This window comes from Metopolophium dirhodum, chromosome 1, assembly GCF_019925205.1.
Source record: "Metopolophium dirhodum isolate CAU chromosome 1, ASM1992520v1, whole genome shotgun sequence".
NCBI lineage: Eukaryota > Metazoa > Arthropoda > Insecta > Hemiptera > Aphididae > Metopolophium > Metopolophium dirhodum.
In genome coordinates this window covers 74146697-74207644 of record NC_083560.1, presented here as the reverse complement: position 1 = coordinate 74207644, position 60948 = coordinate 74146697, and the positions used below count along the sequence as shown (strand labels likewise).

At 28.1% G+C, this 60948-nt stretch overlaps 4 protein-coding genes across 4 annotated transcripts; 1 reads left to right on the top strand and 3 right to left on the bottom strand.

Annotated features, from left to right (window-relative positions):
- Nucleotides 1-979: 979 nt before the first annotated feature.
- Nucleotides 980-2814, bottom strand: LOC132941457 (uncharacterized). Its single transcript, XM_061009523.1, has 3 exons — nt 2629-2814; nt 1051-1980; nt 980-988 (listed from the first exon to the last, which is right to left on the bottom strand). The coding sequence occupies exons 1-3, from the start codon at nt 2812-2814 to the stop codon at nt 980-982; spliced, it is 1125 nt and encodes a 374-aa protein (XP_060865506.1).
- A 554-nt stretch (nt 2815-3368) lies between these two features.
- On the top strand, nt 3369-4633 carry LOC132934874 (uncharacterized). The gene has a single exon (XM_061001265.1). The coding sequence runs from the start codon at nt 3746-3748 to the stop codon at nt 4448-4450; it is 705 nt and encodes a 234-aa protein (XP_060857248.1). The 5' UTR covers nt 3369-3745; the 3' UTR covers nt 4451-4633.
- Nucleotides 4634-11777: 7144 nt separating this feature from the next.
- Nucleotides 11778-27589, bottom strand: LOC132934873 (uncharacterized). The gene is made up of 10 exons (XM_061001263.1): nt 27455-27589; nt 25612-25813; nt 24778-24872; nt 24411-24709; nt 24228-24332; nt 24070-24155; nt 23901-24006; nt 20742-20868; nt 19550-19637; nt 11778-11879 (listed from the first exon to the last, which is right to left on the bottom strand). Exons 1-10 carry the CDS (start codon nt 27489-27491, stop codon nt 11810-11812), a joined length of 1215 nt encoding a protein of 404 aa, XP_060857246.1. The 5' UTR covers nt 27492-27589; the 3' UTR covers nt 11778-11809.
- A 22629-nt stretch (nt 27590-50218) lies between these two features.
- On the bottom strand, nt 50219-56902 carry LOC132934324 (uncharacterized). Its single transcript, XM_061000617.1, has 5 exons — nt 56825-56902; nt 53821-53887; nt 51022-51143; nt 50370-50541; nt 50219-50307 (listed from the first exon to the last, which is right to left on the bottom strand). The coding sequence occupies exons 1-5, from the start codon at nt 56900-56902 to the stop codon at nt 50219-50221; spliced, it is 528 nt and encodes a 175-aa protein (XP_060856600.1).
- Nucleotides 56903-60948: the final 4046 nt, after the last annotated feature.

Sequence of the window (60948 nt, the reverse complement as noted above, 5' to 3'; positions counted from 1 at the left end):
AACAGTTTTGTTTAAAAGATCAAATTCTAATGACATTTATAAAATTAAGATTAAATTTAGCTTATCCAGATTTGGCATTTAGATTTAATACCAGTGAGTCGACAGTTGGAAATATTATTTTAACATTTGTAAGTGTTCTTCATGAAATATTATATGTCAATTTAATGAATTCAGTGCCTTCACAAAATAAAAATCAAAATTGCTTGTCTGTTTGTTTTAATAATTTTCAAAACTGCAGAATTACATTAGATTGCACTGAAATTTCATGTGATATTCCTAAATCACTTTTGGTTCAAAAATTAACATATAGTTCCTATAAACACAAAAATACTTTAAAAGGATTAATTGGGGTGGCTCCCAATGGTTGTATAACATATGCAAGTAAATTATATCCTGGTCTACATCAGACAAAAAAATTGTTGATCATTGTGGTGTGTTTACAATATTGCAAGCAGGAGACTTTGTTTTAGCAGATAAAGCTTTTTTAATAGCAGACTTAATGCCACCAGGAACTTCTTTAAATATTCCTCCTTTTTTAATGACATCGCAATTCACTCCAAGTGAAGTTATGAAAACTAAAAGTATAGCTAGAGCCAGGATTCATGTAGAAAGAGTTATAGTTGGACTTAAGAAGTTTAAAATTTTATCACATATTCCAAAGGCACTATACACTAAATCATCACTAGTATTTCAACTATGCGCTACATTGGTGAATTTTCAGAATCCAGTCATAAAAGAAGTACAGCATTTATACCCAAATGAACATCAATTAGAAGCCTAGTTTTAATACATATATAATTAGTAGGTAGAAGATACTATATAAATAAACATAAGCTTTTATTTTTTGTTTTTTTTTATTTATATTATTATATCTTGTACAATTAAACAAAATTGGATTAAAAACTAATTGTTTGTCAATATATAAGGAATAAATTTATCATGATAAAAATTTAAAAGTATTTCTATATTTACAAACCAATTAGGATCTCTATCAATTTTAAAAACCACTAGTGATTTTAAAGTCCATATAATAAGCATTGCAGATGATACTTTTGTCATATAAATTTGACCTTGTATTTGATGGTAATACTGATGATCAGAATTCAGAACAAAATCATTTTTAGTTGTATCAAATGTAACTATATTATCTTTAGTGTTAGAAAGAGTAGTGTTTAAATTTTCATTTCTAAATTTGTAGGGACACTTAACTTCGATACAAAACATAATATGATTCTTAAGTAACAACCCATCTGGACTTGCACCTAAAAATCCAGATTCGTGTAACCAAATCCCTGTTTTTATTACATTACATTTGTATACCTTTTCAAATTCCTGTATTGCAATAACCTCATGTGTTCTCCCCCATTCAATACTTTTAACACCTACCACATACTTCCCTAACAAAGTTTTAAATAATGAGTTAGGATAACGATTTATTTTTGTTGCGTGAATTATTTTATGGAAGTTACTAGAAGTTAACCTAAAGTTACGATACAGACACCACTTAATATTTTCAGCTTGTCCAATAGTTTTTGATGATATGTCTTTAATATTTTCAGCAGATAACTTGCATACCTCTGACAACATAAGTCTGCGATTTTGAGAAGTACTAAACTCTTCAGAATGAATAGCATGTTCTAAAATCAAAATATCGCTATAATCTTCAACAGGAGGTTCTGGACTTAGTAACCATGCAAATCCTATAGTTTGCTGTACAGCTAATAGTTTACTTAAGCATAAGGTTTTAAAATCTATATTTTGTGTATCCGTGACTGCTTTAAAGTTATTGGTATACAAGTCATCAATAGTACAAACTTCTACATTGGCTTGAACAGACTTTTTTGACCAGCTGCATGATATATCTGTGACAGATATATTTTTATGTCCATGTAGTAGCAAGGAAACCATATGATGGCATTTAGTTTGGCCAGTTGAACATGTACAGCTTGCTTGCTCTATTATTTTATTCTTGAAGAATATCTATAATAGGTAATCGGTTTTGTGAAGTATTTGAAAAATACTTTTTCATGTATTCAATAATTTTTAAATATTTTCAGTAAGTATGAAGTAGTATTAGTAAATTTCTACTTTATGGGATACCTTTTTTTTGCAATTTTATTTTTGAAACTTATGTGGTTACGTATACTGAAAACGATGATGAAGTCAGTACAACGAGCGAGTGGCAATGCGGGCATCACTGGCGTCCCACAAAAAATGTGGAAAAGTTCCAAAGTATTTACTATGAGATTTTAAATATTTTATTTTTGTATTGAACACTTTTGGGTTTATTTCAAATATTTTATTTTTATTCGAATATTATTAAGTGAGTATTTAGTGTGAGTAGAGGGAATATGACAAAAAACTAAAACTAACATGTCAAACAAGAACCTTGAATAGTTCATGTTTCTAAAGTACAAGGTGCAATTTTTTTAAAAAAATAAGCTTATAAATACAAATATTATAAGGATACTATATAATGTTAATTACAAACCTATAAAATAAAACCAAAAGTATTTGATAAGTATTCCAAATACTTTACAGTAAAAGTATTTGAGTTTTTACTATATCAAAACATAAAATAAATAAGAAAGTAAGTACTTCATGATATCAAAAGAAAAATTAATTTACCTTAACATCATACAATCTATTTTTCATACTGGCATGTACTTGACCACTTAATATGCCTACATCATGTAAATAATGGAAGTTTACCACATAACCACATTCAAATGAGTTTTCTCCCTTAGAAAATATTTTAGTGTCATTAATAAAACTAATGATTGAAGATATTTTAATTATGCTATTTGATGTCATATTGATGGCAGTAATATGGCAAATATAGCACAATTTGTATTCTTCAATAATTAACAAAATGATAGTCCGTTTAACGCAGAATTTGCTTAAAAACAAGTAAAAACTTGTAGTAAATACGTTTTGGATAGTAAGAATGCTAAAAAATTGACCTGAATACAAAAGAAACTAATTAAGAAGAATTGTCATTGTACGTATTCAGGTATTTTAAACGGGGTGAACCGTGATAGCGGTTTGTTTTGAACCGTCGTTCTTATCAAGCATTGACGTGACGTCACTACTCACTACTATTTGTGCCTATAGAGAATAGAATATATTATCAGTGAAAATAATAATATAATTACGGACTATAAGTATTATATATTGGTCCGTGAATATAACATAATTTATGTTTATGGTTGATAAAGAAAATTGAAAAAAAATGTGAAGTATTTCCTCCATGATTTACTACTTCTTTCTTTCTCCTAAATTCCCTAGCATTAATAGCACGGCGGAGTGGAATGCGCGGCTCTCCATTAGTTTATACTGTTTATAGGTTATATTTTTTGTTTATTCGAAAAGAGCCACAACAACAAAAAATAACAAAAAAAAGAAGGGGAATACATGTTTTATACTTTTATAGGTTATGCCTGTACCTACTCAACAAATCTAAACTCAACTCATGCGCTTGGTTGAATTTTTTTAACGTTGTTATTCGCGCGCCATCTCATGTTATTAACACGTTAATGTTTTAATCGTGCGTTCACAAGTCGATTGCCAATAATATTTTTAACATTGAACATTATTTTTCCTTGCAATTTGTTAATCGTTACAGTCAACTCGGACGGCACATCGTTTTATGTTAAATGTTTTGAGTGACCTTTTCGAGTTTTCGTTTACTACGTACGTGTAGAAAGCTGCTGTACTGCACGTTTTGGAGCTGACAACGAGAGAAATGTCCGCACCGCTGAGCCTATTGAAAACAGCGTACTACGCCTGCAGCAAGAGCGAGCGTAAGGAGTTCGACTTGAAGGAAACCCCGGACGTCGATATGCAACAATGTTGCTGGTCGCTGTTCGAAATAATGCAACTAAACAAACAACTAAACGGGGACAGCAAAACAACTGTTAGGGAGACCATGTTCCTGGAATTAAACCGCAAGTATGAAGAGAAGTTTAAAACGAATATTTATGAGAAGTTTAAAAACGTATGCACGGAGGCAGCGTTGCACAATCACATCGATTGCCTAAAACTTGCTCACGAGATCGGCATTGGATGGGACGACGATAAGGCGTGCCCCACGGCCGCGAAATCGGGTAATCTAGAGTGTTTGAAGTACGCCCATGAAAATGGGTGCCTGTGGAACAGCTATACGTGCATGTTCGCCGCAGAGTCGAACAACCTAGAGTGTCTGAAGTACGCCCATGAAAATGGGTGTCCCTGGGATGAATATGTATGCTTCTTGGCCATGCATGCGGGAAGTCTGGAGTGTGTTAAGTACGCCCGGGAGAACGGCTGCCCCTGGTCCAGCGATACGTGCATGTTAGCCGCGGCTTCGAGCGATCCGGAGTGTCAAAGGTACGGCCGGGAACACGGTTGTCTCTGTTCTGAGAAGAGGTTTGCAATTTACAAACACAAACATAATTTACAAGACATTTAATTCACTTAACTATGTTAAATTAATCCTTTTTTTTTTATGTAATTGTTACATTTATTTCATGCAAATGTATGATATATGTAATATTAATAAATATCTTTCAAAATATTTAAAAAAAAATATTATATTTTACAACCTCACCAATTTATTTCATCTTACTATTATATCAAAGTATGGTTTTTAATATATTGTGTTACTTTTTCTATTTTTTTAATGGTTTATGCTTAGTTGGTTAATACAATATTTTTTTCAACTTTAAACAAACAAAATATTTAGTTTAATTGTATTTATATCAACATACTTACAATTAATTTTTTTGATTGATGTCTTGAGTAATATGTTATCACTGATAACTATATACAAATATTAAAATTTCATAAATCATTGTACAATTTTAATTTAATTTTTATGTAGTATCATACAGTCTATAAATGTATCGGTTTTGTAATGCCCCCTCCGTCAAATCATACATACAATTCTACATTAGTTATTTGATTATTCATTTAATAATAAATTGAATATATTAATGTTATTTTATTTGTAACATAATATAGTATTAATAATTATTGATATTAATTTAAATAACAATTTTAATTTATCTGGCTTATAAATTATGAATAAATGTGAGCATTAGTTTTGTGAAATAATGGTTTTTGAGTATATATTATGAACAATCAAAAAACAGTTATTACACATTCCATATTAAATTAATTATTTTCAAACTAGCGGTTTCAAACTGTACTCAATGGTACCCTACTAGTATCAAACACCTATACAAAAAAATCATTATTTACAATTATTTTTTATTAATTACAATTTGAATTTTATAAAAATAATTTGTATATTAATAATAGTAATAATAATTTTATATAGCAGATCATCTATCTGATTATCAAAAATTGTATCCATTAACAATAACATTTAACTCATTTATGTTCCCTACATGCTGTGTAAATGTAGATAACATTAAGTTTAGTTTTCTCAGATTTGTTCAGTTTTGTCAATTGTTGTACTTGGCTAATGGCTGATATTTTGATTAAAAAGAACTAGCTTTATTGGTTATCACTTATCAATGAAAACTCAACATGGGATACTGCGACAAAAAAGCTCATGGCATGGCTAGGTTATGGCTAGTCATGGCTGTATACATTTTAAATTTATTCATTATGTCTCTTATATTTGTAGAATTTTGATCATTTTGATTTTTCAATGATTTCATACTGTTAGTATAATTTTTCTTTGAAGGTAAAAAAGTATATTTACAGCTAGTTAGAAATATATTGAAAATAATTTGTAATTTTTTTTACAAAATGTGAATAACCAAATAATGAAAACAATGCAACACAAATTGCACGCATCATATATTATGTCATATTATAATTTATTATTACAATTAAAATGAATAGATAAATAGTCCAACAGAAAACTAACAAATTTCATCAATATAATAATATAATAACTAAAAAAATTATTTCATCATTAATGTTCAATAAAATAATTTTTCTAGTGTTTTAATCTTGACATAGACTGTCAGCCGTCCCATCTATTTGTATGAACCAATAAAGATCAACAATCTGATTGATTTTATAGGAATATTAACAATTACGATACTCATTGTATGGGGGCTTCCCTTTAGTGCAGTCCCTTAGGTTATATGCGCCTTATGTTCGATATTAAGTGTATTACAAAATTAATCAACTTTGAAATATAAAAACCCATTCTTATTTTGTTAATTTTTTTCCTGAATTAATTTTTAATTTTCAAAAAATTCAAATATTATTGTACAATTTAAATATATAATTTTATTGTATGATTAAATAATTCAAAAAAACTACCTTTACTTATTGACATAAATACCTACATAATACATTACATAAGTATGACTATTTATTATCACTCGTTGTTTTATGAACATTTTCAAAATTATGTAGTTAGCTGACTCTTTATTCTTTAATAATATAATATTTCTACCCCTACTTAGTTATACAAATGCATACAATAATGAATTTATAATAATTTATACATTTTAATACAAACTAATCAAGTAAAAAATTATTTATTTGTATTATCTCAAGGAAAAGTTGGTTCTAAATAAATATTATCAAATGCCTATGTATGTACTTATAGGCTATAGCCACTTGTAAATCATATTAAACCAATATAAAAAAAGGATGAACTTCACCTTAAATATTTAAAAAACATATAAACAGTAAATAATACATTATAATCAATGTTTGGTAAGAAATAGTTGAATGCTAAATTATAAGCGTATTGTTTTATTATTGAATACAACATTTTTAATAGTTTATAAAACAAAAAAAAAAAATTATAAAATTACAACTGTAAAATATAAATAAAAAAAATATTTTAAAACAAAAACAAATAACAATGTTTATAAACCTTTTTTAAATGTCATAATTTTCATATAGACATACAATGAACATTAACAATTATTAGAACTACATGCCCTTAGAACTTGTTTGAATTAAGATTCTGACATCTACAACATCTCAAATGTTTTATCATTTAAACAATTTCTCCCCGGTGTAATTAAATAGCACTCATCAAAAAATATTTGTTTACAATATATTTTGTATCTATCGGGTATCCAGGATAGCTTAAACTTTGGGTGGCTTATAACTGATAAAATGAAGGATTTGCTTTTAATTTTTTTTAATTCTAATATATAATCAAATCTTTTTTCTAAACTGCTTATAATATTGAAACATAAAGGTCTACAGTGGACCAAGTTATTCATCTGTATTAACAAAAGTCTTGATGATAAGGCCTTTCACCCTGCAATTTATCCAATGAAATTGCAAGTGGACCTTACAATATTCTTTTAAGAAACTCCATTCATTTTTTTCATTTTTAACTCATTAAACACCAAGACTAAATTCTGTTTATTTGTAATTACTTTATGTACAGCATCATACATAGAATTCCATCTTGTCAAATTAGGAACTGGAAATTTACAACTACATAAATCAAAAACTTTATTTGAGACTACAGTACTTCGACTAAGAAGATTCCAATATGATGATAACTTTTTAAATGTAATTTTAGAAATTGTATTATAGGCTTGATCAACTATTTTGGCAGTATCAACCGTAGCTATTAGATTTAACGTGTGTGCAGAACATGTTAAATGACTTGGTAGAGAAATTATTGTATTAGTAATAGTTTCTTTATGATTTAACATCAATGAAGACAAATCTACAACGTCAAATTCAAGATTAGAATTATTTACATCATTATCACTACTTATGTTAACATCGCTATCTGAGTCATCACTACTTATTAAGCCTAAGTAATTTGAATCAGAAACATGTGTATCATCATTCACATTATATTGTTTTGAAAATGTACGAAATGCTTTAATAATAAAGTTTTTAATTATTCAAATGGTTTTATTTTAGAACACACTTACGTTTAGGAATTGTCACAAAATCATCCCACAGTAATAAAAATAAAAATGAATTAAACTGTTGATATACCCACGACTTAAGTTATTAGTATATTAAAGTATAGATAGTTACTAACCAGTTCTTTTGAAACTTTTGGAGTATCATAGATTTTTGTTTGAATCATTGTTGATGTTTCTTGATCTTTTTTTTATCTTGCGTTTTCTACTTTAGTCAATAATGACTTATGTTTCCGCTATAAATATTAGATAAATTCAACTATAAGTTTAAAATATAGTTCAATAATAATAATAATAATAATAATATTAGTACCTGTATACAATATAGCCTTGTTTAAGTTACTTAGATCAGTTAGGCGTAGCTTTTTGGTTATTATTTTTATACTTATTTTAAAATATATTTAATATAACTATAATGAAAAGTAAATTTCAATTGTGATACATTTTATGTAATACAATCATTTAAATACAAATGAGATCTAATTATTTGTATACAAAGTTGTTTTAGTATCATATATTTAATTAACATATTATAATAGGTACTTTAATTAATCATGATGTTTGACTATTTTTTTATGTATATTAAGTTTTCGTTGTAAAAAGTAAAAACTATGATACCAGTAAAACAAAATTGATTTGTTAAGTCAAAAATATAGGATTTGTGACCATATAAGTATACCTACATTTTTCTGAAAATTAAGCCATAGTAGCAAGTTACTACTATTAAGTAGCAAAATTTTATTGTATTTTTTAAATTTAAAACATAAAACTACCTATGTATTTTTAGATACTGAACATTACCTAGTATAAAAAATTTACATATATTAAATTATGATGCCAAGGCGATATTAGAAATTGCCTAAATGTTGCCTCTTAAACAATAGCCGCAGCGAGGCCACTAAAGAATATATTTTTAAAATGATTATAATGATTATATTATTTAATCTATGTATTATTTAACTTGCAATATTGTTTCTTGCTTAATAATGTTAATTATTATAAATTAAAAAATATTCTTGGCAGTTTGGTGTATTCTTGACGATATTGAAAAAAAAGTATTTTTTGGAGTTACGGTTCTAAAAATAAATTTGTGTGGTGACTTTTCTCTTTAGTGTTTATGTAACAATAATATTATTGTTGTTTAAATTTACAAAAAAATAAGTTTTAAATTTTAATTGTATGTAAATCAAATTTTTTTTTATATCTAAAATAGACATATTTTTGGGATCTACAAATTATACCCAATAAAAGATAATATCATAGATACAAATTTATTTTATTTAATATATTTGTCAAGTGTCACTAGTAGGTGGCTTCTTATCAAATACTCATGTATTATAGCCTTTATCAAATATGCTTATTGTGCATCAACTGTATAGATTATATATATTATTGTGTAAATAAAATGTAATATTTTTATTTTTTACAAAAATTATACAATTCACTATTCCCTATTGTTTATTTAATTTAAGTAGGTACCTATTATAAGTTTAAAATGTAGGGACTACTCATTTAAAAATATTAAATACTTAAATGTATTAAAGATGTAGGTATGTTTATTCATACATTGCATACTTAATTTTGTATATTATTTAGATACCAACCTATACTAATTACAATACAATAATACTTACTCTGGCCATCCAAAATTACTTGATCTTTCAAATTGAAAAATTCATCATCAATATTTTCAATTAAAGTATTTGGTTTTCTTCCTCTATTATTATTGGCCATTACTTTTTAGAGTAATACACAAAAGGTTTAATTATGTTATAGTATAAACAAAATAAATTCAAGCATATAGTAGGTATATGACATAAATGTAACTTTATTACTTAATCACAATGATCATAATTTTAAATGTATTACAAATATATATTAGGTAGTTATAGGTTCACATTAAAACAAAATGCATATTATTATAAAAAACATATAATGTATAATTTTATTTAGTAGGTAGGAAAATTATCACTAGAATAAAATTAAATAAAATAATTAAATATTAATAAAGCTTAGAGCAAGAAACGACCACACTATAATAAAGGAATTGACGAATCAACAATGAAGCACAATGGAATATTGGGGAGGAGGGGCTTGAGGGTTGTACAAAATTGCTCAGAATTAAGTACATAATACTGTACGGTTCAAGGTTGAAATTTGTGAATAATATCTGATTCGGGTACTGGGATAACGTTACCAAAGTACCAGAAAGATGAAAATGGATTTTGAGGGGGTTTAAAAGTTGTACAAAATGTAATTTTGGTTGTAAAAAATTGTAAAAATTAAGTAAATAATACGGCTTGATTACAATTTATGATTTCAGAAGTACGGGTGCTGGGATAATGCGCTTAATAATGACTAAATAATACTAATACTAACTTAATACTAAAAAAAAGGTTGTTCACGCTATTGAGGCTCATTGAACATCATGGTTTTGTAAATTAAAGTACATAAAACTATGTTGAAGTGTGCTCAAATAAAAACAAAAAAATCTGGCGCGAACCTGGGCAAATAAAAATTAAAGACCTGAATATATTCAGCCAGATACCTACTTATTATATATAAGAATACTAGTGCATATAAGGGCTCAAATGGCATACACTCAGTAGTATCTTTGGGAATGGCGATGGAGAGCATATCTTTGGGGAGGGGATGCAATTAAATAATATTTTATAATTTATTATTATTATTTGTTTATTATATTATGATTAAAATAAAAAATATTTATTAATTGTATTGAAATTATTATTATATTTATGATTTATATATTTTTAATTTTTATCACAATATCTTATGATTATAAGTCTTAACTCTTAGTTATCCAATAAAAAAAATGATATTTTACCACCGCCAGACGAATATTAATATTATGAGTATGGTGGGGGGATACTATAGGACCACGGTCAATGAACAAAGGCTTAAAAGCACAGAATATAGATACGCCGTGCCGTTCCACTGATTTATGCTGCAGGGAAAATGTACTTAAACACATGTGTAAATATAATATTGTTAACCATGCCATAACATACTTAAAGCCCCTATAAATTGTATTTATTATTTACTTATTAAAAAAATGCTAGGGCTAAAGCCCTCCTAACTTTAAGGTATAGTTCCGCCTATGGTTGTCTCCGTCATATACACACATACAACATGGACAATTTTCGCTCGACCAGTTTCACTAGTGTTCTGTCAGTTTTGATATTAGAAAGAATTGACTTATTATAACACTTTTAGGTAACTCTGGTTGGTTTTTTGCGATATTTTAATTTTTAAGTGAATTATGAGCATTTTCAAATATTAATATTTTGCATACTCATAACTCACTTAATAATTAAAATATCGTGAAAAACCAACGAAAAAACACAGATAATGTTTTTACTTCTTACCGAAACGTTTAATAATAGATCAATTCATGCTAATACCACAACTGACAGCACACTATTGAAACTGGAGAACAAAAATTTGGTATGTCGTACCTAGCTATGTGTGTATAATGGAGACAACAAATGCGAGTACCACGACCTCTTAAATTAAAATCTTTTATAATAATTAATAACTACGAATGCTCATGAATAATTAATAAATGCCTTGTTAATATTTTACATATATATGAGAAATTAATTATACTTATATACCTATAATATTTCGTATCTTACTATCTTAATGCCTTAATGACGTCACACCCGCATGTGTTGTCTCCGTCTTACAAATGTACAACACGGCAAAAACTGTTTTGTGCGATCCAAGCAAAATAGATTTTTTTATGTTGTACAATTTTATTGTAATACGGAAAGTACACATACAAATGTAACATTCTTTTAAAAACAAAAGTTATATGGAACTAGACTAATTTAATAGTTATATTGTATACTAATACAATGTACCAATACTTGGATTTTCTTAAATACTAAATTATAAATATTTTGTATGTATATATTTTACATCATTTCTTCAACTTTTATGTAATCATTGTAAGTGAAATAAGTATCAAAATTATCCTCCAAAAAGCTGAAAAAAAAATTCGATTTTTTATAATTATTTTAATGTTAGTACATACAACATATTATTTAATATCATAATATTAAGTATTAAGTACTTATATTGAATATTACTAACTAATAACGTAGCATAATATTTAACGTTGAGAAATATCTATTTTACTCGATTATTTTTATTATTAGAGTGAATTAACCATCTATTTACCTATTATCAAAATTAATATAACATGCCGACTTTCATGGGACTGTTGGCGTCCGCACAGTATAAAAATATAAAAGTATTTTTAAAGACACCGGTAGTTGCATTTTGTAATTATCTATACACCGTATGACCATTGACCACAGGCTGTCATAATCTAATTTATTTGTAAATAATATGAATATTTTCCACTGGCGGTCGCATGACAGACAAAGCGTTAAGGCTGTTGTTTAGACCTGCAGTGCTTCTCAAACTTTTTGTCATGGAGCCCCCTAAATATTTTAATGTAAAACTGTCAAGGCCCCTTTAACAAAAATCATTAATATTTTTTTCATAAAATATACTAAAATTACATATTATACTATTTCAAACAGATAAATTATTGACAATGATTAATGATATTATGGGTTATTTAATAACTAAATAACCTACCCTACTTAATTTTAACTCGAAAATAATTATTGTTTTTTTTTTAAAACGCAGTTAAAATAAAATAAATATTTTACGACTCCCCAATAGTATATAGCCACGGCCCCCCAGTTTGAGAAGCACTGGTTTAGACCTAAAAGAAAAAGAAAAAAAATACTTTAAGAAGCCCAATTTTAGTTAACTATTTAAACCTGTTCTATGCTAGTCTATGTTTTGTAAGAAATTAATTTTTTTGGAACACTACAGTTAAAGTGTATTTGGAGTAGTGTTGGTCGAGTACTCGACTTTGGAAGAATTTTCGAGTCGAGTCAAAATTTTTTTGTACTTTTAAATACGAGTACTCTCTTTGAATCGAGTTTTCGTATCAGTATTTTTATTATTATAAATTTAAAATACTATAAATAGTATTTTATTGAAAAATAAGTGTTAAAACTATAAATAACTGAAAGAACCCAAATATCCGATATGAATACTAGGAAGGTGATACGTGATAGTTCAGATTGATAACAATAGCTTGTTATTGCTCTAATAGTTAATAGTAATAATACTTATTATTTATTATTTAATATATTATTATGAAGACAACATTTTATACCGATTGGTAACCACTACCACCAAACCACACTCATTATCTATCAAATGTAACTCGTAATTATCATTCAGTTTTTGTCGCTCGACTACTTAGACTGTGGTGTTACGTATTAAATTAATTGTTGTCTAAAGCAGAGACAATCAGACAAGTTTGTACATTGTCAAAAGGATTTGATCAGGTAATTACTAATTTAATATTTATAATTTAAATAATATTTTTTAAGGCTGGGCATTAACGAGTTAAAAATTTAAAGTCAAGTTAAAAAGTTAAAAGTTAATTTAATTTAAACCTTTTAACTTAACTAGTTACTTTTGGCTTTTCATTAACTTATCTAACTGTTAACTTACTAAATTTCTTTTTTAATTAACGTGAAATGAACGAGTTATTTTTTCATTTTAAGAAGTAAGTTAAGTTAATTTTTTTTGTTTTTAGTTTTATTATATTTCACTGTTTCAGTCTATTTTGTTTTCATGTCAAAAAATATTTACCGTGAATTGTTGAAAGTTAAAAATTTAAATTTATATCATTCGAATAACCGAATCTAACTATATCGATATACTGTAAAGTATAAACACTAGATATAGTCTATAATTTAGTTTTGGGTTGGTAAAAAATTAAGTAGGTACCTACGCTAGCGTTGTATAAACAAATTAACTTTTTTTAACTTAATAAAAACTAAAAAGTTAACAAATATGCATTTACTTTTAATTAGCTGAGTTAAACCATAGTTAAATTAAATTTTGGTTATTGGTGAATATTAACACTTAACTGAGTTTAAAAAAATCGTTAACTTGCCCAGCCTTGCTATTTTTATTATTGTATTGCATATTTGATATTATTATAATATTACTCTATATTGTAGAACTGAATAAATATTAAATAATAAGCATTAAACAATAAATAGTTGAAATGTATTAGGAATTTGTTGAGATCAATTAAAAATTAAAATATAAGGCTAAATATTATAAAAAATATTTATAAATACTAAATAGTAAATAGTAAATACTATTTGATTGCATATTAAATATTAATAATCAATAATATATTATATTATAGAGTATAGACTTTAATAAATAATAAACATTAAACAATTAATAGTTAAACTAATGAGTAATGAGTATTTTAAGTAGTCTTACAAGTATGCTAGACGTAAATTGAATATTATAATACTTTTTAATTATTAAAAATAAATAATATTCCTAAGAATATGTATCAAATCTGTAGCACATCTAATAACTAATGTGTAGATATTAAGATAACAAAAAATGAATCAAATTAAATCAATTCATAAAAACTACAGTTCTGTCAATAATATTCTAAATAATGTCAATTTGAGTAACATGCCAATTTTTATCATTAAGATAAACTGAATATTTGTTATTTAATATTTTTAGTTCACCATGTCCAATCAACGTGTGTCTTTCGATGTGTCTGATGAGGAATTGGATACATCAGTTGCATCAACATCGACTAGTAATAATATGTATCCAGTATGTGGTCAGTCAATAGAAAATCCAACCATAATTAATATTGTAAATAAACGTCAAAAAGGAGTTATTTGGAAGTTTTTTACATTGGGCGACAAAGATGAATCTGGTGTTGAAAGAGATAAATGTTTAGAGTGTGGTGTGCAAATAAAAAGGAAATGTAGTCAAACAAAATCTATGATAAATCATTTAAAAATGCATAAAAATGTATTTGATACATTTAATGATATGAATAACATAACAAAAACTGAAAATGCTTCTAAAAAAATTTAAATGTCTCAACCCACAAAGCTACAAGTTATAAGCCTAACAAAAGCATGGGTGAAAACAAATCCAAATGTAAATGCACTAAATGATAGTGTATCAAGGTTCATTATTCAAGGTTGCCATGCCTATTCTATTGTCCAGGAGCCTTTATTTTTGGAACTTATGAAAAAAGTTGAACCAAGGTATATTGTTCCATCGAGGAAATATTTTTCTCGGTATCATATACCGAATGCTTTTGAAAAATCTGCTGATCATGTTAAAAGTATCATTGATAATGAATGTAAAAGTGCTAGATCCGTGTCTTTCACAACAGATGGATGGACTTCTCTTTCAAATGAAAGTTACATATCTTTAACAGTCCATTATGTCACTGAAGAATGGAAACTTCATCTAACCAATTAATATAAATACGGATAATGTGGTCAATGGTTGGAGAATGGAGTACAGAAACACTACCGCAAACAAATAATGAAAATAATGATTTAATTATTAAAAAAGAAATAGAAAATTACATGCAAGATTCTAAGGAACCAAAAAAAACCAATAGTTTTGAATTTTGGAAGGATGTTGGTCAAATAAAATACCCATATATTAAATGTCTTGCTCTTCAACACCTAGCAATTCCAGCCACTCAAGTTTCTAGTGAGAGATTATTTTCATCTGCTAGCCAAATTGTATCAGATAGAAGGACATTGCTATTACCTGAGCATGTTGAACAATTATTATTTCTAAAAGATTTCTATAAATATATATTGGAAAGGAAGACATAGAAGACGATTCAAAACAAGAAGTGGAATGATTAATAATTAATATTAATTATTATTTTTTATTTAATATACTCTAATACTCTATACTCCCATCATTCATATGCTATTATTATATATTATAAATTATAATTATTCACTATTCAGATTTATTTAAATGTTTGTTACAATTTTAACTGATTTGATGAACATTAATTTAACAACTAACGTTAATACTTAATGCTTAATAATTATACCATTACCACTACCTATACTTATTTAATATTTTTAATATGTTTTTTGATTTGTTTATATGAATTTAGATTTTACTATTTTAGACTATTTACTATTTAGTATTTAGTATTATATACCATCATACTATTTATAAGTTTTATAACTAATTATTATTTAATATTTTGTTACTTACCTATTTTATGGTTTTTTTTTGTATTCTGTTATAGCATTGATTATGAATGCTATAGTATTATTATTTATTACTATAATAGTATAATATAATAATAATTAATAAATATTAAATAATAATATTCATAATCAATGGTTAAAGGTCCTTGACTTAAATATTATTATTTTTTTTTTCATTGTGTACTAAATAATAATATATCTTATATACATATAAGTATAGTAATTAGTATTATATTAATTATTAATAAATAATAATATACCAGTATATACTATATAATATGTATATTATATTAATATTAATACCTATCTAGTATCTACTATTTAGTATTTAATTTTTTATTATTAAAATAATTTTAGTGTTATTATGTTAATAAATAATAAATATTATAAATAGGTAATAAATTATTCAACTAATAACTAATAAATATTCAACAATCAATACTTTAATTTTAAATATTTGTTACCTTTTTACTTTATACTTTATAGATATTACTTATTTGTTTATAATATAATATATAATATTTTATAATAATAATTATTAATTAATAAAGACAATTTTTATTTAATTTTTTCTATAGTCTATACTCTATACCAACTTATTGGCTATTAGTTATTATTGTTATTTATTTGAATCCCTACTAAATAGTAAAATACAATAAATAATAATAAATCAATATTGCATATAGTAATCTAAAAATCAATTTTATACTCCACATAATTGAAACTCGACTCGACTCGACTCAAAATTAAAAAAACAATACTCGTCCAACACTAATTTGGGGAAAAAAATTATTTAATTTGGTTCTACACTAATTAAACAATAATTTAAAAGCAAAAATCTATTTCCTACGAAAGCTAGAAAACAGAATAAAGTATTAAAATATGTTTTCAAAATTAAAATCAGCACTAGGTGAATTTTTGTTTTGCTGTACGGGACTTTTATAGCCACAGGAATTGAAACTTTTTTGATCGTCAAGTATAGTGACGAGTGACTATGTGGATGTACACAGACTCGGTTGAAAATGGTTTAAGTCGAAGTTATTATAGTTGATTCTTCTGTGAAAATTATTTTAAGTTGAAAAATTACACTCGTTATTCTGACCAACGTGAAGGTGCTCGCATAAGCTCGGGTGAACCACGTCTGAATACAGGCCGTTTCGGGGTTCACTTTACAGTATTAAGCCCTCTCCCCTGTCTATTGAGTATCTGGGTTCTCACCATGAAGAATAAAGATATCTTTATTCTTCGTGGTTCTCACGGATACTGTAATCGTAAACTATCTTCTCGAAAATACCCATGCCCTACTCTTGTGAAACCACTTTCCGTTGTGCAGAGTGTTATAAGCTACATTACTATATACTCGTTATGCACTATGTGTTATATATATATATGATGTGGTTTTATCGATAGGTTAAAAAATATAAAAAATGTGTGTAGTTTTTAATATACTGTGCTGTGTTCTATAAAACATGACGGTTTGGGTATTCGTTAGCTGCTGTACCACACCCCTTTCTTAGAAATTGTATGAATCCAACTATTATTCGTAAACTTGTTTATTCACTGCTCGCCTGTCTTGAGGTCCTCTGCTTTCTTAACCTGTTCAGTTGGTATTTTATATTATATGTATATTTTATTTGTAATGTGGACCCAAGGCCAACTTAGCCTTTTTCATGATAATTACTATTGTTATTAATATTAGTTCTATTAGGCTATTACTATTACGTAGTAAGCTGGCTTGCTACAATAGTCACATATAACATATTAGTACTCTTGATGAATATAGAATATTGCCTAAGACAAACCTCTTAAAAATGGTCCACATTCAATACTTTCACCTTCAATTGTGTTTACTATTTACTTCACTTTAATACTAAAAATAACAGAATAAAATTAATTTTCCTTTTAAAATATAAAATTGTATATGCTATGTTAGTAAGATGGAGATAAGTAATTACTAATTACACATGCAACATCCTATTAATCCTCAATTAGATTTGACGTACTGGATTTTTATTTAATGGTCGGAAATTAAACTATATGACAGTCCAAATAATTTGAAAACAATTTTTTGTAAGAAAAACTTAAATATTAATTAATAATGTATTTGTTTTTGTATTAAAAATACAGTTTAATCTGTTTAGAGCGAATACATTTAATTTAATGTAATATAATTTATAAAGTTGCATAATAATTCAATTGTATACGTATTTTAATAAGAAAAATGACATTTCCTGTTCTGAGCCAGTTTTTTAAAATTTGGTATTTTTGGAGAACTTCTAATGCTCAGAATTTTTTCAAGGTGGAAATTAGTTAGTCTTGAACAATATTTATTCTTTAAAAACGTCAATTTGGAGAACAAAATTTCACATTTGTGGAATCTAGCATGGACTGCCTCCATGTTATAGCCAGTGTTACACAGTTCATAAACTTAACCAAAACATGCTTGGTCCAAAAAATTGCTATTGTTGTAAACAGCGATAAGCAATGAACGCCATCGTAATTTCCAAATACATCATAAAAATAGATCAAAATAATAGATATTTAATAATACATATTAGAAATATGCTATTAACAAAGCGATTAATAATATTAAATACGTAATATTATGATGTGTTTAAAAAGTATCCTACTTTTAGTTCAGAAAAGTACAAAATCTTTGCTGGAAATCTTATTACACAACTATTTCTAGCAGTGCCATCATTGTTAAAAGCATATCTATGAACAAATCTTTGAGAATAGAGTTTAGATGGGTTCATATTTACAATGGTAATTTTAGTTTAGGAAATAACCAAAATTACAAGGACCTATGCTGGGTGAGCAAATGGGTTGGAGTAGTTAAGCTGTGTTTAGCCAAGAAAGTTTAAATAAAAAGCAGGGGCTGGTATGTTTTTGTAATGATCTGATAAGTTTCTAAGTTTTGACCACGATTAAAGATATACAAGTTAAGTACTCAACGAAACTTATTTTTTGTTGCACAATTTTTTGCCATAACAAGAAGTACAGTTAACGCTTTTGCATTTTAGTGATTTGAGATTTCTCTTGGTACTACAAAATATATCAATATATATATAATATATTATACAATATTAGAATGTTGATTGATGTTAACCACGCTAGGAGAGTTAGTAGCTTTTCTCCTATTGTTGATCAGCTGTTTGAAACCAGAATGTCCGTACATCATTTTTGTTAAGTATATGCATAGGGTTGTTGAGTAACCTGTATGTCTTTAATCGTGATTTTTTCTTTTATGGTATATGACATCACAAAATTGACAAAGATCCTCTGAATTTTAAATAATGATTATACCCATTACCCATCCATTTCTAGAACCAAAATATTGTGACACACGTAAAATATTGTGTAGTTAATAAAAACTGAATATCTTTTTAACACTTATCATATACGTGTGACAATACAATCTTTTTTCCTGATGAAATTATATATTTTTGTGTTGTACTCTACTTTTTTTAGTTCTTTGGATGTCATTATAAATAATTTCAACAGCATTTGATAAATAAAAATCTAAAAATAATAACTTACCAGATTAAATTTTTAATATGATGAACAAAGGTATCTGAATCGTATCCAGGAAGCATTAAGGTTGATCTCAAAATTTTTGGTAAACAAACTGGAAAATAAATGGCAAGTCTTCTTATGATAAAATGTATAGTAAAATATTTTCATTAATTCTATTCAATTTTACTTAAGAACAAATTTTGAATTGCAAATTATCAAATAAATTGATAAATATCTTTAAAGTTAAGGGTTTTGGTACAATTTTTTGCAATTCTATAAAATTTGAAAATCATTTCAAATGTCAGTTGTTAACTCAATTATAAAACTTTTCCACTAATCTACAGCCTGATACCTATTTAGGGATGGCAGTTGATACAGTGTATATCAACAAAAATTACTTAACAGGAAAAAATCGCACACCTCATTGATATGTTGAATTTTGTTCATTTTTTTTTTTATCTGAAAGATGAGCACTTTTTTTTAGGTTGGATCAAAGCCCAAATTTTTATTTTACTTTAAATAGTGCAAGAAAAATATATTTAAAAAATAAATAATATTTTATATAGTTGAAATGCATATTTTAGCTTCTATAATTATAGTTTTGAAATTCAAACTTTGATCCGACCTGCAAAATATTCAATTAACTAATACAATCTGACTATTTTACAGGGCATGGAAGTTTTTTATGTAAGACATGTTTTTGCACTCAACGCACAACAACTTTGATGCACTTAGGAGGACGTGATCCCCACATGTGTTGTCTGCGTCTTACAAGTGCGTAACATAGTCAATTTTACACTCAGTAGAACACTGTAGCTCCAATAGTTTTAAAATTAGAGTGAATTAATCTCTTATAAAATCTAAAGATAAGATTATTATCTAGGCAATCTCATGGGCTTTTTATCATATTTTAATTTTTAAGTGAGTTATGAGTATTTTAAAATTGTAAATTGTTTGTACATCTTAAAATACTCATAACTCGCTTTGAAATTAAAATATATTAAAAAGCCCATGAGGATGAGGTTGTCCAGATAATAATCTTACCTTAAGATTTTATAAGAGGTAAATTTACGCTAATATTTTAATTAACAGAGCTACACGTGTAATATTTATCATTAAACTATTCAATTAAATTTTATAAAGACTTAATACAAATGTATATTATATAAGTCCTTAAGGTTAAGCATAAAATAATGTATTTGTGTTTGATACATACCAATTAATCTTAATAGATACATGGGACCATACAAATAACACCAAATTGTTTTGGGTTTCAGATGTTGTTTATAGATATAGTTGGTTTCTGGTCGATCTCTCAATCTATTCAGAAAATATTCCAAGCCCTAAAACAGACAATATAATATTATAATACATAATTTTTATAAAAAAATTGTTTATTTACTTATTTTATGAAGTTAAATAATTTCATAATTAAAAACAAAACTCTTGTTTTTAATATTGCAGGAAGGTTTATTATATTCTAATACAATATAACTGGTATAACAAATATAACTTTGTAACTTGCGCTACTAACGATACAATTTTATTGGGATTTGTAATCAATGTATTATTACCAATTATTCTTGTCATTTCTTTTTCACTATAATAAATTATATTGAATATTGCTAAATTTAATGTAGAATTAAAATCAATAAAAAAATGTATAAAACATTTTTATTTAAAACTAAATAAGAACTTTTAAAAAGCAATAGGACAAGCAACATGTGGTACCAGCCACTAGACTTAGCACCCAGAGTTTGAGGCCCCCCTTAACAAGCTGGGGTATTCCCCCTGACTTTTCGGAGTTTTGGGTGTAAATTGTTTTTTTTTGAAATTTATTGTTGACAACTTGCACTATAACATAAATGCATTAAATATTACGAAAAACTGGGTAATATTTAGTTATGTTCTTAAATAACCAATACAACAATGGAAACCTTGTGTTTTCGTGTTAAATTTTGTATTACTCTTGATTAAAAAAAAAAAATTATTATTTTCTGAAGGTATTATATTGAGAACAAAATAATAACTGTGAATTATAAAAATATAAACTTTGAGATTGAAAAAAATGAATTAATATTTACAGTGTAAAAGTTGGAAATAAATGATAAAAATCTATATTTTAATTGTTTGTAAATCTTAAAATACTCATAACTTGCTTTAAACTAAAATATAATAAAAAGGATATGACATTGCCTAAATAATAATCTCACCTTCTAAATTTTATAAGAGGTCAATTCAGTTGAAGAAAATCTAAGCATTTTTACTAGGTACCTTAAAAGGTGATGACAAACACAAAAACAAAATAAAATAAAAAACTCATCATTGTATAATCAATGCATTCGACGCTGCTCAGAATCTGAACATATATTTTTCAAATTTCAAATTTAAAAATGATTTTGTAGTTAAAAATGTATAAAATGTTCAACTTGAATAGCTAAGGATTGAAAATTTATAACAAGGTTCCATGTAATTAGGTTATTCTGTAACCAACAAATCCACAAAATATGAAAACACTGTTTTTTTATAGTTGTTTTGTACTCGAATTTAGACAAAATTAGATATATAAACAAAGAAGAATGATTTTAGTTTTGTTATATGCTGATTTTATATGAGAAAAGAGTCGCAATTAATATTAGGTAGATATATATATTATGCAGCATGTAAAAACTTAAATTTTTGCAATTTGCCTCCCCAGTCATGGAGGTCTATTATAATCGACAAGCCTATAACTGTAGCCTGGTAGCAACTGATAATTCAGCTAATTATTTATTATACACAATTCAATTTTCAAAATATTTTGATTAATTTAAAGCTATTTATACCATTAACCTATTCACACTGTTCTACATTACGTCAGTATTGACTTATACGTTAACAACAGCTGGTAATATTATATGAAAATATGAAATAACATTACAATTATAAAATATGCAATTTATATTTGCAATTATTATTCTATATTCCTAAGAGTAATATAAATATGTAATAAAATATTTTTAGAAATGTATGCTGACAGACTAACTTTGTTTAGAATTGATTTTAGTATGCAATAAGTTTTCTAAATTCAAATTGAATACAACCATAACAGTGACCTACTCAATGATTTTACACCTTCAACACCTACTATATACTATTATATCAAAACACTTTAACGGATTTTAAAAACGTTCATTTTTAAAGTCTTATACAAAATGTTCAACTTATGTCTTACAAATTAAAATATTTGATCGTAAAACAAATTGTTAAAAATTATCTCATGACACGCTAATTTTTAATAAACAATTATCATACTCAAAATAATTTTAATTTAGAAATATCACATCATAAATAAGATTACAATTAATAAAAAAAAAAAGTAGGTACCGTTCTACTGTACCTGCCGAGGTAGGTCGATGTAATGGATGGGTTGAATTTGAATTCAATGACAAATCATTGTATACTAAATACAATTCAGAAAGCAGACGTTAACACTTGATCTATATTACCAAGTATATGAGATTATGAATTTATATTGCTATTCAAATTAGTAAACTATTACAACTAATATTATATTAGTAATAAGGTAGGTTGAATTAATTTTACCAGACCATAGAATTTATTATATTATTAAATATTATAAAAGTATATTATATTTATATCATAATTATTGACTATTGTAATTAACTTTAATTCAATACTATCTACAGTAGGAGGGTATGAAGATGTTTGTGGTATAAATAGACAAAACCTTATTCTAAATATTTAGAAAAGTGCATTGTGTATAATAAAATAAAATAATATAAGATGTAAGTTTTTAGTCCGCACAAAGCATTATTTTGATTATATGAAAGTAACTAAAATTGTTTTTATTCATCCAACTTTGTATCATATTTGCCAGCCTTGGCTGTAAAAATTAAACATTTTATAAAATTGATAATTTTGACAAATTTTTAAAATTTAAACTCTAAAATCATAAAAAAAAAAAATGGTGCTTATGTAATTTTTATATTTTGTATATGTAGTAAGAATACCTTTTAAGGATACCTTGTATTCAATTTAAAAATTTTTTTACCCAAAAGTAAATAATTTTATCATACTTAAATCGCAAATAAACTAAAAGAGATAAACATTTAAAATATTTATAAGTAACACAAAAACACCAAAATTATTATTTTTAAATTATACCAAGATGTCTAGAAAATGGTATCTACTAAAGTATGTGTACACAAACATGAAAATAAAACCAAGACATTTATTGTTTTGCCCAGATTCTTAAGTAATTTTTCTTTCATAAAAATCATAGAATTTGAAGTATTTAGAAAGGAAAATTATTAATATATATCCTTGTATTAAAAATAAGCTTTATTTTACATAATTGATTTTTTATCATTACCTTATATTGTAAATAGTATATTCTCTCAACCTTGTATGTCAGATGTTTGTGAACAGAAGAATTAAAATATTGCATTAAAGTAACACAGAACATCTTTGAACATTTCCTAAAACAAATATTGTATGAAATATTTATTAATAATAAATTTAGATAGTGATTTAATAATTACTGTTGGCTATCATCTATAAAATAAGATGAATTAGTGAAGGTATAAATTACTTCTGCCAAAAAGTTTTTCTCCGGAAACTTTAATAGCTAAAACCAAGCAATCAGTAGATTAATAATATAATCATTAGTGATGACGTATAAAAATAAAATGTATCGTACCCATTGGGATGCATAGTTATATTGATGCATAATCACACAATCAAATTCTATTGCTTTTTTTAATTTAGATGGTAGTACTAATTTACGCAATTTATCTGCAATAAGCTAGAACAAAAATTTAATTAAAAAAGATACCTAACTCCAATTTTTAACTTAATTTTTTGCACTATTTGTTATAGGTACCTTTGAACTTGGAATAATATTCAATACAATATTAGCAACAGCCCGAACAGCTGGTTTGTCTTCTACAAATGGGATTACAGATTGTTCGAACGTTGGGGCTATAGATTGTGCTACTGATGGTTCTGCAGAGTTTTCTCTGTCTGATTCGGCATACTGTCCTACCACTAATTCTGCAGATTGTCCTACCACTGGTTCTGCAGATTGTCCTACCACTGGTTCTGCAGATTGTCCTACCACTGGTTCTGCAGATTGTCCTACTGCTTGTTCTGCAGATTGATCTACATTTTTTTTGGGCCTGCCTAATTTTAACAAAACATTACAATGACAAATATGAAATACAAAATAAATATTGAACTAAAATATATACCTCGTTTTCTTAATGGTGGTTTTGGCGAAGAATCATCTTCTGTTGCCCTAGGTTCTTGAGATTTTTTTCCTCGTTTTAATCTTCTACATTTTCGTCTACATTAAATAAATATAATAAATATAGGTGAATTTAAATTAGTTTTTGGTGTTGAGGTAAGGCATCATATTATAGATATAAAGTCCATGCTTGAGCCGTCGGAGAGTAGGCTTGTCGCTGAGGTTGAACAAAAAAGTTTTAAAATATGCATGAAATAATGTCAAACATACAAATAAATTTAATATTCATAAAAAATCAAAATTATTGGAATAGCCAAAAAAATTATTTTATATTGTTATTAATTTGCACTAAAAAAAATGTAAAAAAAATTTATAATTAAAATATGGCGGAAAACTGTTTGTCATTTTGACATTTGATTGATTTTATATTTTTTTGAATTGAAAAAAATTGTTTAAGAAATATATTTGTAAAGGCAAAAGTTATATTGGAATATTAGCGCAATAGGGATTAAATTGTGCATTACACCATTGTCATTAAATTAATAGTTGACTGCGAGAATATGAGTTTTACATTCAATATTATTATTAAAAGACACACGGTTTACGAATAAAAAAGGTAAATTTTTTTTTATACAATTTTAAATAATGTACATATAAAAACCAATAAATATGCACGTTTTCCCTTAAATTGAAAAAATATGCAGTTTAAATTATTTTATATCTTAGATTTCTAGCTTGGTCTTCTATAAATTTAAAGCATGTAAAGTAATATGCAACTCCTACAACTTCTGGGCCTTAGTGATAAGCGATGAGTAGTAATAATTAATCAATTTCTTACCGACTAGATTCTAGCCTTTCCTTGTGACTTATATTAATCTGATTGATTGGCAAAATGTCATCCTCATCACTCCACTCGTCCCACTTATTCTTAAAGCCTTTATAGTGAACAAAGTACTGGTTTTCTCCATAATCTGTCTTTCGTCGTTTTAAACATATTGCCTCGTAAAGCAATCCGTTGTAGTACACAAAGACTTTGTCACCTAATTAAGAATAAAACATTACAATTTAAAATGAAAATAACATTTTATGCTGGATTTATTCAATTTTCTAATGTTGAGGGAAGCTAGAGTTGGTTATCAATTTAAAGTTGACCAAAATAATATTTTTAAAGCCTAAGGTAATAGTAAATTTAAATAAACTAAACACATACACTGTAACATAAATAATCATTATATTTATCTATATGGCTACAAAAAGTTTAGAAAGCTTAATTGAATGCATTCAAAATATACGATAAAATGGTTTTAAAAATACATTGAAGTATGCTAAAAAAATTGCACTTTTAATATCTATCTAAATATACCTACAGATTTTCCAACTACCTACCGGAAAAATAAAACGGAAAATATATGACTTAGACTCTAAATCTTAGAGTCAAATGAAACAAGTCAAAATATTGTAAAGCTACAAGTACATTTCTAGGATTAGATTCTATTATTATTTTTGTCTGGTTGAAATTTAGTGACTATGGAAATAGGTAGATGATCCCTCCATGACTTTTTTTTAATATTTAACGTCTGATAACCATGAATTATATTTTTAATAATTAAAAAGTGAATGTTAAAAAATCAGCCATATCCCCCCCCCCACCATGTCAAAATCATTTGACTATTACTGGTAGTGAGTTATACATTAAGTTCAATATTTCAAGTTTCTAATTTCTAAATGAATAACATAATTAAAACTACAAACTCTTATGTAATTTTAAAATTCATACAACAAAATTCTCAACGAGATGTATACCCAATTTTGGAAGCGGCATTAAGAGGATATATTTTAACAATGCCAGTTACTACAGCTTCCACCATGGTTCAAGAACGTCTATCAAACTTGGCCATACTTTTAATTGAGCATGAAATTGCATCTAAGAAGGACTAGGTACATACTTCAATCATCAAAGGATCTGCTCCCAAAAATTTTTATTCTTTAGTTATATCTTTATTTTGAATTTGAAATATTTCTCTATAGTTTGTAATCGCACCTTAAATTAAAATAACAGACTAAAGCTTTAAAGTAAACCTTGATTATGCTTATAAGTTACAGGTAAATAAAGTAAAATTGAATTAGTTAATTTTTTTGTGGGGAGGCTCAAATTATTATTTATCCATAAGCGCTCTATGAATTCTGGCCTACTAGAATAGTGATTTATTATTAAATCCAATGTAACTGACATGAATTCGATGTAGGTATAATTGATGAACAAGAGCTAATGCAGTTAAGTAGAGGTTACCAAAGCTATAATCAGCCAGAACCAATATGATAACAGCACAGTTCACTCATTTGAATGCCTAAGGAGTAAGTGAAGCACATATTATTTCAAAATATATTAGCTCTTGATGATGAAATACATTCATTATATAGGTACCTAGTTCATTAATACCATAAGCACATAAATAGTAATAGATACCTACATTTGAAACTTGTTAGATTTAATTTTAGCAATTTATTAATAGGTAGTTCTAGTATTACTAGTATTGACTATTGAGTTTTCAGTGCATGGAATTGTTTCGCTACATTGAGAATTTAAGCGTATCAACACATTATAAATCAGCAGCATAATATATACCAAATCCTGGGCATGAACATGACCGTACGGTTGTTGTGACAAAATGAACACTTACCAACTGCAAATCCGTAGCTTTTGTCTGTTTCCGCCATGGTCCTGATAAGCTTTTAGTGTTTTTTTGTCTAGTTTAAGTCCTAGTTACTCTAGTCTTTAGTTGTCCGTCCGTCGCCGTAGCGTCGTAGTATACTCGTATAATGGCGTCCGTGTCACTCGTCAGTTTGGACTCTGGAACGTCTTGTGGTGGCAACTGGCAATTGGCATGTTACATTGTTGTATCGATCGACCCGTTGTGCTTGTGCGCATGTCCGTTGAGCGCGTCGGTAGTGTGTACGCATAGCCTTGGCTTATACCAGGGGTCTCCAACCTACAGCCCGCGGGCCGGATCCGGCCTACCAAAGGTTTTTTCACCGGCCCGCTAAGCTATTGATATTTAATATATTATTCTAATTTAGTTTTCATTGTTTTTAATTTATTATTTGTTCTTTTGATGTTATTCATAACAGTTTATAATAGTCATACATAAAAATGTTGGCCCGCCGCAAAAAAAGGTTGGAGACCCTTGGCTTATACTATTATAGTAGACGGAGTAAGGATGACGTATTTCAGGCTTCCAGCGGTCACACGTAACTCTGCTGTCCCGGTGTTACCGGATTACATGGCGCACGCGCACTAGTTGATACAATAAACCATGTACAACTGTATATAATACAGTATATGTATCACCGTAATAAATTGCCAAGGACCGCACTACCCAATCCCGCCGTAGTTATATTATGCTCCGTCTAATAAAAAAAATAATAATTCACAGTTAAAATAATCTAGATTATTTCTTATCTACCACCTCCCTATTTATCCGTTTTAATAAATAAGTGTTTTGTCCAAGTCGTAGAGGCCCCATTATACCACTGCCCAAAAGGCCCTGCCGTCTATTAGTAAAAGGCCCATGTGCGTAACGGCAAAGTACTCAAAGACGTTATAACTTATAAGCAGGTAGCGTCGTCTTCACGATGTAGAGAGATATCTTCTACTATGGAAAGACTCTTGTCCCGATAATTTGAGGCTCATACTAGTGAGTATAAGTTATATAAGTTTCTGTGTTGAACGAATAATAAATTGCGCATGCGTGAAGAGAATTATCGCATAATTGTATATAATAGACCTTATACTGTCTAGTAGAGTGAGTATAGATCGTGACAAAATAAGTATGTCAGCAACTTTTCGACACGCATTGTATTCGCCGACCACTTCATAACATATTAGCTGGGTAATTTAACGACCAATGATATGAGTGATTTACGACTACGACTGGGAAAGGTGGGATGTGCTAACCGGAATATAACTCGTATTGTTGCTGGCATACCTATCTAATTAGTCATGGTATGGATGTAGTTCCAGGGGTCCGACACTCCGACGCGACTGCGCTCAGCGCTGTTCGGGTGTCACCGAATGACAAATTACACTGCGCATGCGCACTAGATGGTGCAATAAACTGTATGACTGTGTGTAATATAAACTAATATTATATATTATCATGTAAGGCAAATTGCTTAAGACCGTACTACCAAACCACGCCGGCCTTATAATATGCTCCGTTTACTAGTATGAGATTGTATGATGATTTGTACGTACATGGCTACATATTCAGTACAGGACGTTTAACCTTACGCATGCGCATATCGTCCATAAAATGCAGTATTACATGAGTGACGGAGTCACTTATATTATTAAGTGCGTCACTGCGTGCCTGCGTCAAATTGTTTACACGGGCGAGATGGGCATAGTACCTTTTATCTATATGGCTATATACTATGCCCACAGACTTCTATACTACACTCGATAAGGAACTCCTATACAATTTACATTTATTGTAACAAGTGAAACTCAGTTGCGGAAGGCCGCCATTTTGTCGGTTGGCAAAACATCTCATTTATTATACGAAACGTATTAGGAATAACATTGTTTTTTTTCAATGGTAAAATAGTAAGATATATATCTATGGATGATCCTCGATTACTGACAGCGTATCTGATAGGCGCCACAGATATATAAAAGTACTAGATAGACGACTTGGAAATGTTTTTGAAACCTACAAGATGGCCGAAATTCTCTTATCTAAGAGGTGAATGTTTACATTTTCATAACACTGATAAAGATATTATTGTTATCAATTGATCATATTAATTAATAATTAATATTTAATATTATAAAGTACAAGTTTAAACTTTAAAGTTGTATAGGTACCTAGTTCATGATGTTAATAACTTAACTTACTTACATAAGTCTTAAATACATATTATTAACTTTAAGCTTATTCAACATTTATGTAAATTATGTAATTAGTGTATGTGAATATTACATTTTTTTAATAAAAATTTGTTCTATTGTAAAATATTTTTAAAAACAATTGGCATTAATTAATTAACAATTTTACATACATTTATTATTTTTGAAATACTATATTTCAAATCAATAAAACAAAACTGGTATACTACCTTATTTAATAATAAAACAAAACAAAACAAAACTGGTAAACTAAGTACCTAATTTAATACATTTAATAATAATACAATTAATGTTTAAAAAAAACCCAAACTGGTCTAGTATAATAATAACTATAAAATATTTCAAATAAATAAATCAAAACAGGTATACTACCTTATTTAATAATAATAATAATATAAATGTTTAAAACGAACAAAACAAAACTGGTACCTATTGTCCTATTGGACTTAAGGTTAAACTTGTGAGCTGCAAATTGTACTATACCATATGCTTAAAGTTAATACTAGTAAATTTCATCTTTTTTATTGTTATAAATACAATATATTAAAATAATTGTAATTTAATCGCATTTATTTTGGACCCAATATCTAATAATTAGAAGTCTTTTTATTACATAAATATAATATTAATTTAAACAATTTTTATAATTTCACCAAGTATAAGATTATATATTAATAATATTTTCTCTTATATTTAATATTAAATTTAATTGTTTTCTTCTTTATTGTTTTACTTTATAATGTTGTAATATCATATAACATAAACTTTTATTTTTAGTTCATTTTTAATATGAACTCAGATCACTCGAATTCAAGCATGTGCTTATTGGACGAGCTTGAAACTTGTTGATTATGTCTATATTGTATTTTTCGTTTTTTGCAATAAATTATACTTTTAATCTTAATTTTAAGTGGATGATGTATTGATGTATCGTTGTAATACATATTTAATAGTTTAAAAGTCCCACAATACCACGGTTTATCATAATTTACATTTTGTAAACATTCACTTCTTAGATAAGAAAATTTCGGCCATTTTATCGGCTTCATAATTATTATTACATTGTAGGAATAGGGAGTCGTCTATCTAGTATTTTTATATATCTGTGATAGGCGCAAACCCGATGAATGATAATGTACATTGATGATTTTTTAAAAAAAACAGTATGACATAAATGATAAAACAAAAACATAATATATTTTTTTTTTTTATTTAACTTAGTCCGGTGACCGGCCATTAGCTGTTATAGGGGATTATGAACTATAGTTTGTAAGGTTCGTACGGTAAGGCGTTGTTACGGTAGGTAAGCAAACATGTGTACCTATGTGTGGCAAGTTTTTTACTACTACGAACCCGGATGGTCACAAAGTGGTGTAGAAAGGGGGGGCGTGGAGGTCAGACCCCTCCCCCATTGGCTTTTTATTACCTAAGTAAAAAGTTTTGAGAGGTTGGGGTAATTTTCAATTTTCCACTCCCATTTAGCTATGTGTTTTTTTTTATCCCCCCCCACCCCTTTCAGAAATCATGTCGACCTAACTGTGGTTACCCATCCGGGAGCTAGTAGCAGCGGGCGTTACTTATTCTCAGTCACATTCCACGTCTAGTAGTAGCCAACGCGCTACGCCAAGCCACCATAATATATTATTTTGAATTAAAGACAGTATATTAATATTGTGTATATTACAGGTTGGACTGGGCAGTGGGCTGGTCAGCGATTAGAGAGTTGTAAGCCGCATATAATATAATCAAAAATAATATGATGAGTAGGAAAAGGAATATTACTTTTTATTATAGTAGTAAAAATGTCTATGACGCGAGCCGCAGTTTGACCAGTGGCATATTATATCTATTCTGTGTACCAAGCACAGTTAGTCTAGAATTTAGCACGACAAAACAAACTTTGTTTTGACAATGGAATATAGACAAGATAAAAACTATAAAGGTCAGAAAACTGGAAAGGACATTTGTCTAAAAAAATGTTATCGTTGCATTAGCGTTAGCAGTGTTTGACGTTTGTCATCGATATTAAAATAAAATAAAATTGAAAAAATTGCAAAAATTAATATTTATTATTTCGGTAAACGGACAAATATTTGCCTCCGTCTAAAAATGCCGTATGCTATATGACCACCGTCGTCATAATTTTATAACTACGGACAATTGGTGGCCAATTTTTTTCGTCAGACACTGAACATTTTTTTTGTCTATTAATTTATCTATGAATCTTTCTTTAGCTCTATAGTGGCATCTTTTTCTTTTCTGGCCATCAGCAGCTATAGCAGTCAGTAAGATAAGCGGAAATTTGGTGAAATTAATAGGGTGGGAGGGGGAAGCTGAGCATTAAATGCTCATTACACTAGGTACTAGTGTAATATGTTATATTTTGTAATATATAATTACTTACATAAAGGTATTACGTATTAGAGCTGGTTGAAATTTTAATTTTTTAGACATAATTATAAAACCTTAACTTTAAGCATTCAATGCAATATGCGGGGAAAAACAAAAATACTTCAAATTTGTCGATTATATTGACTATTGATTTTGAAGATATTTACAGTTAAAAATTCCATAAATCATAATAATTAGTTTAAAAAAATAGCATATTATTAGTATTATTACGTATTTTCATTGAAACCTAGACGGGACTACTGCTGAAACGACCAATGCCGGTTATTATTAATATTATATAAATAAATTAAGATCGTTCCATAAGCTATGATGATAAGTGATGATAAGACTTGTACTTTTAACTTCTGGGTAGGGCTTAGCCCCCTCAAGCCTCCCCCCTCCCCCGATTACCACTTATGGTCTGTACTCTGTACGTGCGTCACTGTTTTCGATCAAAATGTACCCTTCCCTTCCTTGGGCCACCCCTCCGCATGAATCTAGGTAAAAATTGACAAGGAAATAAACCGGTAAAACACCGCAAAAAAGGAGAAGTGTAAAAACGTCAAATATATTTTACTTAAAAATAATAATATATTATTATGACTTCTGTGCTTTTAGAAGTATTGATTTGTATTTTCAGCTATTATGTGATAAAACTTTTAGGTGAGCTTGTACAAATATACCTCGTTATAGAAAAAAAGTATCGTACTATAATACATTCAACAATATTCAACTACTGCCTATATCTGGAAGTGCCTTCGCTGGTTGGTTCTTCGCTCAAAATACTCAAGCTACTACGTATATTATAATTTTAACAAAAACATAATTTATGCATATTGTACTTTTTTTTATGTACAGATTGTATAAACTCTAGATTAAAATAGATTATATTATTTTCAATTTTGTATTATGTTTGGGACTTGTATAGGCAACACATCGTACATATTCTTATCAACATCTGGCTAAGTCAATAAAAAAATAATTATTGCTTATGGTGATTAGTGGCTAGTTTTACTTTTATTTATACTTTATTTGTTACAGAAACTTTATGTCTCACTCGAGTAGTCGCGTCTCATACACCACACGACATACGTAATTTAAAGTATTTGACGTAAGTATAATGTAAGTAATTGTGTGAGGTCTCTACAATTTTAAATGTTTGCTAAAAGCCACTTAATGGTTTACTGTTACTGTTTTTTAGTTCTCACAATGTATGATATCATGGTTTTCAAAACTGAAATATAATAATATGATGTAGGTTCCGTACGTACAAGGAACTAGGAAGTCGAGCCAATGTATTGAACAATTTTCAGAAGTTGATTTTCTTTAAGACAATAATTATTCTACAGACCAAGTATACATTATAAAGATTGTAAATTGTAATTCAAGTTCTAAAATCATTAATATTAAAGTGAATCCTAAAACTTAAAGGTAAGAATATTATTGTGGGCACCTCATAGGATATATTGATATTTTAATTTAAAAGTGAGTTATCTGTATGACTATATTATATTATTGTCTGATATTATGTTTTATAGTTATATTATAATATATCTAATTGTGTGTGTGGAATTATATTTGTGTCCATTAAGCTCAGCCAGTTTAGTCAAATTAAATAAATAACTATGTTCAATCAATTATATTACAAACTTAAAATACCCGTAACTTGCTTTAAAAATAAAATATAAACAAATATACCTGTAAGGTTTCTTAGAAAATACTTTTTTACTATGTTTATTAAAGCTAACATTATAAAATTGGATCGGTTGTACACAAATTTGTTTTGTTGCTCATAAGTCAGAGAGAAAACAAATAGTGCACCGACATATTTTTAACAAACTTTTAATTTGTAGGTAATACATTGCTGAACCGGTATCCAATTTTAATAGTACGGAGGGCCTGAATATATTTAAATTTCAAAAAAACACATAACAAGTTTGGAAATTCAATTTTTTGACAATTGGATGTGATTAATTTTGGGACATTGCTGGTAACTTTATGACACAAAATACTAAATTTTTTTATATAGAATATATAATATATTTATAATTTATATCTTTCAGGTCCATGTGTTGTTTTTTTGTGGATTTAATTTACAGAATACATATCCATCATTATATATTGTATATCATCTTTAAAAAGATACCTAAAATCTATTATTATAAGTTCAAATCAATACAATTTCAGTTCGGAGAAGTTCGACTAAGTTATTAAAAATGCTATTATAAATTAATTCTTATGACTGTTCATTCAATTTAAAATCAATTCAATAATTTGTATTAATTATGTATTATGAGTTTAAGATGAATAAAACCTAATTGAATAATTACTTGATCATTTTTGAAATTCATGGCGGTTATGAGGAATTAACATTAAATTATCGTTAACATTTTGAGAAAAAAACGTGTTTATAAACATACCATAAGTTTATATTATATTATTATGTACACCAACCACATTCAAAAAACCTTCATAACACAGATTATGTAAGTTCTGTAGTGTTGCAATTACCATAATGTATTACCTATCATTAATTGTTGTGAATTATTAATATAAATATAGTATTTTATTATTGTTTACAGTGAAATTGTAATTATGTACTTTAAAAGTTTAGTATATTCTATTCAAAATAAGTTAGAAAAAAATCATAATAAAAATTTGCCGCGTTCGTGCATGTTATGTTAGCGGTTGTTGATTACTGGCCAATCACAAGGATGCTACTTTTCCGAGGCTGCACAGTTTTTCCACATTTATTTGGAATAAAGTATACTCAATTATGATAGAAATAATAATATAAGTTTAGAGTATATCTAATGCATTATATAACAATAACACAACTACACACATATGTTGACTATGTTAGTATATCATACTGTTTACTCTCCAAGGCGTTTTCATAATAAATAAATAACACTTAATTTGCGTTAGTTATGTTACAGTGTTACACATTATTTTCTATAGTTACACTTAAAAATATATGTTTACAAGTATTACAATTAAATGTATTTTTTGTTTCTTATAGTCAGAAAAAGAGGGTTCCAGATAAAATAGGACATCAATGTATATAATATGGACTACTCAATCATGTTTTCTTCAGTTCATAAATATATTTTGTCATTATCAGTTTCAGATGGATGAAATCTACACAACTGCATAACAATTTGATCATTTTTTAAATTAATTATGATTGCGAGGAATGAAGTTAACTATTGTTAAGATAGTATGAAACAAATTATTGTTTATAAATATACTATATACTAATACTTTATAAATTATAATTATATTATTATATATTATTTTCTATCTTATAATTGTATTAAATATAATTAAAGATTATTTTATATTTAACTTAATACAACAAATAACTAAATTACTTTTTGGTACAATTTGAATATTCAAATTCAAAATTGTTCAGAGGACTTTGCATGTTAACTTTTCTAAAACCAATAATATATTAATGACACAGTTTAACACTTTAACCATAATAGCCTATAGTTATTGGGTTATTGTGGTTATTAACCGGTGTTCCACATAACAAGTAAACAGAATTAGTGTTTCAATCAAAATGTAAAAATCAGGTAAAAAAAATTATAAAATTCAGAATTTTTTTAAATTGTATTCATTATTTTTATATGTATGTAAACTGTTTAGTGCTATATACAATATACAAGATGTAACAGGAAGACCTGAAAAAAAAATGAAGCTATTTAATCGTATGACAAAATTTGTTAAGATTATATGATTAGTAAATAATTTAAGAAATATTGAAACTTGCGTTAGCAAACTCCCAAAAATAATATTTTGAAAAAAGTTGTTACGTTCCAAATTAATATAAACAAAAAGACATTGATATTTTAAGAAATTCTAAAAAATAAACTACTTGATTTAGATAAATGTTTTTTCCATCAAAATTATTCTTATAATCAGATACACAAATTGGCAATTTTGAATTTATCCAAATTATCAGTATTAAAAAATAAAAATATTATTTTAATATTATACATGTAACACAAGTAAATATAAATTATATATATAAAAAAACAATTTTAAATATTGATTAGATCAAAAGTTATTTCATCTGTCAGGTCTTCTTGTTATACTCTGTATACAAGGTATATATAATATAATTTTTTTTTATTAAAATATAATTACAATCTAAACACAAACTAAGTACAATAAGTAATTTTGATTGCGGACAAATTTTGATACATACATAGCAGGACTGACAGATTAAGAGAGCACTCAGTAGAGTCATCTGACAGATTAAATTAAAAGATCTCTAGGCCAAGTTTGTTTAAGACGTCTCTGTGGATTATCGAGGCAGGATGTGGAATTGTAATTGTACATTTAATAATTAAACTAAATTATTTTTTCCCCTAATTAAAATAACCCTATATTTTATGACAATAAAATTGTGGTTTTGTGTGTTTCTAAACAATAGAACATTTTTTTTCTCTATGAGCTATGCATTTTGTTATAACATGTTGTGTATGTACACTGTACAGTGTACACTATTTTAACTTTAGATAAATTAGTTTTTTTTTTTTATTATTTATTACACTTTTTACTATTATACTTATTTTTACAATATAGTATAAAACAACAAGCAGGTGTGGTAGCAATATATACCTATATAATATATATTTATTTTATAGCTTTACTTATTGACAATTTATTACACTTTTTATGATATTACAGGTGAAATTATTACATACATCTTGATAATATTACAAAATATGTAACTTAATTTAAAATGTATTCATATTTTAATATTGTAAAAATAGTGTTATTTATTTTTATAAGTTAAATTACAATCATTGTAATGTGTAATATGTGTAATTATTACACTATTACAACATTACTATTTTACAAACATAGAAAGATAAAGAAGGAGATTCTCTCTATTTTTTTTTTACACTGTGCTTCTGTGATAAATTTAGGTTTGGATTATTGGTGACAAAATTTAGGAGGGAGAATGGTGTTTTTCTACCTTTATTCTGGATGAATTTTGGATATCTGAATATGTCTGGTATAGGTATGCCTATTGGCCTTTGTTTCCTTTATATATATATATATTCATTTGTTTTTTTTTATAGAACATTTTGTTGTACGAGTTATGGACTTACAGCTGTGTTGTTTCTCTTTTCTCTATGTGCGGATTATTTCCAGTCTACTTGCTCATAGGCGTTTCTGTTCTATGGATTATTATTTTTCTCCAGTGCCGAAAAAAGTTGTTTAATAAGTTATCTTTATTTAGTTCATTATTAGTCTAGCTATTATATATATATTTATTTATTTATCTAATTTCTTTTTTAGTCTGGGAGGAATATGTGGGGGTAATGCATGGGCTAGCATTAGTAACTGTATTATTATTACCACAGGGTATATTTTATAGCAGATAAAAATTATACTTATGGTTAATATTTATAGCCATGTTATGTATATTATATCCCCTAAAAATGCATTTTTTTTATTTATTTGGCATCCCATCTAAAACGATATCTTTGAAATAGTGGTCATAGTCTTTTATTTTTTTATTTATGTGGAAATTTGGTATATCTTTAGTCCAGTCTTTGTTCAATATTTCTGTTAGATTCGTAAAAAATATTTTATTTTTCTGTTCTTCGTGTATGATTTGTAGTGATTTTATATTTGTCCGGGATATGGGTATAGTTAATCTATTAGTATTACTTAATTCGCATAGGTACATTCTAGGAATAATTGTTTCTGTATTTCTTATTTATTCATGATCATAGGGAAATGTAATTTTTTTAATTTTTAATTTGTGTTACGCACTGGAAGTAAAAATATTTATTTATTTCTTCTAAAGGTAAATTTTTAAAAATCACTTTTACACATTGTGGTGTTAGGGTGATGTCTGAAGAAATCTTTGGTGTATAACATAAATCCATCACTGGAGGGGCGCAATGTTTGAGTTCTATGCCTGAAATAATTTTTTGTTCATTATTAATTGTATTTACTGCTATGTATGTTTTTTCTGAGTGTATTATACATGTTGAAATTTGGAATTTGAAATGTGATGGTATATATTAAAATAGTTTCCAACTTGATTATATTCACGAATAAGGATTTTTAATTTTATTAAGTTTTCTATTTTTGAGAATTGACATTTTGTTATTGGGATATTATAATATAAAGACAGGTTATCTAGTTTTTTGCTAATTTAAATCCGTCTTTTTTTGATAATTCGGATATTTTTTGTAAATCTGTATATAGGGTGTCTATATAATTTATTCTTGGTGGTATTTTCTCCATTTTACAATGTTATTTTGTACTTATCTCCTTTTCATAATTAATACATTTAATGAGCATTGTTATTATATTAAAAATAATTTCCATTACCCCTTTTATTTCTTTGTCGGTTTTGTTTTTATCCATTAAATCATTTTTTTTCTCTTTGTTAAAAAATATTTTAAAACTGTCTTTCAAATGTATTAGTTTATTGTTTGTCGAGATCATGTAATTGCTTAATTGTGCTGTGATTTTATTTAAATCTTTATGGACTGATACAAATACATCCCTTAGTTTTTCTGCTTGTTGTTTTAGTTTTCAGAGGATTTAGTTAGTCGTTTAAATAATTTATAAGCAAAATTATCAAATCATTGCAAATGATCAACATATCACCATCCTGTGGAAGTTGATCTATCAAGTGAAGAGGAAGAGCAGCTTCTTGAAGAAATGTACATAATCCCATAGTAGCTTGTTTGTTGAAAACAATTGTAGACCAAAATCTAAAACATTGAAATGATATAATTATAAACTCAAATATGTATTAATTATTCTTATATTTACTCTTTAAATGATAAATTGAGAACTGTTTTAAAGTCTTGAACCAAATACTTCATCTGTTCTATCCAACATTCTTTTTAAATCAAATCATTGGGGATTGATATCTATGATATAAACTATATGATGTATCTACGATAATACTATTTATATTTAAAATATTTGATTGAATAATAAAAAAAAAAAGTGAGTAAATGAGTATTCGATACTATGAAATATGACAAGTAACTATATGACAAAAACATTTCTGTTTAGAAGTGTTTTTACAATAAATGTTGTAAGTAATTAATATATCCAGTCACAGTTCTAAATTCTGTGAAATGTTGTAGAAAAAATAATTTTTTTTAAGAGGCTCATTGAAATACTATCCCGGGGCCAGGGGCCTAATCATTAGTCAGACCGACAGTATTCCGGGCTCCAAATTAATAACATTCGTAATTTATAGCTGTCGTATAATACCCCTATAATAGGTAGATGGTAGCTCTAGCTGTTTAACTGTGTCCGCCATTGGACGTACCTACAGAACTAACATTTGTAGCTGTGAACTATTTACAGTATTTATATAATACATACATCATGCATAAAGTATTTTGTTCAATAATTTTCATTATCTGGTATTCTGTTTGGTATTCCGAATTCTGACTTTTTGCGGCAGCGTTCGACATTGTTTGTTTCATATTTAGCTTGATATATTTGTTTATTTGCGTCTAATTATTAATTCTTATTTGTGCTTGATTTACATAAACCTTTACATTCAACAAGATCATTATAAAAGTTTGGAGATATTAAAAATACAATAATGTATATATTTTACTGTCATTGTGTTATTTAATTCTTCGGGCCCCCATGGGTGTGTGTATTATTATTTATTTCAACCTCCCCCCCCCCGCATCATTCGCCGCCATGAACAAAATATACGCCACTGAAATTAGGACATGTATAATGTCCATAGGCGCGATTCATATATTTAATTCCAGACACCATTTTGAAATGATAATATTATAATAACATTATATAATATTATTACAATAATATTATAATGTTTTAATAATATTTTCAGTCAAACATTTGCTGTCTGGGATACAGTCAGTCTGGGTGGGCGGTCGCATAACCGCGGTGTACAGAGTACAGTCGGCCCGGCCAAGAATCAAATATCGATAACAATAACAAAGGCCACAAAATGATAAGCAAGTTTTTCAACCTGGGAGTTTTCTCAATATGTATTTCAATGTATCAGGGGCCCAGAATATAATGCGTTTACTCGGCGCATCATATCGAGCGGCGGACAAAGAAACATTTATTTGTTACTCTCGTTATCCGTTATCCGTGTTAGTATTTGCAGAAATTATATTACATTAATTAGGAAGTGAATTTCAATGCAAATAGCATTTTGAATTCAAAATAAATTTTCAAAAACAATGATTTCCAAGCACAAAATTTGTTTTACGTATCGGAAAATCAAAAAATGAAACTTTTAATTTGCATTTTTTGATATTTTAAGTAGGTATATTAAGGGCCCGTATCACAATAGCTAAACTAAGGTTAAACCGCGGAATTCGGCCGGTAAAATCAGTGGGTTAAGCGTAACCGAGGTTTAAACTATGATTGTATAACGGGCACTAAGTAGGTACGTTGTCCGTGAGTGAATTTTCCTCATCACCCAATAATAATACGCATCGGGTTAAGTTAATAGCCTTTTTCAATATGAAAAAATATACATCGCATGAACTTCTATGCACAAGTCAAATTCTATAGACCCTTGCGGTGGCATGATCTTTGTAATGAAATTAGAGCTGTAATTAAAAAATGGTCAAGTTATTCAGTGACATGTACCTAATTTTGTTACAAATATCACGACTCGTGCAGTTAATGGTTAATATATATTAGCAATAACAAAAAAAAAAAAAATATTACATACGATTTCAACGAGCATTGTATATTTTATTACCTATTGGATTAGCATTAGTTATAAAAGTGTGGAAAACATATATTGTAGTTTTAAAAATATAAATTCTTCCGTTCATTCAAAATTCAAACGATTCTAAAATTGGTTTTTTTTTATATTATTATAAATAGATAACTCTACGAGATGGCTATTTTCAAATTTTTAAAAAACCAAAAAATATTTAAAACGAATTTTTGAAAAAAAAATGTTAGACCTTATTGGTAAAGGGAGACTTTTTATATCATCATATAATTATATATAGTCATATAATACATTAAAAAAACAGTACTAAAATATCTACATGATATAACAAATTAGAGCTACCGACTTTCCAATTAATTAACATACTGTATCTATTATAGGTATATTATTATATTTATTTTAATTTGATATCTATTTAATCTTCAAAAAGTATAAAAACAATTGTCAAACTTAGAAATTATATTTTATAAAGGCTGTTAGGCTGTACCTATACATAATACATTATTTAATTTTTATTAAATTTAATAAATTTAACACGAAAGAATTCTATTTAATAATAAAAGTAGGTACTACTATCTTTTGATCTTTGTAAGATTGGACTCTAGATATAGTCTTCGCGGTCGTTATCAAAACTCGAAGCTCGGACCGTCAGTTGGACCAACGACGAAAAAATTTTTTTTTGGGAAAACGGAAGCCGTGCAAATTCTAAAAACTCCATAGTAAATTCTAGCAAATAAGTAGCAATTTTTCTAAAGAGGTTTGAAGTTCCTGGGTTAAAGTGAGGGGGGGGGGCAGCTTCACGAATATCCAACTACGTGCATTGATTGTTAATAAAATAAATTTTTATATATTCAATAAAATTCGTGTCGTTCATAAAACGTGTTCGTTTATCATTCAACCGTCCTGACACCTACATAGTTATGAAATATGTACCTTTGTATTTTTTTTTTTAATGAGAATAATAAGAATAATATGTATAATTAATCTTTAACATTATTAAACAAAGACGCATGTCTAAAAATATACCTACTATTATAATATTATTTACTTTTATTAGCTTCAATTAATTTTTTTTAAATTATTGAGTTAAAACGGGTTCACAAATCCATCACCATAAAAATGAACTTAAGCACGCCCCTGATATGGTCACATAAAAAAAAAAATGATCGCTTAGAAAATTGTATGAAATTAGGAAAATATTAGATTTGTGAAAACGATAATTCAAAATAAATTTAAAAATATTGTTACTAAAAAAAAAAAGATATTACGACGTAAACCGATATACCTATTCGATATACATCGATGAAATCGTATATAATTCGATGTACCTATCTACTATCTACACACTGTTTAAATTTTAAATGTAATTTATTCAATGATTATAATATAATAATGTATGTTTGAACATAGGCGGAAATACGGCCTGGGCCAATACTATGCCTTGGCCCAGGCTAATCGCGCTTTGTAATAATATATAGATTAGGTACCTGGACTACTGACACATGTATTTTTTTCCAGTATGCATCACTACGCGGGGGGACCTATCGATTCCGCCAATGTAGCATCGGTTCTGCCAGTATCGACTCCACCAGTTCAGGTAGTCTAAAAACAACCTATCGATTGCGCCACCTACCAATTTTTACCTCAACCTGGCAACTACTGCTGTCAACCTGTTTCTGTTATAATAATAATAATAATATATCTAAAAAATAATTCAATAATTCATTAAAATATTAAAAATAAATAAATAATCAGTATAATAATTAATACAATACAATATATATATAAAATAATGCAATAATTAATTTAAATATAAAAAATAAATAAATAATCAATATTTTGAGTTGGTTTGAAAATAGTTTTTTTTTTTCAATACATTTATTGGCTGTTTTTCGCGGTTTTTATGGTCAATATCATATTTTAAAATGTCCGTTTACGTATATTTTTGCATTACACTTTTTATTAACACATTTCCACTTATACGCACTTGAATATTTCACAAAGTTTGTTATAAAAAATTTTTCATTTTGACAAATAACTAAGTCATTTTCTTGTTCACCAGCTACGATTTCGAAATTTATTATTACGAAGTATAATGACACGAGTCACGAGGATAGATCGAGACTAACCAGATTAGTGTTGGACAATACTATTAGTAGTTAGATTATCATCAATTAGCAATAACATTTTTATACAGGTATTTCATATAATATTTATAATATAGCTATGTAAGTAAAATAAAACTAACATTTTTGTTCGGGAAGATTATTTTTTCCCTGGCGGAATCGATAGGTTGATTTTAGACTACCTGCACTGGCAGAATCGATGCTGGCGGAATCGATAAACCTTATCCTCAAGTATAAAAAGGTCTGGCGGAATCGATGAAACCCCCTACACGGGAGCCGAACTGTTTATCACATTGCTTAGCTCAATACGTAATGTATTAAATGGATATAATACACAATGCCCTGCTCACCTCCACCCTAAGGTATATTATAATGTCGTGCCAACGTTCGATTGTGGTTAGGTATTTTAAATACTGAAATAAAACATAGAACTATAAACACTGTAGTATTATTTCAGTACCACTATTGTTTTCAGAATTGTATAAATTATTATTTATTAATAATAAAATATGTTATATCTACGCTTGACTGTATTCCATCAAATAACCGTAAATTATTGTCAACATGAACTTAACATGAATTATTATATATTATATATTTATACAATATACGTATTATAATTATTATTTGAATTTTTAAATAAAAATCGTATACAAATTAGTGTTAAAAAAAGATATCAATGAATTTTCCACCTCCTCCTCCATGCCATTTCTAAGACTACATGTCTGAATTGATCGGGAAAAGTCTCCTAGTCCAATAAAAATGTCTAGTTCCGCTTATGTGTTATGTCTTTTCGGGTTTTCTTTTGCGTACGTGTAGAAAGCTGTTCTACCGCATGTTTGGAGCGCACAGCTACGTCGTCGGACAATGAGAGAAATGTCCGAACCGCCGAGCCTATTGAAAACAGCGTACTACGCCTGCAACAAGAGCGAGCGTAAGAAGTTCGACTTAATGGAAACCCCGGAGGTCGATATGCAACAATATTGCTGGTCGCTGTTCAAAATAATAAAACTCAACAAACAACTAAACGGGGACAACAAAAAAACTATTAGGCAGACCCTGTTCATAAAATTGAGCCGTAAGTATGAAATGACGTTTAAAACAAATATTTATAAGAAGTTTAAAAACATATGCAAGGAGGCAGCGTTGCACAATCACATCGATTGCCTAAAACTTGCTCACGAGATCGGCGTTGGATGGGGCGACAATATGGCGTGCCCCATGGCCGCGAAATCGGGTAATCTGGAGTGTTTGAAGTACACCCGGGAAAACGGGTGCCCCTGGCCTGAGAGGACGTACATAATTGCCGCGATAAATGGCCACAGAACCAGCTTGGCGTACGCACGGAAATACAGGTGCCCCAGGGACGAGCCTCAGTAATTCCGTGAAGTGCAAAGGTCACATGGACTGTCGGCATTGATAAATTATGTCCAAAATGACCTTATATCGGTAAATTGGGTAAATTGATAAATTCTAACAATTATTTAGGATTATTTATTCCAACCTTAAAACTAAAGTATACATATATTTTTTTATTTTTGGTTAATTAAGTTTTATAATAACCATTTATAGTTTTGTATTCTATACTTTGAATTAGTATGTAACTCAGTATTATTAGTTAAAAATTTGTAATAACTATTTTCTAATAATGCGTAAATTATCAACTTTATTTTTGCATAGGTATCACATCAATCCACTTTATTTTTATATAATGCTTAACTATGTTAAATTAATGTTTTTTTATGTAATTGATACATTTATTTCATGCAGATATATGTAACATTAATAAATATGATCAAAATATGTTATAAAAAATATTATATTATACAATATCACTAATTTATTTTCTCTTAATATTATATCAAAGTATGGTTTTTTATATATTGTGTTACCTTTTCTATTTTAGATTCTGAGTGGAACGATGAATGTATTGATTTTACAATGATGTGTGTTTTTTTAGTAAAAGTGCTTGGATTTTCTTCAACAGTATCTTTTTTGATGGGGAAGTAAATCTAGTTAGTACTTTGGGGGGGGGGGGGGTCAAAAGTAAATTTCCCAGTAGTTTTCTAAAGCGCTGTGAAAAACAAAAGAAAAATTAAGGAAGAACGGGAATTTTTACGCAAAATCTGTTTTTGAGAAAATCGATTTTTGTTTTTGGTGTAACTCTAAGACAAATGAACGTATATACATGAAATTTTCACTGGTTTTTTATATTTGCATTTTCTATACACGATAAAATTTAAAAAATATTTTGATTTGTTTTGAACTGTTTAGGAAGATTTTCAGTTTTCAATTGTATAAGTATTTTTTTCTATGGATGTCAATAAAACTTTATTTGTTGGGTAAAAAAGCTTGAAAATTTAATAAAAAGCTACTATATTACAATGATATTTGAAAAAAATTAAAAATCCTTAGTCACAGTTTTTATTTATAAGCATTTAAAGTTCAAATCTTGACAAAATACGGAAAAGTCACGAAAATTAACAAATTATTTTGAGTTGAGAATTCATAAAAAGTTTTCTTTTTACATCTAAGATTTTAAAATGTAATACAAGATTATCCATAAGTTTATCTACCTTTATTAAAAAAAAAAATGTCTACTTGAAAGTCAAATTAAATTTTTATGATTGTTTGAAATTCATATTCTTACAACATTTGATATTTACTCGATTTATCGTGTAACGATTTTTTTTATTTTGTTGTAATTAAAAAACGTATGAATGTAGATAATTGAAAATTTCACTGAATGTTTATATTAGCATTTTCTATACACGATAAAATTTTGAAAATAATTTGACTCTTTTTGAGATGTTTACGGACATTGTCAGTTCTTAATATTTTAGTTTTTTTTCCTATAAATATCAATAAAATTTTATTTGTTGGGTAAAAAGCATGATAATTTAATGCAAGGCTCCTGATATATTGTTACAATAGCAGTTGAAAAATATTAAAAATACATAAGCATAATATTTTTTTATAAGCATTTAAAGATCAAATTTTGACAAAATTTATCAAATTTAAAATTTAATAATTATTTTGTAGTTAAAAATTTATAAAATGTTCAACTTTTATAGCTAAGGATTGAAATTTTAAAACAAGGCAATTTAATTAAACAATTTAATTTAAATAAGTTACATATAAATTACTTTATTCACAATAATATCATCAAATATACTTGGTAATATCATAGGCTGACTGACCGTTTTCGCTCAGAATCGTTTTTCTTATACAATGATATTATATCATTGAATTCAAATTTAACAACATCCACCATTGTACATTTTTTTAACTTTAAACAACCAAAATTTGTTAATTGTATTTATATCAACATACTTAAAATTAATTTTGTTGATCGATGTCTTGATTGATAAATTATCACTGAAAGAAAAATCCTGATCATATTAAAGAAACTAGGTTGGTTTGACAAATATCTTGTTGCTAAATAGCCAACAAGATTTTTGTCAAACCAACATAATATCTAAAATTTTAATTATGATGAGATGATAATTAAAAATAATTCTGGTTATATTGTCAATAATTCCTATTTGTTTGACAATCATCTTGTTGCTATTTAACAAACAAAATTCTTGTCAGATTAATAGTATATTTTACTGTAGTTATGATAATAATATGATATTTATAATACTAATTAGTAATTATCAATACAGATGGGGAACAAAAATTTTGTTATTACTTACTTTATTTGTCTAAACATTTACACCACAACATTTTTTCATTAGCTACAATACTGACCAACGTGCCTCCTCCCCACATTTAGCGTGCCACTTACCATTATATATTAAATTACTATGAAAATATATTATTATATTATATTATTACTGATTCAAATTTAATTTTTAGTAGGTATAGGTAGGTATCAGTAAAATAAATTTTTTAAATGGTCTATAAACTAATTAACTAAAAACAAATTATGTAAATAATATTTTAAAAAATAATAATGTTTTTTATGGTTAAATAACAAAATTTTATCATACGAATACAAATAACATACTTTTTTATCTTATTAAATTATTATTATAAAAAAAAAAATAATACAAAATCGTAACTAATAAATAAATTGTAATAAAAAAAATATATATACTTATTAATACTTTTTGTATTTTAATATAATTATTACGAACACTGAAAACCAAAATAATACAAATATTTAAAATAATAATAATAATAATAATGAAACATACTAGGTATTTTACATTTGTAGGAATGTAAATTTTTTTTTAAACTGGTTTGTACACTAATTCAAATAATATTTTCATTTTAAGTAATTTAAAAAACACTTATTTAAAAAAAATCACATTTTATTATGTTAATGCATTATAATTACTTTAAAGTAAATTATAATATTATATACAATTATTAATTTAAAAAATATTTTATAGCACAAAATCTATTTGTCGGTTTTTTTCTTTGGCGAAACGATCAATAACTTCATCCGGATCGATATGAATTTGCCTATGAACACTCAAAACAGCTAAACCTGTAAGTCGTTCTTGGCCTGATGAGTTGCGTAAATAGTTTTTTAATCTTTTCATGGTTGAAAATGTACGGCGTAGAAGTCGAAACTGGTAATGTAGCTAAAAGCTTCAAAAGAAAAGATATGTTTGGAAAATATTCATAATTACATTTAATGTATGCTTCAATAACTGAATTTGGTTGGTCTTTTTCTGGTTTGTTAGACCATTTTCTTTTCCAAAGTTGAATTTCTGTTGGAAGTACTTCCTTATCCAGAAATTCAGAATATATTTCGAAGTCGTTTGCATCTATTTCAAATTTGTTGCATATTTTTGGTAACAACTTGTACAGCGAAGAAATTTGTTTTTTTGTGATTATTAAACCTTACTTGAAGTTGTTCAATGAAATCGTCGAAAAAAGGAATAGCTATTCTTATGCGGTAATATTCTTCAGGTGAATTTGTAATGACGTTAATTCGATGTTTTTGACGCGCAACGATTCTTGGTATTTTTATGTCTTCTTCACTATCAACTGATTTTATGAGATCCTTTGCTTTTTCAAAAATCTTGGAAAATGTAGTATCCGTATTATTCCGCATATCATGTATTTCGTGTAACACAGTATCAACGTATTCCATTGCTTCGATCAAATCACAATTTACAGACTGTAAATTCTTACACAGTAAGTAAAAGTAATAGAAGAGTAATATACTTAAAAAGTATAGAAGCTGTGACCATACTTTTAACAAAGTCACTAGTTATAATAGTTTTTCCTAATTGTAAAGCTTTTGATGGCGTTTCAATATCACGTTTTAACTGTAATTCATCTAATGTATTTACAATTGCTTTATAAATTTCTATAAATCGTATGAGTCCGTCGTGATTTTCCACCCAGCGTGTTTCACACATTGATGTAAGTTTGGTCCATTTAGATTCAGGAAACTGTTCTTTAATATAATATTTTTTTAATAATTCTGTGCGCATTGCAGATGCTTTAATAAAATTACCTATCGATTTAAGGGTACCAATACAGTTACAAATATGTTGAATACTACACGAATAAGTGAGAGCTAAATTTAAAGAATGAGCACTGCAGTGTACATAAAGTGCTGCTGGATGTACTTTTCGAATAATTGCTTGCACTCCGTTAAATAATTAAATAATTAAAATAATCAAATAAAAAATTATACAGAAATATTTGAGGGCTACACAGCGCGCACAAAACTGATACTAATTTGTACTAAAATATTAGTAGTGGTATACTTATTTAATGTTCACGATAAAATTATTAATAATGCTATAACTGTGTACTGACACTACGGACAATATCGTGGAGTTTTTCGAGATAAAATGACAATTGACAATACGATCGATAAGACGATAATTTATTGTTCGATAATATATTAAGTATTTATAGACGTTTCGTCTGTCGACAAAACGTCCTTAATCTTGTATGACTTATCTATATATAATATAATATAATAAATAATAATATTATATTACCTATATTATAGAAATCGCCATCAAACATAGTTATTATATTATTAGGTACCCAAATGGCCACATGGTAAATTATTATAATTAAGTTACTTATATAAATTTAATTTATTAGTTGTAAAATATTTCAGTGGGGGGGGGGGGGGTTGAACCCCTAACCCACCGGGGGGGCCTCATATACGGCCTTGCTAAGTATATAGGTATGATCGCATTGAGACGCATTTTCGTTTTGGGCTGCGCACGTACAATTATTGCATGTCTTAGCATGTTGGTACCCAAATGGCCACATGGTAAATTATTATAATTAAGTTACTTATATAAATTTAATTTATTAGTTGTAAAATATTTCAGTGGGGGGGGGGTTGAACCCCTAACCCACCGGGGGGGCCTCATATACGGCCTTGCTAAGTATATAGGTATGATCGCATTGAGACGCATTTTCGTTTTGGGCTGCGCACGTACAATTATTGCATGTCTTAGCATGTAAAGGAATCTCAGCTGGCAGTGATTTTTGGATTTATTTAGCCAAGAAATTAATAACTTGTATGGTTTTGTTAGCAAATAACTAATTTATATAAAAATGCACTGCCAGTGGTGGCCATGACCCCTGCGTATCACAAAGTTGCGATCATACCTATATATTTAGCCATGCGAATTTTTAAGTACAAACCGCATATCCACGGGTTTCAAAATAAATAAACTAAACGAATAGAGCACAAACAGCGATTGAAAAGCGAAGAAAATTTTTTTTTAAAGACAACATTTTTGACCATACTTACATCAAAAATAAATGTGTAGACAATCCTAAGTGACTAAGAATGTGTGAAAATGTTGACCACGATAAATTGACAAACTTGTATTTGTTTATTATTTATTATTATTTGAGAACTACAGGTCTAAGATAATAATTAATACATTTTTGACCAAACTTGTATTTGTTTATTATTTTTAATGTTTCAGGCGTATAGTAAAAGTATTGATTTATAATAAAATCTATTAATTGGTAATATTGAAATGATACTTGTGAGCTAATGCGTAATTATTTATTAGTTAGTGTATTTTAGAAACATTTGTTGTAGCCATCGATTGAGGTTGTATATAATTGACACTGATTTATATATTTTGTAGATGAATTTTTATATTCCGTCAATTATCTGGAATTTGATCTTCTTTGAAGATCATTCAACGATGTACACCTTTATAAATATAACTGGATAACGTATACCTATATCTTTATGAATTATGATTGATTTAAAAAAAATTATATGTACTTATATTGTCATCGGTGTTGTTGCCTACTCTTCAGGTTTAAGTGTTTAAGGACCATTTCCAAGACTACGGCGATAAGCTGATGCAATTGGTTTGTAGGATATGTAGTGGACAAAAATTACACTCAAACATAGAACTATACAAAATTAATAAAAAAATTAATTTAGTTTTATGATATTTTAAATTTAAATAACATACTGGTACTCATCAAATGTAACCAACTTAAGACAGACATAAATATATCTGAATATTCATTGTATACACTAAAATATCTCAATATAATATGGAAGTTTACTGTGGTTATTAGAAAAATACAAAGTCCGATTGAATGGAATATCAGCCATATCTTGATCTTTCTTACATCCCTAGTCTAAAAAAGTTATTTATAAATGTTTAAATGTTATAATAGTTGGGTTAAGTTACTTATTCTCACAATATGTAAATATAATCTTATCTCGGTTCTATAGCTAATAGTTACAATAAAGTGTAGTAATTAAGATGTTACAACTTTATGTTAACAGTATAAAAAATACAATATTACTAACAACCAGTATGTCTAAAGTAATAAATATAATTTAAAGGGAGAAAATTAAATAATATAAAAATGTATAAAAGTTTGAAAATATTAATTAAATAATATTATATATATTTTGTACAAACAGCTCTATTTTGTTTTTTTTTTATTGAACAAAAATGTATATTCACAATCTGTATTTACAAGTTATACAATAAGTAAATTGGATGTGGTTTGATTGACGGGGGGGGGGAAGTTACCCAATGGAAGCATACCGGAGTGTGGGATATGTTAAAATATTTTTTTAAAAATATTATTCGAAATGTATATATTTACTTGATGTATTGATTCATAGTTGATGAATAATAATATGATGTTGGTCACGATCAATATTATAGATCCAATAAATAAATTGTATTCGGCTATTTTGTGATTTTCATCCAGTTTTGAAAAATGATCTTAATAAGAAACAAAGTTAAATATTTTAAATTAAATAAATACGTACGGTTGTATTAATGTAAATTATCTTTTTGGAAAAATAATCCATGAGACATAAGTTTGTAAATTTAATTATTTTGAAAATAATTTTACCCGTTAATTTTAAAATTACATTTTCTTCTTACTTTCGTCATAATGAATAAAAATATTAGTCAATTATGAGAGACCCCATTAATTAATGACTTAAATTAAACAATTTATATAAATATAAAATATAGATGTTAAATATTGTTAAAAAGAAAAAAAGCGGTCTCGTGTCATTCCTATTATTGATTGGTATGTAATTATAAAATTATAAAGAAAATATTATGTCTCACATACCGGAAACATAATCAGGATGGGACACTAAAACGGCCTTTTTTTGAAGGCTCGATTATAACCTAATTAAAATTAAAACTAACAAATGAAAATTAATTATTAATATAATAGAATGAAGTAGGTACATTTAAAAATAATCTCCTTCACTCAGGCACGTAGCCAAAACATTTTATTGGGGGGGTAAGGGGGGGGGGGACATTTTGGGCCCATGTATAATTTTCCATAATTTGTTTGACTAGACGTGGATTTGTATGTATTTGCATATTTATCTGGTTAATTGATATGCTAAGTGAGCAGAGAATTTTTTCATGGCTTAACGATTTAAAGTATGAAACTTTTATGATGCATATTTTGCATATTTCGACATTTATCCATTTTTTTTATTTTACGATCTTAATTTCATATTTCCGTGTTTGTTTTTTGTTATTTAGATATTTTTAAAATAATTAGGTACCTACCTGACTACTTACTATTCTAATAAACAAAATATTTTAATTTTATAGTTTCCATCGAAATAAATGAATAGACATACTCGTAAGTATAAACGGGTTTCCCGAATATATTTGGGAATTAATTTTTTTTTATAGATTAAAACTTTCAATAAATCACAAATGTTTTAGGTATATAAAATACTTAAGTAAATTCCTTTTAGGTTGTAATTGGTAAGATTTTGTTAACTTGACGAATTCAACGACGGTCGACGATCATATAAGATTTCCTCGTTTATCTAATGTAGTACTCATAACTATAGCTATTGCTGCTGTGCTGATTAAAAATTGGAATTGTGTGGAAATTTTTTTGATTATAATAATAATTTTAGTTTATTTAATATAAGCTTAATTATCCGGCATTGCCCGGAAAAAATTCTGTTCCAAAATATTGTTCAAATATTTTTGGGTGTAAGGTGTAACACGCTGTGGAAGCAGGTGACACCGTTTTCGACCAAAAAAGTACCCTTCCCTTTTCTGCCTATTCATTTTTTGACCAAGTTGAAAAAATTTCGATTCCCTTTTCGACCAAAATCGTACCTTTCCTTTTTCGGCCGATTAATTTTTGGGCCAAATCAAAATGTTTAAAATAATTAATATAATATACTTTAGGTCTTGTTACACTTGTATACAATTATTATACATATATTATATCAAAGTCGTATAAAAAATATATATAATTAAATAATAATAATTATAACAATGTAAAACTATGTGTATAATTATATAGGTATATTATTTAGTAATAATAAAATAATATTTAATATTTGTAAAACGATAACAAATATAAGTAATTTTTAAAGTATAAGTTGCAGTTGCATACAATTTATAAAATATAGAAATAAAATATAGGTAATTATAATTAAAATGTACTTACCTAATTATTGACAAATTCTAACCTATAATTTAAATAATTTTCAAAATTATATTTGCAATCATTTTACAAAAATTATATATTATTTTATTTTTTTAAATATATTATTGCACGCAATATATTATTACTATTATGTTTAATAATTATTGACAGCAATTTCATATTACCTATTATAATTATTATTATTTATTTTTATATTTTTTTAATACAATTTATATTAGGTATAATAAATATTTAATAATTGTCTATAAGTATAATAATATAAAGATCTACAGTAAGTATATAATATTAGTTTATTATTGAACTTTGTGTTTTGGACGAAAAGTGAATTGGTCGAAAAGGGAAGGGTACGATTTTGGTCGACAACAGTAAAGCCTGTGGAAGCAATGTTTTTTTAAGACAGTGTAAATTATATTATATTTTAATGTATCATTGCAGATCGACAATATAGATTGGTAGATTGCGGACCCGTGTGGTTTGTACGTAAGTATATTATAATTTAACTCTATAGTTATACCAAGTTAGTTGTTTTTACTTAATTAAACCAATGCGGTTTAATACAATCAATTAATACAAAATCCTATCCTAACTTAACTGTACTAAAATCCGATGAATAAAAAACCAATCATTCGTATTTATAGATAAAGAAAAAAATATATATATTATTATAGATTTGTCACGCTTATAATAATGTCGTGTGCTCGAATGTCGTATGCGCTGTCGCGCTGAATTTATTGTTTCTCTCCTATCTGAGCTGAAATTACCAAGCACAATATTATTAGCACATACACCGTCCTGCACAGTTCTAAACAAAAATTGAGGGAATATTTGTTTTTATATTTTGGCGAGTACAAGCAGTAGGTAGGTACTGCGTGATACTGATATCCAGCTCTAGGCATAGGTACCAATTTTTTTTCGTAACGACACGTTATTAAAATATTAATTATTCATACGTACCACCAAACACATATCCATTATACACTGTAAGTATTATAATTCCAATTATTTCAATAGGTAAAATTATCTGAAAAAAAAACATATGACATGTAAATTGATTAGTTTATTGTTTATTATCGGTCAATAGAACTGTAAATATTCATGAAAATTTTCAATAACTGAAAATTTTAAAATTTTTTTTTTATGGATTTTGTAATTATATATTTTAGATTCTGAGCGGAGCGATGAATGTCTTGATTTTACAATGATGTGTGTTTTTTATTTTTTATTTTTGTTTATTTCACAAAACACTTACCGACTTACTTATAAAATAAAAATACGCTGTATTAAAATTAATAAATTGTAGGTGTTATAAATTTAAAAAATGTATAAATATAAATATAAATTATCATTTATCACTATCATTATTGACATTATTACCACAGTTTTTATTAATATAATTACTGAACACGTAAAATTATACATTTTTAATACTATTATTATTTATTACAAGTTATGACAATTGACAAAGTTGGAATCATGACTACGGCGTATGCCTACCTCTACTGGTATTCGTGTATGATGTACCTAAGTGGTATAGAAAACAAATTGAAAAATTTCAATCGTTGAAAATTTTCAATGTTGCTGAAAATTTCAATGAAAAACAAAATTTTCATTTGAAAAATGTCAAGCTTACTGCTCTATTGGTCATTATAGCAGGTACATAATATATCATTAAGTATTCAAGACCAAAGTGAATACTTAGATGAATATTTAGCTTTATATTAAAAAATATACATTTTGTTAAGGGACAAATACACACATAATAAACACTACTAAAACGGCCATTCTCATGGCCAGCATATATTATCATATGAAAGGAGACATGAGACATTTAACAGATGTATGGATTATGCCGATGGAAAATAACACCATTATAACCAAGTGACTATCGAAACGAGAGTAGTTGGGCTTGCCTAATCAAAGGACCGCCAGCCAATAAGAAACCGAAATACAGCGGTGAACGGGTTTATATACCGGTGCGTTCCCCAATTTACTTCACTTCAATTCAAACCTTCAAACGGTCAATATTTCCTAGCAAGAACGTAACGAAGCCTGGTAGAAATTGAATAACACCGGCCGAATCCGTTATCCAGTGAACCGGCCAACGTCGATCTGCGAAGTCGAACAGCTTGCTGTAGAAGCAAGCTACCAAGCGCTCCAATGAGGTCAACTACGGAACGATAGCAAGACCGCCGGCAACGAATTACGGGTTGCCTATACCATACGACTGACGGCATGTATCTTGTTCAGACCACTCAGGGTCAATCGGTTATCAGGCATTGTCTCAACCACAGACACCTGACGAACGTCCTTGAAGTGCTAACAATCCGCGTCAAGGCGTAAATACAGGCAACGCCGTAATAGTTTACCAAGACTGCGGGGACACCGGCTCCAACGACGCCGAAGCTGAACCCATCCCGGCCGATGGCTAATACTGTCGGATAACCACGGGAAAAACATGAAAATTGTCTTTCTCAGGACAACTGTACATACATAGACCCCCCCCCCCCCCCCCAAGCGCACCTGTTACGGCCACGCTTACCGGACGAGACCCATAGAGCGGACGCCACTTTTGTAAGCGGGCCCGATGTGTTTAAGTCTCATCCCCATCCCACAAATTGTATCTAACCTGGTAAAGAAAAAACATTCATATTCTTGTATGGCCTTCGGACCCTTCTCACCTATTGTAAAATATATAATTCATATAGTACGTGCACCGTTTCAATTTGTTTTTAAATATCGTTTAGTATAGCGAGGAATACGTAAACAAAAATAGAGTGGTGTACAGTGCATTCCGCCAGGGCCTTGCACCTGAATTAATCCGAACCACTCACACCCCTAAACACCCTTAAAAAATCAAACAACTGTAACCCATACAACCCGAATGATTCTGTTTTCAAAACACTCGTATTAACCACCATTATTAACCCGAAACCCGAATAGTTTTGTTTATTACAAACCATTCGTATTTATTTCTTGTGGTGAGTTAGATTCTTTAGTTAGTTGTTTAATAATAATAATTAATTAACAGGAACAGTCTTACGATTATCACAGGTGAATTCAATAATTATTTTCTTGAAAAGAAAATCCAATAAAATATATTATATCCTATTATACCTAATATATAATATTATAATTTATTACTTTATTAGTATATAAAATAAATCCAAATATAGCCAATAGCAATATAAAATATAGACATGGTCCCAACCAAACTGAACTAAGCATGAATTATTTTTTTTTTGGGAGGGGTCATCAAAAGCTATATTTTTTCCAGACTACTCAACACCCGTATTAACCAAAATTAACCCGAATAATAGCTGTTTTTAAAACCCGAATGTTTGTTTAAACTTTTTATTTCAGTGTTTGAACACCCGAATGCATCCAGCACCTGAAACCCGAAACCCGAGTAAATGATTTGGGTGCTAAGCTCTGCTTTCCGCACCCTGTGTCTGGTGGACGCGAAGTCCGTTACCCCAGTACCCCAAAATATAATTCAAAAATATCTTATCGATTGTTATTTCATTTGTACTTATTTGTAATCCTTATTTAAACATGTTTATACATTTGTCCTCAAACTTGGAAAAATAAATTTTCTCGTGATGGCACCGGTATAACAATAACAATCGTGGGAGTCGGTACCTAAAACCAATACAAGCCGTTGGCGGTAAGTACTGAGTAACGGTTACACCGGTACTTTCACGAGAAAATTGATTTTTTCAAGTTTGGGTAGGTGTACCTACCAACGTTTAAATTAGGATTACAAATTGTTATAAATGAAATAACAATCGATATAATATTTTTGACTCATAATATATTATATACTTTAGTGGTCCTGGGGATTATATATAGGTATTTATATTCTGTTGCTTTTTGTAATTTTTGTCAGTTTTTCTAATAAAGTTAAAATTAACTGGGATTTCTTACTATTGACTTACTTTAGTTAAGATTGTCTACTTACAAAAAAAAATATTATGAACTCCTTCCAATTTTGCCACGCATCCACCAGTGATTCGTTCGACTGCCATGTCTGCTGCATGTTTAATAATTTATATTAGATTAAGTAGGTTTATGTATAGTTGAACGTTTGGAACGGATATGTTATCCTTTTAGAGAGTAGTTTCCTAGTATATTAGGTAAAAATATGTTTACACTTTAAAAAAACACACTGGCATCTGCAAAAAATTATAATTATAACATACATTATGCACGTAACGTAGTTACTAGTTAGGTCTTAGGTGGCATATGTGATATTAACAGTAAACACTACTAAACAGCTGTATCGTTATTATTGGCATAGAACAATTTATTGGCACAGGCATAATATTACTATGTTACTTTATGCCTTTATATTTCTATGGTTATTGGTCGTCAAGGTTAGAAAATGAGCTCTATGCACTATACTTATATGGGCTATATGACTATATCCGATGATAACATTTCATTAAGACCATGAACTAAGATAATATGAACTGGTGGTGACATGATGGGCGGGTAGTAGTGGTGCGGTCATGTTTTAAAACGTAATTCCGTAGAGAGGGAAATCTTGCAACCGAAGCGATCGTAGTGTTATTTTCATGAACTACCAAGTATCAACTATTCAACTGTGTTCCGTTCGTTCGCCGGTCGGCGAATTCGTAAATAATAATATAAATATTAAATCGTGTTTATTATTTATTATTAGTATAAGTTCATGATAAACGCTAATACCTATACGGCTGTAATACAATCTACTTATACAGTTTTACACATATATAAATGATTGTAATCTTATTTATCAAAAAATTTTATTTTAACTGTTATATGCCCAGACAGTTTTTCAGTCAGGGCGTTTTGGCCCGGTGCACACTGGGCGTCTGGGCGTGTTGCGCTTGAAAGTGGCCGTGGGTACTTGATTCTTGTGCAAGCATGTACAATTTTAACTTATTGTAAGATGTAACACTTTAAGAGAACAGTTAGTGAATCGTGAATGTTTTGACTGTGTATATAACTATTTAATTAAAAAATATTTTTAATTTTTATACGCTGATCAGTGATCAGCAATGTTTCAATAAGAAATCGATAATCTGTGGCTTACAATTTCAAACCATTTTAATATGTTGTATAATTTGAAAGAGTGTCAATACTTTCAAATAGATAGCGTTTCAGTCACTAAATTTCTTCCACTACAGAAATACCGTTGAATAACTTGACCGCAAATATTAACACCGTCGCCAGTCCATACTATCTTAGTTCATGATTAAGACTATAGGTAGAGGTAGAGAGCCTGTATAAGAAGAGAGTGGCCAACGGTCCACTAGGTAGGATTATATAGTGGTCGTCATTTACGGTCTAAATTGAGGTTACCTATGTTAAAATCATAAAAATTAATCATCGTTGATCGTTCATCATTAAAATATTAAATGTTTAACGGTGCATACGGTTTTAAACTTTAGTATTTTAAAATAATAAAGAAAATGTCAGGTTGTTGTGTGGAAAACTGCAGTAATAGGAGCAAATATGGGTTTTTATTGAAACGTTTTCCAAAAAAACCCTGAAAGAAGAGCGATATGGACTTCGTTATGTGGAAGACCTAACTGGACTCCCACGATAAATAGTCGCAAATGCGAGGTCACCTAACATTTCTGGTGGGTGCGTAGATGCCGGGTGGGCAGATAAAAATAATTATCCAGTATAATTAATACTATTACTAAAGTAAGTAGGTACTTGTGAGGTAAGAAGAAAGGTTGCAGATATGTTTATTTATGACTTGGTATTCTATGATTGAGTTTAATATAACTAGTAACTGTTTCAGGAAATCAAACTTGTTTCATGTTCAATTTTATAAAAATAACCATAGTCCCACTTCTTTCATCATAAGAGCAATGAGCATTAATATTAGCAAACCATATTATGGATTATGTAGATTTTTTCTTTGTGTAATGTATATTTAGCTTTAAACTCAATTATTATGAATTAAGTATTATTTATTATTATTATGTTATTATTGATTGTCTTGTTGTTACTATTATTATTCAAACGTAGTCATAATTTATTTGTCATAAATTTATTTTAATAAATTACTGTAAATGTTGGTGTCTGTGTTTGATCTGATTGCTGCGATTTCGCAAGGAACTTTGTTATTTTGTACGCAGTTCATTAACTAGGTACCTTATAATTGATTGCCGTGGAGGTCGTGACCAAGCTCGTTGCAATCGCGATCCTCGTTGCGTCCGCTGCGGTTCAGTCACCTCTCTGAACTTTGCGAAAAATCAAAGGACAACCCTGTTTCCTGCGCTCTTTGCGGGGAAGCTCATCCTGCAAACTATAAGGGATGCATCAAACACAAAACACTACTGCGGTCAAGAAACTCCAAACTCAAGAACCACACTCAAACCAACTACTATCAACACTCAAGCAACCCATCTACCAACTGCCATGTAAACCTCACCAGTTCGGATATCACGCAGCAGACCAACCCAAATTTTGAACCAACCAGTTCTGCAACTCGACAGAATACCTATGCAAATGCAGCAAAAGGTTAAAAAAAAAACCATACCCCTATTAAGGACTCCCCTCCCGACAATCCTTTCTCAAATCAACTGACATCATTCATTCATGAGCTCCAATGACTCATCACACCACTATTAACCCTCCTCTACTCACTCATCAATAAATTAGTTGTTAACAATGATTCCGAATACTAACCTAAACTCTCCCCTGTCCATAATCTCCTGGAATGTTAATCATAAGCATGAATTTAGTTCTTGCTCGAAGCGAAAAATATTGACATCACTGTTATTTCCGAAACGCACTTTACAAACTACACTTCTCCTACTTATTGACTTTCTCACTGTAACAGACTTCCTGATGTCCTTGATGTATTCGTTACTTATGCATAACTCATCCATATCAAGCTTAAATGATCTCTCTTCTGATCACACCCCAATTTACCTTGAGGTGGGTGTCAGGGCCAATCAATTAATTATACCTTCTCTCACTCCTGGCAGTGTAAACTGGTCCAAATTTAAAAAATTAGTAACCGATCATATAAACCTCAAACTCTCCTTAAAAACTACCTCTGAAATTGACAGTGCTATCCTTTCTTTAACTTTCATTATTCAAAATTCTGCTTTAGCTGCCTCAAGTAACCACCCTCCGTCCCGGAAAAATACTAATATTCCTGCCCATATTATGCTCTTCCTTGCTGAAAAACGCAGAGCCAGAACCGAATGGCAAAGATTTAAATACCCATCGGATAAAGCAAGGTTTAATTATTTGAAAAATAACCTAAACAAAGCTATTCAAAACACAAAAACGAAAGTTATCACAATTATATCCAAAATCTTTCAACTAAAGACTCGTTTTAAAGGTCCAACACATTCGTTTATTACAACTACATCAGCCTACATCAGGCTCCATTGTTTGAAGTGCACGTGTCTTAATTTTTGTAATTAATTGATAATAAAGTAACCAATATATTATACACAAGTGGATTTTCCTAAAATTATCTTTTATATAAACCTTCTCCGTGAAATACTCTTTCGTTTAAAAAATATTATCAAGACATTTATAATATATACAAGAAGATCTGATAAGTAGTTCCAGAGTTTAGTCTGTATTGTTATAGCCCGTGTATTTATATAGTTAGATATATATACATAAATTAATGTTTGTGTGTAGAATGGACCTCTGGGAAAAAGATAGGTTAATTTACAAAGGGTTAAATTTGTTTTTTTTTTTATTCAACGGATTTTAGTACGGTTAGGTTAGAATAGGATTTTGTATAAATTGATTATATTAATCCACTTTTGGTGGAATTAAGTAAAAACGACAAACTTGGTATAACTTTAATACTTAGAGTTATACACTATAATCATACACTTACGCACAAACAGCACGGGGTAGATTGCCTACCTGATAATTTTCTGTGAATCAGAATTTTTATTCCGGGCAACGGAAAAGTTAAGATAAATTTTGAACACCATACACCGAATATTAAACAACGAATTGAACAAAGTTTGAGTCATATAGAGTTGATCCAGCGCGACGGTAGTGGCGCGAAGCTAAGTAAAAAAAAATAGTGGAGTAGCCATTAACGTATAA

Excerpts from the sequence above, each read along its gene's own strand:
- LOC132934873 (XM_061001263.1), bottom strand. The coding sequence starts at position 27,491 with ATGGCGGAAACAGACAAAAGCTACGGATTTGCAGTTG. Across the intron at positions 24,007-24,069 it reads TTTATAGATGATAGCCAACA|GAAATGTTCAAAGATGTTCT; the intron begins GTAATTATTAAA and ends TATTTGTTTTAG. Across the intron at positions 20,869-23,900 it reads TATACTATTTACAATATAAG|GGCTTGGAATATTTTCTGAA; the intron begins GTAATGATAAAA and ends TGTCTGTTTTAG.
- LOC132941457 (XM_061009523.1), bottom strand. The coding sequence starts at position 2,814 with ATGACATCAAATAGCATAATTAAAATATCTTCAATCATTAGTTTTATT. Across the intron at positions 1,981-2,628 it reads ATAGATTGTATGATGTTAAG|ATATTCTTCAAGAATAAAAT; the intron begins GTAAATTAATTT and ends TACCTATTATAG.
- LOC132934324 (XM_061000617.1), bottom strand. The coding sequence starts at position 56,902 with ATGCAGCAGACATGGCAGTCGAACGAATCACTGGTGGATGCGTGGCAA. Across the intron at positions 53,888-56,824 it reads AGTTCATAATATTTTTTTTT|ATAATTTTACCTATTGAAAT; the intron begins GTAAGTAGACAA and ends TTTTTTTTTCAG. Across the intron at positions 50,308-50,369 it reads GTTACATTTGATGAGTACCA|TTCTATGTTTGAGTGTAATT; the intron begins GTATGTTATTTA and ends AATTTTGTATAG.
- LOC132934874 (XM_061001265.1), top strand. The coding sequence starts at position 3,746 with ATGTCCGCACCGCTGAGCCTATTGAAAACAGCGTACTACGCCTGCAGC.